General features: G+C 39.6%; 2 protein-coding genes, 2 long non-coding RNA genes and 1 pseudogene across 8 annotated transcripts; 2 read left to right on the top strand and 3 right to left on the bottom strand.

Moving 5' to 3' along the window:
* Positions 1 to 15,038: 15,038 nt before the first annotated feature.
* Positions 15,039 to 16,483, top strand: LOC122084783. Its single transcript, XM_042653214.1, has 3 exons — positions 15,039 to 15,368; positions 15,508 to 15,642; positions 15,746 to 16,483. Exons 1-3 carry the CDS (start codon positions 15,279 to 15,281, stop codon positions 16,481 to 16,483), a joined length of 963 nt encoding a protein of 320 aa, XP_042509148.1. The 5' UTR covers positions 15,039 to 15,278.
* An 8,445-nt stretch (positions 16,484 to 24,928) lies between these two features.
* On the bottom strand, positions 24,929 to 31,672 carry LOC122083682 (annotated as a pseudogene).
* An 8,501-nt stretch (positions 31,673 to 40,173) lies between these two features.
* On the top strand, positions 40,174 to 41,632 carry LOC122085087. Its single transcript, XR_006142005.1, has 2 exons — positions 40,174 to 40,873; positions 40,983 to 41,632. It is a non-coding gene; the product is annotated as an uncharacterized LOC122085087 (long non-coding RNA).
* Positions 41,633 to 42,132: 500 nt separating this feature from the next.
* Positions 42,133 to 46,802, bottom strand: LOC122083841 (protein FAR1-RELATED SEQUENCE 5-like). 4 transcript variants are annotated; one of them, XM_042651748.1, is made up of 3 exons: positions 42,580 to 46,802; positions 42,379 to 42,459; positions 42,133 to 42,281 (listed from the first exon to the last, which is right to left on the bottom strand). In XM_042651748.1, exon 1 carries the CDS (start codon positions 46,004 to 46,006, stop codon positions 44,789 to 44,791), a length of 1,218 nt encoding a protein of 405 aa, XP_042507682.1. In that variant the 5' UTR covers positions 46,007 to 46,802; the 3' UTR covers positions 42,133 to 42,281; positions 42,379 to 42,459; positions 42,580 to 44,788. The 4 variants fall into 4 exon arrangements, with proteins under 4 accessions (XP_042507682.1, XP_042507679.1, XP_042507681.1 ...); XM_042651745.1 differs by having other exon boundaries at positions 42,379 to 46,802; XM_042651747.1 differs by having other exon boundaries at positions 42,133 to 42,459.
* LOC122083842 lies at positions 42,133 to 48,112 on the bottom strand. Of its 2 annotated transcripts, none has more exons than XR_006141738.1 (2): positions 47,789 to 48,112; positions 42,133 to 44,275 (listed from the first exon to the last, which is right to left on the bottom strand). It is a non-coding gene; the product is annotated as an uncharacterized LOC122083842 (long non-coding RNA). The 2 variants fall into 2 exon arrangements; XR_006141737.1 differs by having other exon boundaries at positions 42,133 to 43,018.
* Positions 48,113 to 72,089: the final 23,977 nt, after the last annotated feature.

Genomic DNA, 72,089 nt, shown 5'->3' with positions numbered 1-72,089 from the left:
TTTGACGACTATGAGCCACAAAATTGTAGAAGCCGATATATAAACTTAAAATTTAAAGGCGTTAAAATTTTATGAGTAATTGGTAAGGGACATACCTATTGGTATTTTTAGCTGAAATAGATGTGGAGGGCTGAAAGCATCATTTGACTAATTTCTAATGTTCTCGTCTTCGAGTGTTCGGCTAATGTTGATGAAGTTTCCCGCTTAGTTAGAACCTGTAAACCATAGATAAGAAACTGGCTCGGAGGGTGACCACAGGAAGAAGTCTCCGATGCCTAAGTCAGTATTCTGATAAAAATAGAAGGGTGAGTAGACAGAGTTCTGAGTGTTCAAAGTGTCGTACCCTAAAAATCAGTTTACGTCTTCTTTATATAGTGGTTGGTGGCTCTAATTATTGGTTGACTGTTTCCTATCTTTGCCGATGTGAACTCGTGAGCTTTTGATTGAGCGATCACCATTTGAGCTGTGTTGGCAGATCTCATATATGATAAGTACTCATAATTTTTTACAAGTCAGTATTCTGACAAAAATTAAGGGGTGAGTAGGCGGAGCTCAGAGTGTTCTGAGTGTTATGATCCAAGATGACTATGAGCCACAAAATAATAGAAGCCGACATATAAACTCAAATTTAAATGCCTTAAAATTTTATAAGCAACTGGTAGGAGACACACCTGTTGAGTTCAGTCGAGACAGATGTAGAGGGTTGAAAGCATCATTCGGCTAATTTTTAAAGTGCAAGTCTTCAAGTTTTTGGCCAATGTGGTTGAACTTTCCCGCTCTATTAGAACCTGCAAACCACAGATAAGAAAATGGCCAGGTGGGTGACCCTGGGAAGGAGCCTTTGAAGCTTAAGTCAGTATTCCGATAAAAAAGATGGGTCAGTCGGCAAAGCTCAAAGTTTTCTGAGTGTAATGATCTCTGACGACTATGAGCCACAAAATAATAGAAGCCGATACATAAACTTAAAATTTAAATGCGTTAAAATTTTATGAGTATTTGGTAAGGGACATACCTATTGGTATTTTAAGCCGAAACAGATGTGGAGGGTTGAAAGCATCATTTGACTAATTCCCAATGCTCTCGTCTTTGAGTGTTCGGCCAATGTTGATGAAGTTTCCTGCTTAGTTAAAACCTGTAAACCACAGATAAGAAACTGGCTCGGTGGGCGACCCCAGGAAGAAGTCTTCGATCCCTAAGTCAGTATTCAGATAAAAATAGAAGTGTGAGTAGACAGAGTTCTGAGTGATCTAAGTGTCTTACCCTAAAAATCAGTTTAAGTCTTCTTTATAAAGTGGTTGGTGGCTCTCCTTATTGGTTGACTATTTGCTATCTTTGCCGATGTGTACTCGTGAGCTTTTGATTGAGCGAACACCATTTGAGCTGTGTTGGCAGATCTCATATATGACAAGTACTCACATTTTTTACAAATCAGTATTCTGATAAAAATTGAAGGGTAAGTAGGCAGAGCTTAGAGTGTTCTGAGTGTTATGATCCCTGACGACTATGAGCCACAAAACAATAGAAGACGATTCATATAAACTCAACTTTAAATGCATTGAAATTTTATGAGCAATTGGAAGGAGACGTACCTATTGGATTTTCAGTCGAGACAGATGTAGAGGGCTGAAAGCATCATTTGGCTAATTTTTAAAGTGCAAGACTTTAAGTTTTTGGCTAATGTTGATGAAGTTTCTTGCTCTATTAGAACCTGCAAACCACAGATAAGAAACTGGCCAGGTGGGTGACCCCGGGAAGGAGGCTTCGATGCTTAAGTCAGTATTCTGATAAAAAAAGAAGGGTCAGTCATTAAAGCTTAGAGTGTTCTAAGTGTAATGATCTTTAACGACTATGAGCCAAAAAATAATATAAGCCGATACATAAACTTAAAATTTAAATACTTCGAAATTGTATGAGCAGTAAGACATACCTGTTGGGTTTTCAGCGAAAATAGATGTGGAGGACTGATCGCGTCATTCGGCTAATTTCCAAAGTGCTCATCTTTGAGTGTTCGGCTAATGTTAATGAGGTTTCCCACTCTGTAAGAACCTGAAAACCATAGATAACAAACTGGCCCAGGGTGACCCCGAGAAGAAGGCTCCGATGCCTAAGTCAGTATTCTGACAAAAATTGAAGGGTGAGTAGCTAGAGCTAAGAGTGTTCTGAGTGTTATGTTGCCTGACGACTATGAGCCACAAAACAATAGAAGCCGATATATAAACTCAAATTTAAATGCATTAAAATTTATGAGCAATTGGTAGGAGACATGCCTGTTAGAATTTTTAGTCGAGACAGATGTGGAGGGCTGAAAGCACCATTCTGCTAATTTTTAAAGTGCAAGTGTTTAAGTTTTTGGCTAATGTTGATGAAGTTTCCCACTAAGTTAAAACCTGCAAACCACAGATAAGAAACTGGCCCAGTGGGTGACCCCGGGAAGGAGGCTTCGATGCCTAAGTCAGTATTATGATAAAAATAGAAGGGTCAGTCGGCAAAGCTCAGAGTGTTCTGAGTGTAATGATATTTGACGACTATAAGCCACAAAATTATAGAAGCCGATACATAAACTTAAAATTTAAATGCGTTAAAATTTTATGAGTAATTGGTAATGGACATACCTATTGGTATTTCCAGCCGAAACAGATATGGAGGGCTGAAAGCATCATTTGACTAATTTTTAATGTTCTCGTCTTCGAGTGTTCGGCTAATGTTGATGAAGTTTCCCGCATAAATAGAACCTGTAAACCATAGATAAGAATCAGGTTTGGAGGGTGACCCCAGGAAGAAGTCTCCAATGCCTAAGTCAGTATTCTGATAAAAATAGAAGGGTGAGTAGACAGAGTTCTGAGTGTTCAAAGTGTCGTACCCTAAAAATCAGTTTACGTCTTCTTTATATAGTGGTTGGTGGCTCTAATTATTAGTTGACTGTTTGCTATCTTTGCCGATGTGAACTCATGAGCTTTTGCTTGAGCAATCACCATTTGAGCTGTGTGGCAGATCTCATAAATGACAAGTACTCATATTTTTTTACAAGTCAGTATTCAGAAAAAAATTGAAGGGTGAGTAGGCGGAGCTCAGAGTGTTCCGAGTGTTATGATCCCAGACGACTATGAGCCACAAAACAATAGAAGCTGACATATAAACTCAAATTTAAATGCATTAAAATGTTATAAGCAATTGGTAGGAGACATACCTTTTGAGATTTTCAGTCGAGACAGATGTAGAGGGCTGAAAGCATCATTCGGCTAATTTTTAAAGTGCAAGACTTTAAGTTTTTGGCTAATGTTGTTGAACTTTCCCGCTCTATTAGAACTTGCAAACCATAGATAAGAAATTGGCCAGGTGGGTGACTCTGGGAAGGAGCCTTTGATGCTTAAGTCAGTATTCTGATAAAATACATGGGTCAGTCGGCAAAGCTCAGAGTTTTCTGAGTGTAATGATCTCTGACGACTATGAGCCACAAAATAATAGAAGCCGATACATAAACTTAAAATTTAAATACGTTAAAATTTTATGAGTAATTGGTAAGGGACATACCTATTGGTATTTTTAGCCGAAACAGATGTGGAGGGCTGAAAGCATCATTTGACTAATTTTTAATGTTCTCGTCTTCGAGTGTTCGGCTAATGTTGATGAAGTTTCCCGCATAGTTAGAACCTGTAAACCATAGATAAGAAACAAGTTTGGAGGGTGACCCCAGGAAGAAGTCTCCAATGCTTAAGTCAGTATTCTGATAAAAATAGAAGGGTGAGTAGACAGAGTTCTGAGTGTTCAAAGTGTCTTACCCTAAAAATCAGTTTAAGTCTTCTTTATATAGTGGTTGGTGGCTCTCCTTATTGGTTGAGTGTTTGCTATCTTTGCCGATGTGAACTCGAGCTTTTGATTGAGCGAACACCATTTGAGCAGTGTTGGCAGATCTCATATATGACAAGTACTCACATTTTTTACAAGTCAGTATTCTGATAAAAATTGAAGGGTAAGTAGGAAGAGCTCAGAGTGTTCTGAGTGTCATGATCCCTGACGACTATGAGCCAAAAAACAATAGAAGACGATATATATAAACTCAACTTTAAATGCATTGAAATTTTATGAGCAATTGGTAGGAGACATACCTATTGGATTTTCAGTCGAGACAGATGTAGAGGGCTGAAAGCATCGTTTGGCTAATTTTTAAAGTGCAAGACTTTAAGTTTTTGGCTAATGTTGATGAAGTTTCCTGCTCTATTAGAACCTGCAAACCATAGATAAGAAACTGGCCAGGTGGGTGACCCCGGGAAGGAGGCTTCGATGCTTAAGTCAGTATTCTAATAAAAATAGAAGGGTCAGTCAATAAAGCTCAGAGTGTTCTGAGTGTAATGATCTTTAACGGCTATTAGCCACAAAATAATATAAGCCGATACATAAACTTAAAATTTAAATACTTTAAAATTGTATGAGCATTTAGAAAGACATACCTGTTGGGTTTTCAGCGAAAATAGATGTGGAGCACTGACCGCATCGTTCGGCTAATTTCCAAAGTGCTCATCTTTGAGTGTTCGGTTAATGTTAATGAAGTTTCCCACTTTGTAAGCACCTGTAAACCATAGATAAGAAAATGGCCCAGGGTGACCCCGAGAAGAAGGCTCCGATGCCTAAGTCAGTATTCTGACAAAAATTGAAGGGTGAGTAGCTAGAGCTAAGAGTGTTCTGAGTGTTATGTTGCCTGACAACTTTGAGCCACAAAACAATAGAAGCCAATATATAAACTCAAATTTAAATGCATTAAAATTTATGAGCAATTGGTAGGAGACATGCCTATTGGAATTTTCAGTCGAGACAGATGTGGAGGGCTGAAAGCACCATTCGGCTAATTTTTAAAGTGCAAGTGTTTAAGTTTTTGGCTAATGTTGATGAAGTTTCCCACTAAGTTAGAACCTGCAAATCACAGATAAGAAAGTGGCTCGGAGGGTGACCCCAGGAAGAAGTCTCTGATGCCTAAGTCAGTATTCTGATAAAAATAGAAGGGTGAGTAGACAGAGTTCTGAGTGTTCAAAGTGACGTACCCTAAAAATCAGTTTAAGTCTTCTTTATATAGTGGTTGGTGGCTCTCCTTATTGGTTGACCATTTGCTATCTTTGCCGATGTGAACTCGTGAGCTTTTGATTGAGCGATCACCATTTGAGCTGTGTTGGCAAATCTCATATATGACAAGTACACTCAATAACTTAAAAGGGCTGTAATTATATGAAAAGTACTCACAATTACTTAGAAGTTGTGCAAATTATATGACAAGTAATCTAAGTAACTTAGGAAGGTCTAGCGATAATACTTATAAGAACGTTGTAGGATTTCTATTAGTTTGCATCTTGATATGAAATTATTGAGTCAACAGTTTAGAACAAATATATTCTTCAAATTACCTTTCGGATGGACCAATATGAGAAATAAGTAAGAGAGTGGTAAGCATAGACAGAATAATTTAACATAGGAATTGGGCTCCTAGCACAATAGAACAAATATTCTCACCCTTAGACGAGCAAAGTACATATCATACACTTGAAGTCTACTAATGATGTTGTAATACCTTAAACTGGAAGCAACTGACCCTAGTGTTATAGCCTAGTTGGCATAAGAAGGTAGGCTACTCTGCCATGGATCCTTATGTACAGTAGTGGGAGAGAGGGAATTTGACAACTTCATGGGTTAAGTAAAGAGCATAAAATTAGCCAAAAATGAGTGGAACAAGTCCTATAATGGGTGGATTCAAGAACCCAAAGGTTAGGACAGCTAGTGGTATAAGAATGCATAAACTAGCGAGATACCCTACTGCCAACTAACCAATCTGTTCAACTGGCAGAATATAGGAAAAATTAAAATATTTTATTGGGACCCACATGCCAACACCCACAGGCATCGCACTTACCCAACATGTAGAGGTCATCATGCTGACCAAATCCAAATTAATAAGTCAATATTTGGTGGGGCTTATTAAAGGTAATTGATTTTAAATACTTTATGTTTTAAAAGTAGTTTTTAGAATTAAAGTTTAGAACTAATTTTGTAGTTGGATTTGTTCTGCCAAATGAGCCTTAAGGACCCTTAGGGATGAACCTTAAAAGCGCAAAACCGCCTCTGTTATTCCATTCTTCTGCTGTACACTATGGTGGAACAGTAAGAAGGAGAAGAAAAAGGAGAGGGTGGTGGACTGGGATTGTTGCACATGGACTGCAACTGCTGCCCTTATTGCTACGGCTGCACCTTTATCTGCTACTGCTGGTTGTTGGACTGCAACAGGTACCCATATTGCTACTGGTTCATCAAAACGGGCCCTAACGACCCTTTGGGCTGAACCTTATAAGCTCAAAACTGCCTCTGTTGTTCCATTATTCTGCTGTATACTATGGTGGAACAGTAAGACGTTGAAGAAGAAGAAGAAGAAGGAGAGGGGGGCTGTTAAACGTGGATTGTAGTTGCTACCCCTATTGCAATTGGTGCTGGTGGTTGTTGGACTGTAGCTGCTGCCCCTATTGCTACTGCCGCACCTTCATCTGCTGCTGCTGGTTGTTGTTGGTGCAAGCAAAGGCTAAATGATGAAGCCGCTTTCTGCTGTATAAGGTTGCTACTGATACAAGCTATACGGAAGGAAATTATTGCACAAGAAGGTAGCAAAGCTGCTGTCCCGAAGTTCAGATGTTGCTAGGACTGAAATTTCTACAAAATAAAGCTGATTCAAGCTTGGAAAATTGCTACTACCTGGCTGTACATAGAGTTGATGCTACTCACAGCTAGGTTGGGCTGTTAGAACCTTCTTTTTGCTGTACGCATACTCAATAAGATAAAATTCTGCACCCTATATGCTGTACAGCAGTTTGATTAAGTAGGAATAAAAACCGGTTAGGGTTTCAAGCATGCAGCCACCCAAAATTTGTGAATAAAAGAATTAGGGTACATAAAGTAGAAAGAAGCATACTCGGTTAGGAATTCAGTAAATTTGGAACTAAAATTTAGTCCCCATATACGTATTTTGTACTAAGTGGAAGAATTCCTAAATTTAATAGGAGTTTTGGGTTTTAATTTAGCATTTACCCATCTTTGAGAACCCCAATTGGGTGGAATATTAGCATGCATGGTATAAATTAGTAATTAAAGTTGAGAGTAGTAAATTTAGTTAATTAGTTTTGGGTTTTATGCTTGCCATGAGTTCTTACCTAATTTTGTTTAAGAAATCATATAAGAATGCTCCAATTCGACACTGTCATTTTTTTTGCTCCCTACTTGAGCTGGATTGGAGCTGGAGTGTGGCTCATCCATACTTTTTATAATAGTCCAGGTCCAATTAAATCAGTATGGGAGCTGGGAAATTTCTGATTACAGAATTATAAGGTTTAAGTATACAAATTGGGAAGAAATTTGAAAGTTTGTTAAGGCAGAATTTTAACTCAGGAAATCGGTGATTTTGAGGGCTTTAAAATGACCCTAGGGACAAGGAGATACCTAGAAGTGACATTTAGCAAATTTTCACAGTTCTTATCTATGAGTGTTCGGCTAATGTTGCTGAAATTTCCCGCTCAATAGAACCTGCAAACCATAGATAAAAAACTGGCCTAGAGGGTGACCCTGGGAAGAAGGCTCCAATGCCGAAGTCAGTATTCTGATAAAAATGGAAGGGAGAGTAGGCAGAGCTCTGAGTGTTCTGAGAGTCGTACCATAAAATAAGTTTAAATCTTCTTTATATCGTGGTCTGTGTCTCTTCCCATTGGATGGCTGGTTGCTATCCTTGCCGACGTGGACTCGTGAGCTTTTGATCGAGCGAACACCATACTAGCTGAGGTGGTAGATCTCACATATGATAAGTACATTCAATAACTTAAAAGAGCAACAAATTATATGAAAAATACTCACAGTAACTTAAAATTCATGCAAATTATATGAAAAGTAATCCAATAACTTAAGAAGGTCTAACAATAATACTTATAAGAACGTTGCAAGATTTGTGTCCAACCTGATCCCAACTAATTTACACATCGTTCGGCAGCTAATTTTCCTTTCCATATGTATATATGTCCTTACCACTTGTTAATAGTAATTTTAGGTCTGCCCCTTTCTCTTCTGGAACCTTCTATTTGAGTTTGGTCATTTTTCTAAACTGAGGATTATATAGGTATATATAACCATACCACCTCAAATGGCTGTCATTTTCCTTTCCATATGTATATATGACCATACCACCTCAAATGGCTGTCACGGTGCTTGTCTCGAGTCGGTGTGACCCCCACTTAGTTTCTCATACAATCATTCATTAATTTATCCCTCCTGGTCTTGCCACATATCGCACGTAAAATCGCCATCTTTGCTACACCCAGAGATGAGGATCCCACATAACTTCTTTATCTCTGGGCCTCATCTCTGGGTGTAGCAGAGATGAGAATGTTATGAGGGATATGCGCAAGGCCAGAAGGGATAAGTAACGAATATATGAATCAATAATAAAAAAAAATACTTTATTGTGCATTCAAAATGTGGAAAAATTAATAAGAATTCTCTCTGTGATGCCCTCTTGTATTAGGTGACGTACTGGTTCTTAGTAATTACAGGCTCCATTTGTTTTGTTTAAAATTTTTCTATAGATTGTAAGTTATCATTAAGAAAATTACAGTTGCTAGGAAAGTTCGACCATATAATGAGTTTCGGTATCAGTTCGCTACTTTCGACTTCGAAGAGTAAAATTTCCTCGAAAACTTTAATATTTGTGAATTTTGGGTAAACCAATCTCATATTGACCAATTGCATGTAAGTATATGATCCCTGGCAACTAAAACTGACAATAAAAATGAAGCCGATACGTAAATTTAATTTTAAATGTGTTTAAATTGTATTAGCAATCGGTAAGAAACATATCTGTTGGGATTTTCAGGCAAGACAGATCTGGAGAGCTGAAGGCATTATTCGGCTAATTTTTAAAGTGCTCATCTTCAAGTGTTCGGCTAATGTTGATGAAGTTTCCCGCTCATTTAGAACCTACAAACCACAGATAAGAAATTGGCCCGGAGGGTGAACCCCTGGAAGAAGGCTCCGATGCTTAAGTTAGTATTTTGACAAAAATGGAAGGGTGAGTAGGTGGAGCTCAAAGTGTTTTGAGTGTTATGACCCCTGACGACTATGAGCCACTAAACAATAAAAGCCGATATATAAACTCAAATTTAAATGCGTTGAAATTACATGAGCAATTGGTAAGAGATATACCTGTTGGGATTTTCAGTCGAGACAAATATGGAGGGATGAAAGCGTCGTTCGGCTAATTTTAAAGTGCAAATCTTCGAGTGTTCAAAAAATATTGATGAAGTTCTCACTCAGTTAGAACTTACAAACCACATATTAGAAATAGACCCGGAGGGTGACCCCGGGAATATGGCTTCGATGCCTCAGTCAATATTCTGACAAAAATAGAAGTGTGAGTAGGCAAAGCTCAGAGTGTTTTGAGTGTTATAATCCATGACAACTATGAGCCACAAAACAATAGAAGCCGATACATAAACTTAAAATTTAAATACGTTGAAATCGTATGAGTAATTACTAAGAGACATACTTATTGGGTTTTCAGCCAAAACAGATGTGGAAGGCTGATAGCATCGTTTGGCTAATTTCCAAAGTGCTCATCTTTGAGTGTTCGGCTAATGTTGATGAAGCTTCCTGCTCTGTTAGAACATGCAAACCATATATTTGAAACTGGCCTGGAGGGTGACCCTAGGACGAAGGGTTCGATGCCTAAGTCAATATTCTGACAAAAATTGAAGGGTGAGTAGGCAGAGCTCGTAATGTTTTAAGTGTTATGATCCTTGATGATTATGAGCCACAAAACAATAGAAGCCGATATATAAACTCAAATCTAAATGCGTTGAAATTGTATGAGCAATTGGTAAGAGACATACCTGTTGGAATTTTCAATCAAGACAGATGTGGAGGGCTGAAAGAGTCGTTCAGCTAATTTCCAAAGTGCTTATTTTTTAATGTTCGGCTAATGTTGATGAAATTTCCCTAGTGTTATAGCCTTGTTGGCATAATAAGGTAGGCTACTCTGCCATGGATCCCTATATACAGTAGTGGGAGAGAGGGAATTTGGCTAATTCATGGGCTAAGGAAGGAGCATAAAAATGGACAAAAATGAGTGGAACCAGTCCTATAATGGGTGGATTCAAGAACCCAAAGGTTAGGATAGCTTTTAGTGTAAAATTTGGCAAACTGATAGGATACCCTACTGCCAACTGGCTAGCCGGTATGGCTGGCAGAATGTAGGAAAAATTAGAATTTTTTACTGGGGCCCACATGCCTACACCCATGGGCATCACACTTACCTAACATGTAGAGGTCATCATGCTGACCAAATCCAAGTTAATAAGTCAATATTTAATGGGGTTTATTAATGGGAATCAAATTTTATATAATTTTTATTTTAGAACTAATTTTGTAGTTGGACTGGTTCAGCCGAACAAGCCTTAAGGACCCTTAGGGCTGAACCTTAAAAGCCCAAAACCGCCTCTGTTATTCCATTATTCTGCTGTATACTATGGTGGAACAGTAAGAAGGAGAAGAAGGAGAGGGGGGCTGTGTTGCACATGGACTGCACTTGTTGCCCCTATTGCTACTGCTGCACCTTTATTTGCTACTGTTGGTTGTTGGACCATAGTGGCTGCCCATATTGCTACTGGTTCTGCCAATCGGGCCGTAACGACCCTTAGGGTTGAGCCTTATAAGCCCAAAACTGCCTTTGTTATTCCATTATTCTGCTATATACTACGGTGGAACAGTAAGAAGAAGAAGGAGAGGGGGGTTGTTGAATATGGATTGCGGCTGCAACACCTATTGCTACTGCTGCACTTTCATCTGCTGCTGTTGGTTGTTGGACTGTAGCTGCTGCCCCTATTGCTACTGCCACACCTTCATCTGTTGTTGTTGGTTGTTGGGGCAAGCAAAGGCTAAATGATGATGCTTCTTGCTGCTACATAAGGCTGCTACTGATACAAGCTATAAGGAAGGAAATTATTGTACAAGGAAGGTGGTTGCTACCCATCTTTAGAATTTAGCTGTTATATTACTACTAATCAAGAGTGAGGATAGTAATTCACGCATATGGAGCTTGGCAAAGCTGCTGTCCAAAAGTTTAGATGTTGCTAGGACTGAAATTGCTACAAACTAAAGCTGATTCAAGTTGGAAGATTGCTACTACCTGGCTGTACATAGAGTTGATGCTGCTCACAGCTAGGTTGGGCTGTTAGAACCTTCATTTTTCTGTACGCATACTCAATAAGATAAAATTCTGCCACCCTATATGCTGTACAGTAGTTTCATTAAGTAGGAATAAAAACCGGTTAGGGTTTCAAGCATGCAACTACCCAAAATTTGGGAATTTGGGATCGCATGTAAAAGAATTAGGTTACATAAAGTAGAAAGAAGCATACTTGGTTAGGAATTCAGTAAATTTAGAACTAAAATTTAGTCCCTATATACTTATTTTGTACTCAGTGGAAGAATTCCTAAATTTAGTAGGAGTTTAGGGTTTTAATTTAGCATTTACTCATCTCTGAGAACTCCAATTGGGTGGAATTTTAGCATGCATGGTAGTAAATTAGTAATCAATGTTGGGATTAGTAAATTTAGTTAATTAGATTTGGGTTTTATGCATGCCATGAGTTCTTACCTAATTTTGTTTAAGAAATCATCTAAGAATGCTCCCAATTTGTCACTGATATTTTTTACTCTCCCCATTCGAGCTGTATTGGAGCTGGAGTGTGGCTCATCCATACTTTTTATAATGGTCCAGCTCCAATTATGGTTGCTATAGCTTACTGCTCAGTTAGAACCTGCAAACCATAGATAAGAAATTGGCCCGGAGGGTGACCCCAGGAAGAAGGCTCCGATGCCTAAGAGGGTGACCCCGGAAAGAAGGCTCCAACACCTAAGTCAGTATTCTGATAAAAATGAAAGGGAGAATAGGCAGAGCTCTAAGTGTTCTAAGTGTCAGTTTAAGTCTTCTTTATATCGTTGTCATTGACTCTTCCCATTGGCTGGCTAGTTGCTATCCTTCCTGATGTGGAGTCGTGAGCTTTTAATGGAGTAATCACTATCTAAGCTAAGGTGGCAGATCTCATATATGACAAGTACACTCAATAGCTTAAAAGAGCGGCAAATTATATGAAAAGTACTCTGAATAACTTAAAAAAATGTGCATATGATAAGTACACTCAATAACTTAAAAGAGCTACAAATTATATGAAAAGTACTCTCAGTAACTTAAAAGATGTGCAAATTATATGACAAGTAATTCCAGCAACTTAAGAAGGTCTAGCAATAATACTTATAAGAATGTTGTAGGATTTGTATCCAACTTGACACTGATTAAATTGCACATCATCCGAAAGCCAATTTTCCTTACCATATGCATATCTTTCTTTACCACATGTTGATAGTCATTTCAGGTCTGCCCCTACCTCTTCTAGAACCTTCTATTAACATTCGGTCACTTTTCCAAACTGGGGCATCTATAAGTCTCCAAGAGAAGGGAAAAAGATGAGGGGAAAAAGATGAGGGTGTCCCACTCTCTCTCTCTCTCTTTTCTTCTCTTTTTTCAACATCTGTAGCCTTGTGAGAGGCTGCCAACATACCCTCTTCTCTTTTTATTTCCCAAGCTCTCTTCCTAATTCACAGAAGGAATAAAATCTTTAAGGGCCAATCAGCTTTCTCCAAAAGTGTTGCCCATATGCTCCCTTGATTATACAATTTGTCCCCCTTGATTAGATAATTTGTCCCCCCTTGATTTGAGTCTTATAAGGAAGGAAAAGATGATAATCAACTTACCCCCTTGATTAGACAATTTGTCCCCCTTGTTTTGAATCTCACAAGGAAGGGGAAAAATACATCACTAAGTTAGTATAAATAAAATGATAGTAATCTAGGTGTCAAATCATAATTGCGTGAATTTGAATAATTAGCATAATAGGTAAGGGGGTTTGAAAATCAATCATAAATATATAAACCAAATAAGGAAATAATGTGAGTTGAGGAGATAAAATACAATATTTAATATGGTTTATAATAGGCAAGTAATGGTAAGGCAAATTAAGAGTTTCTATAAGTGATCGACAACCAAAAAGGCAGTTATGCATCACCACATAGTTACCATAAAAGGTATTAGTCTAAAAAAGGAATTTTGCAATTCAAAAACATTCAAAAAGTTACCAAAACTAGAGTGGTGATAAGTCCAAAGAATCTTGGACTTTGGCCAACAAGTTTATATTTTGACAGCCACGTCATCCATTAAAAACATTGACTTTGACTGCCCCATCATCAGCTGACTCATCAAAGGAAAATCAAGGGTATTACAATGCACCAATTCTATTACATGTACAATAAGTCTACATCACAATTTAAGTTCTACAGTTGGGTATCTAGCTTAGGGAAAAGGAATCCCTTACATGTTGTCCAAAACCCAACTGTAAAAGAGTGCAGAGACAACAAAAAACCTGTATACTATCCTAATTTTACAGAAACAGTATACATAATATTCCAATTCAACAGAATCAACAAACATAGTAAACTGATTTCGTCTCTGCATTTAATTCAGCCCAATTCCCAGGCATAAAGTCCAAGGTTCCCACTTCTGGGTGGCTGCATACTTGGGAAATGGCTGGGCACTTGGATGATTATACATGCACACTACTGAAATGAGAGTAAACAATAAATAAATTACTCATCTTGGCATGCAAATTATACTCATGCAATCCCTGCAGCTGAACCACAACAAGTTCTATGCATGCAATCCAAAATTCCCAATTCTGGCATGCATGCTTGGGAAATCTTGGCTGATTGCACATCTATGCTACTGAATTGAACAAATCAGAGATGATACTCTCACCTTAATTGCAGGTACAGTAGCAGGAGCAAGTGCAGCAACCATGGACAATAGCCTCATGCATATGCACCATCTTCTCTTTCCCTTATCTTCTTCTCTTCTTCTCCTCTCCCTCTCCGCCAATTTTATAAGGTGAGAAATGAGAGAATGGGAGGATGAAATCCGTTTTATTCTTTTTTTAACCCTTTGAGGCCTGTTTGGTTTGGGGCTTTTAAAAAGTAACTCATTTGACCTTGTACTGCTATGTGGGCCCACCTGATGCTTTGCATGTCAGATGCTATAAGACTAGTATAAGATGCCCCATCAGCCTATGGGACTGGTTGATCCTTGCATGTGAGGCAGTAGGGCCCATAGACACTTAATGCAGTTTTTAGCAGTGCAGCACCACCGCAGGTGGGCACTGGCTGGTTGGTGGTGACATAGGTGACCTCTCGGTAGCCTGCAATATGCCCACAAAGCATTCAGCAGCTCTAGGTCCCAAGGTCAGCTGTGGGACCATAGAGCAGGCCCATTTCACCTTCATACCTGGCATAGTATACATAGGCAAATTAGGTTAATTTTGCCCTCTATGTACACTCTCTTTGCCAAGCAACCAGCCCAACTGTCCTCAATGCACAGCTATGACCTAGCACCTAGGACAAGCAGCTGTGTTTGGACATGGGGTGTCACATCGACTGCCGTATACCTTAGCCTATCTGAGGTCGGGTGTGACACACTAATCTACTTGGGTGGGATCTCTTTATCCACCATTGTGACCATGTCGCTTTCTATTTCTCTTTCTCATTTAGATAGGTATTGATGCAGTACTGACAAGGGTTTGCACAAGGAGAACCAAGACCAAGGTCGACCCAAGTGGCTGACTGGGTCGACCCAGATCTGGTCCAAGTCAGCCCACGATTTGGGCTGCTGATAGGGATTATTAGTAGCTTAATAGTTTCTATTTTGAAGTCCTAAGTTAGTTTGTAATTTCTGTTTAAGACTAGTTTCTATTTTCATTAGATTCCAATTTCCAGTTTTTAGTAACTTCTTTTAATCAGTTTTTAGTAACTCTGAGTTGCTATTATTTGTAAACCCTCCCCATCATTATAAATAAAGAAGAGGGCTCTTTTATGAGCCACGATTTTGACAATTAAACAAAAAAAGCTTATGCTGCTGCCGCTGGTTTCTCCATGGTTGTACCTTTGTGTTTGATCAAGGGTTAGAGATTGGTGTGTGATCCGATCGACACTCTGTGGCGAGAAGTCCGAGTGGGTTTTTTATTATCTAGTTTTCTTATTGAATCTCTTCTTCAGCAGTTCAGGTAAGTGATCTAACTTTTCTGCAGATTTCTTGGTTAAACTTTTCAGTATCAAGTCTTATATATGCTGCTGTATGGTGTGGAGATTTGCCTGAGCTTCAAATGCTTCGGAACCTATTTGGAGAGCGCTATGGGCATAAATTCATCATTACTGCTGTTGAATTGCTCCCAGGGAATCTTGTGAACTCTCAGGTTGTTCATTTTCTTCAATTCCTTCTATTCTTACCTTCTTAGAGATCCTCCAGTTAAGTAAGCTATATGATTATTCTCTGCGTTGATATATAATTGTTATTTTGGATAACTGAGAGCCATTCAAATCTCCTGACTACAGATAATTGAGAAGCACCGCATAAATTTAATTTCAGATGATGTGAAGCTTGGTTTGTTGGATGGAATAGCTAAGGATTACAGCATTCGATGGAAAACTACTAGGATAATGGAAAGGCTTGAACTCCAAAACCAGCAGGTATGTATATGCTACAAATTCTGATTCTCTTCTTAGTCTTTAAAATATTGTTAGATGGCCCTTTTCTTGGTTTTCCTTGAATACGTTTTCCATGCAACTGCAGATATATAATCTTCCTTTGGAAAATGGGGGACCTCATGGTCAAGTCGATGAGAGAGAGATCCAAGTTATCTATCCCAGCGAAGGAATTGATATAACAGCTTCAAATTATGAAGATACTCAAGGAAAAGCACTTCCTAGCTCATTACCAGTTTGCGAGAATTTTCAGTCTCCCAACAATTTGAATATTACCCAAAGTTCCTCCAGTGCTATCATTGTTGCACAACCTTGGACAGTTACTATAAATTCTTCTCTCTCTACCTCAAGTCATAGAAATGCAGTCGAAGCAGAGAAGAATGGAGAACTGGATCCTTCCTTCAAACCCAGAATGACACCTAAACCATATTCTGGCCAGAGTGATCTAAGGATCTGTAGTTCAAGATATCTTTCTAATTTCTCTCAGAAACATGAGGCGGAAAGAAAAACAACAACTGCATCTGAAAGTTCATATCAGTTTCCGGAGATGAGTGTTGTTTATCTTGATGACATAGAGGAATCTAATGCCACCATACAAGATGGTATAGACAAGGACCAAAGGATATTTATGTTCAAATCAATCAACATGCCTAGAAGAGAAAATCTTGGAGCTGAAATAGCTAGCTTGTCAGATTTATATGGTTACAATCATACTGAAAAACTGAAAGAGACTAGTGAACTGTGGGGTGGAAGAGTGCAATCCAGGAGCTATAGAATGAAGACTGAGTCATCACGGAAGAGATTGAATGGGAGATCACTCTCTTAGGGAAGTCAAGTGTCCCACTCCTCTATGTCACCGTCCTTGAGCATGAACGATGTTGAATCTGCACTATCGGCCTAGCTGTTTTTGGAGAACCAGCCATCCGATGGCCTCCATATTCTGATTGAAGGTTAACCCTATCCAGAGGGAGAATCGATCCAATTTTGGGGTCAATCAGACCATTGGATCTGCTGAAGTGAACTGTCTATCAGTTCTGGCCGAATGTCAAATCTGCCCAGATTTAGGTTCTGAATTCTGTTCTGGGTTGCTGTGACTTTCTGGACTATTGGCATCTGTGATCTGAACCTATTCGAGGTCCTATATTGATATTAAAATTTCTGGTTTCAATCCTAAGACTGCTGCTGTTTTATTTCCTATTCTGTAATTCTGTTTCTGGAGATTGACTAAATTCTGGACTGTTGTTTGGGCTGGTTTGCTGCTATATGATTGCTACTGGTTTTGGTTGTTATTTGGTCTAAAAGTTCCTGCTGTTTTGGGTCTAGTTTGGGTTGTCCAATCTAGTCATACATTAGGTATATGCCCGCTAACTCGTACTGCATCTCGTCCCAAGTTCTATGCTCACGTCCTTGAGCTTGAGGTTGTCTTTCATGGATATTCATGCTCTGTGGAAAGTAGCATTCATCCGAGAACAAGAAAATCGAAGTTGTTGCGCGTATGTTAAGACGTAATAGTCAAAGTAGTCATTTAAAGCATCGATCCAATCAAGGAACTTGTATATAATTATCCCGCCACTAAAATAACCAAACTTCAGCTCCAATAAGATAAACAACCCTCAACAAATTTTAGTTCTGATTTTCAGACTTAGATATCTAAAAGGCCAATAAATAAGCCTAAGAGTAAGGCTGAATTAGCACTCACAGGTAAGGAAGCTTTAGGGTGGGCAAACCTGGTTACAAGGGTCTTCAAAACACAACTGGAGAAGCTGGAGAAGCATTGATAGTATCTGAACAGATCTGGAACAGGGCAGCAGAACCAGCAACAACCCTTAGAAGAATTAGGGTCTCAACAGGCCAAGTGGAGAAACCCTGTGGCACCCTTTTGGCTGGTCAGATCAGCCTCAAGTCTTGGTCGAAGGGGGGCCCTAAGAGGCCTCAACAAAACCCCAAAAGGCCTTGGTAAGAAGCCTTCTGGTTAGGGAGATCCAGCCAAGATCGATGAGCTTCAAAACCCTGACTATTGGATAAAAATCGATTCTGGTTTGAGAAGGTTCTTCTACTAATCTTCTAGCTGAATTCTGGTCTTCAAGTGAACTTAATTAGCACTCCAATCACTCTCTCACAACAAGAAATTACAGAACTTTGAAGAAGGTAAGTAAGATAGATGTGAGTGGGATTGGCTATCTCAGCCTGGGTATCTCACTCGCAGCTATCTCAGCTGTTATACTTCCTCTCTCAAGAATTTGGGAGCTAGCAATTGCTTCATAAACTTCATTAATTCATTTGTGATTTGTCTTACAGAAGCCTCTCTTTAAATAAAGATCCAAAACTTACTAAATAACAACTTGTTCCCAAATAGGTAACTACTCTAAAAGGAAACTAGCACATATTAGCAACCAGTTACTAACTTCTAACTTAAGAAAGAGCAACTAATAGGGAACAACTACTAAAAAGCAGAACAACTGAATTGAATTTGACCAGTCAAAACCATAAAGCAAAATCACAGCTGTAGTTGGAATTGCAGGCCATAAGAGGAGTTTCTGGACAGCTGTAAACAAGCTGGTTTGATGGCAACTGAGAAAGCTTCTAGAAGTCTAATAACTGGTAACTAACATGCAGTAAAAAGGGCCATCCTTTGCTGGTCGATGGTTGCTGATGTGGCCAGCAAAGGTTCCAAAAATATGGGGACCAGTGAGGCTTGATACAGCCCAATGCTGGCTGGTTTGTCTTCTTTTTCCTTCGGTACTGAAGTCCATGATGTGGATCTACATACTCTAGGACCCAATTAATGTAAAACTAGATCACATAGGACCTAATTCCATACAGGGTCTGATACTCTGGCTGAGGAAGTAGAGAACTTATAAAACAATGTTTCAATGGACCAAAAAACCTAGTCGATTAGGGACTGATATCAGGTCAATAGTTACACTAAATAGGACCACAGCAGATTGGTGTTGATGTAGTAACACAGCAGCAAACTAAAAAGGGGCTGTGACCCAGTGTAAGCATTCATAGAGCCTCAAGAGGATGGACTGGAAAGGGTCGTAACCTTGGCATTTTGTACAAAATGGTTACTCTTAAGGCTTGAACCTTTGAATTAGAGAACTACGATTAGGATTGAAAATGATCAGGGAGTACCCCGAAATATTGTTAAGGAGAACAAATTCAGAACTGCAGATGGGATCCCTAGGGTTCTTATGGAGGTTTTCACAGTAAGGAAGAGAATTTCCAAACTGTGGCAATAGGGATTAGGCGGTATAGTCTGGCTGCTAGATTGGGTTTGAGAAATTGTTAGGTTTGGGTGATTCACATGTGATAGTAGAAATTTAAAGCTTGAGTGGGAAAGTAGCTACGATGATGGTTTAAATTGGCATTTGGCATAAACTTTCTTGAAATTAGAAGAAAGAGCAAGAATAAATAGAAAAGTAGAATCACACCGGCCGTTAAAGGTATTCCACCACAAGTATTGCATCTCACAGACATCTGAATCTCACAGAATGAATGTAGCAAAAGCCAAGTTTTATTCAAAATATCATCTAACCCTTACAATTCTTTCCTAAAAGCAACAAAGGTTGAATTATATTGGTCCTTGGACAGTTTTTAGCCAATAAGAAGCGGCCAAAATAAAAGAAATAGTTGCGTTTGTTGGCACTTTTTAAAGTACCTTTCGTTCTGCATCAGTCTCACATGCTTCTTTTTTGGGTGATTTAAAATTGCAATCAATCCAAGAGGAAGATTGCCTCCAAATTGAGTTGAAGGACCTTCCAAGTGAGGGCCATAAGGCCTTAGAAAATCAATTGAATCTAATGGTCAGATTCAGACTAATTTTCAGAAATCAAGTCTGCAAAAAATTAACCAAAAATAGGGTACTGCTAGTAGGAGATGTGCTTCTTCAAGAGTAAAAAAATTCATTGACTGAAAATGAATAGAGTTCAAGATTCCTGCTAAGAAAAATAAAATCTAGCCTATTTTCTTTACCTATTTTTTTTTTTCAATCAATAAAGAAAAGTCAGGGATCCTGTGCCTAGCACCAAAATTCTTCTCATTTATCTTGACAATAGAAATTCTCAGACCTCGCATTACAAATCGTTAGAAATCCTCACCCAACCTTAATGCTTAAATGCCCAAGACCCTATATAGTGAACCACTTCCCACAACATATTCTGAGAAATTGTATAAAATTTATCAACATGATTTGGAAAACATCAGCCGACATTACCCCAATATTTTTTTTTTGAAACCACTAAAATCATAGGCTAAATTTACATATAATATATTAGGAAATCAATATAACTTGGTCAGTTCTTATTGGATCAATCTAAGATTACTTTAAGATTCATAGTGAAGGATGATCCATGCTCTTCATATATTGCAAGAAAGAAAACAAAGGGTTAGAACACAATGCAACATGTAAAATATATAACCTAAAATAATTTGTCTAGGATGAGTTCCATACAAGTTAGTTCGGGAATGAAAGAAACAAAGGAAGAGAATTTTAATACCTGCACAATCCCTATGGTAAAGTCATTCAGTCCATTGACAAAAGTAAAGCCTTTTGGTGAGATATCAGCAGCAAGCTATTAAGAAATTCTTCATATATCCCCACTGCTAGTTTGCTCTTTTTCAGTTTCAAATGCTCGAGATCATACAGTGGAGGAATCAAATTATCCCTCATTTCTTTTGAAATTATCTGATTCTTCAAAATATATCATATAACCAAGAAGTAAAGAAACCAAAGGAGTTAGAGTGGTAAGTTACATGTGAATCAGAAAGGAGGGAAACATGTAGAGAAGAAAATAGGTACCTGCCAAGAGTCGGAAATCAGAGTGAGAAGCTTAACATGACCAAACCATCTAAGAAGATCAATCGAATCATGTAACCAAATGGTACCAATGGTTTTTGGGTATAACCAAAACTCAACATCAAGTAAAGACGAAGTGTTCATTAGATTGAACTGCAACCCATGCCCAATGTACTTAAAAGAAATGGGATTTATGGCAGTAACATAGTCCAGGGTTTAGATTGAGGGTCTTGAAAGGAATTGAAATTCCTACCTTAACAGTAGATACTGTTTATGGATCTATTCATAGTCCTAGGATAGTCCCTATGTCTTCTCATAATCTCTTTCTTTATTTCTCCATCGAAGGCCGTGTGAAATCAATAAACCTATTTCATACTAGGACTTGATCGGCATAACCTAATCTTTTAACAATAGAAATTATCAAGATCTTCTCCAGTTGCTGGAAGTGTGAAATTCCAAATTCACCATCAATTGATCCTATTGATTCAAGTTTAGCAAGAAGCATTTCCTCGGTTCCATTAGATTGGGACCCCATTTTTGCAATAATATCCACAGAGTAGTCACCACCTTCAGAGATAAGCTTCAATTGGTTGCATCTGAAGCACATTTTTCTGTTTTTCGATACTCATTTAAGTATAATTGGAGTGATAAAGAACCCTAAGCTGTTTGATACACTTTCAAATTATTTTTGAAAACCCTTTTATACCCCAATTTAAAGAACTTTTTAGAAATTAAAAGGTGTAAACTTCTAAATATACCTATAGAAACGTCATTTAGACAGTGCCTTTATTTAAAGACTTGAGAAATTTTAACATACCTCTTGATAGGAATAGAAAAGAATTCCATCACGTCAATCACCAGCTGCAATCCTTGTAAATTAGGTGGTTAAATATGTTAATTATGGTTATGGTGGTTGAGATAGGGTAGTGGATGTGGGTGGCACTGAAGAAATTGCTTATAACATAATTAGAATTAAAAGGCAATGCAAGTTTAAAAGGATATGGGGATCACACACATCATAATTCCACCTTTCTCTTCCTCAATCTGTCCTTGGAGCAATGTGGTAAGGGGTATTCCCCAACACCAACAACAACAAAAGCAATTTCAGCATCCAATAACCTCCCATCCTTCAATTTCACAGCCTTCACCTAAATAAAGAGGAAAGTTGACAATAATAGACACTTTCAGACTAATGTGGATTACATTTATTGTCACATCTGAATAAGAACTTATCTCCCCATTTGCATTTTTATAGAACTCAATTGCAACTATTCCCTTAATAATTTTGACACCTTTCTTGGCATAATAACCCCCATAGAAAGCAACTATAGTTGCAGTGAAGAGCAGAGGCACTGCAAGAACATATTACATGAAATAAACTACCAGTTCTAGGAGCCCTTTCATGGATCCCAAAAAGCAAGTAGAAGTGTTTTGCTTTCAACTGCAGATAGTTTTCTAACTTCCACATTAGTCTCAATCTAAATCAAAGAATACTAGAATTCCATAAGGAAATTTATGTTGATTGACCTGCAACTAATGAAACAGTGGGGATTTACAACTGAATGACAAAACCCAAGGTATGGTAGACCAATATAGATTATGAAAAAGCAAACCTCACTTCAAATTCTTCTAAAAAAAAAAAAAGAAGATATTTTCAGATACAAAATGACTTCTAGAATACAAAAATCCACACCACAATGATTTTAGTCATCTCCAAGAATTAATTCTTGTTAATAAAAGTGGCAGTCAAAGACAAGATGGAAAGATCACCTGACAAAAAATAAACAAGATGAGTGGTACACATCACCAGAACTCCAGAAAACAAATGTCCATCATGAAACAATACAGCATAAGCTGAAGCAAAACCTTGCGATTGTATTTTCCAGCAACCTCGGTGCCAAACCCCAATGGGTTGTATACTGAGATTTTTGAAGCTTTAAATTGATGAACAACTCTCCACATTGAAGTTTTCAAGCCATTACCAACATTAGGCAAAGAACTTGCAACCTCAGGCAAACCATTTCGTGCCATTTGAACACTAGTTTCAACCTTTCTAGATTTCAGTGTTGGAACAAAATCAGCACCCGCCCGCACAAGAAGATGAAGGATTAGAAACAGAAGAAGAAAAAGGCCTAAAAGTTTTAGACTTCAATAGTTGCATAGCATTCTTGCTTTCATTAGCCACAAAATTTGATTCTTCAGAGTACAAGGATGGCAAGTTAGTCACCCCAGGCACATTTGTAACCATCTTACAAAAGGGAGCAGCTCCAGTGGCTGGAGTGTGATTCCAAAACCTTGTTGGAGTACAAAGATGGCAAGTTACTCACCCCAAGCACATCTGTAACCATCTTACAAGAAGAAGCATCTCTAGTGGGTGGAGTATGATTCCTAGACCTTGTTGGAGAAGCACCACGAGACATGACTGTCTTGAGCTTTAAAGATTGTGAAGAAAGGAAGTATCAGTATGCCTTGTCGAGTTCATTGAGCGTAAGAAAGAGCCAGAATCACATAAAATGTAAGCATCATCTTCACTGACACTCAAATGAGTAGAATTACTTGAATCAAGAGCTGCACCCCAGAAATCAGAAGAAGTAGACTCAGTAGGTGAACATGCATTGGTGCTTGAATCCAAAGAAACATTGAGCTTGAATCTGAATAACCAGCTAAGTAGCAGTGATCCTCTTCAGCAGTAACACTGGATTTCTTCTGCTTTAATTTACTAGAAAAATAACTATTTACAGAATTGACTGAACTAGGAAACTCTGATGGTAGTAATTTAATTAGTTCCATATCTTTAACATCAGGGTCATTCTTAAGTTTATCAGCCTTGGGTTGATGTCCCTTTAATCCATCAGATGCACTCAAAATAGGCAACTCATAGTCAGAAACATCAACTAATGTTTCATTTGTGCCAGTGGCCATAAAGAAGCTTGCCAACAAGGAGCAAAAGCATTTTGGATGAGGTCCCCTGGTGTATGCTCTTCGCCAATGACATCATTTTAGTGGATGAGACTAAAGCAGGGATCAAACACTAAGTTAGAATTATGGAGATCTACCTTGAAAATAAGAGGTTTTAAGATTAGTAGATCGAAAACTGAGTATATAAGGTGTAATTTCAGCCTCTCTACGATAGATAATGAAGTGGTGAAAATTGAAGAGACACATATCACAAAGTGACTGTTTTAGATATCTAGGGTTGACTATAAGTAAAGATGGTGAAATAGAGGATGATATTTTTCAAAAAATTAAAGTGGGATGGATGAAGTGGAGAGGTGTTTATGGAGTGTTATGTGGCCAGATTATCCCTTTAAAGCTTAAGGGAAAATTCTAAAGGACTATTGTTCACCCAACCATGATACATGGGGTGGAATGTTGGGCAGTTAAGAGGTGTTATATAGAGAAGTTAAGTGTAGCTGAGATGAGAATGTTAAGATGGATGTGTGGAAAAACTATGAAGGATAAAGTAAGGAATGAACATATTGGAGCTAATTTCGGAGTTACCTTGATCAATGATAAGCTTCATGAAATTCGTTTGAGGTGGTATGACCATGTTGAGAGGAAGCCCATGGACACCCTAGTAAGAGAAGTGATCTTATACAATTGGAAGGAGCTAAAAGAGAAGGGCAAACTTAAAATGACCATAGGCGAAGTGTTGAAGAATGACATGCACAGTCTAGGTCTTGTTCCAAGTATGACTTTGGATAGAACCTATTAGAGGGCTAGGATCCACGAAGCCGACCCCACTTAGCTAAGATCTCCTGACTTGTTGGGCTGTTGCCTCTTTCCTCTAACTCTCATTTTTCATCTTCTTTTTATTATTTTTTATTGGATCCATGTAGCCGACCCCAGTATGAGTTTGTTGTTGACTGACATATATCAAACGTTAAATCACCATCGTCACTATCATCATTAAGTATGCCCCTAACTATATGGTAATGTAATCTATCTTGTTTGGCTAGTCCATTCCCATACAAAGTCATATTCTCTACTAAAGTGTATACTCTCTAATCAATACTGAATACCTCACTGACATCTTTGCCTGCCATCATATTTAAAGCTCAAATCTCCACCATCGTGCTTAAACCATAAATGGCCTTCATTGAACTACTGACCAGATTAGAATTTGAATGAGAGCTACACTTAGTTCCTCAATGACTTTTGTTTTTGAATCTCTTCTCATGATCTTGCTAATCATTCATCAAGGACTATACATCTGTGGAAGATCTTTATGCATTTCCAAGATCCAACTCTTCCCCCCCACCCACCCATAAAATTGTGCATGTGTGTTTTTTAATGCCAATAGCTTTAGCTAACTTTCTTTTAGTTAAAGTTTTATGTTGTATATTTTTGGTTTCCCAACATCCTCTCCAAAGCATACCTGCTCTTTGTTTCATCTCATTGAATTTTCCAGACCTACTTCATACATTATGGTTGTAGAGTCCAAATTCATAGAGGAATTACAATAATCCTGGAAGGAAAATTAACATAATGAAAATGGCAGGAATTTAGAACCACTGCAGCAGGTATTATCCATTATTACGATATATCATGGAATTTTAGCAGAAAACCAAAATCTGAAATCAAAAAACCTGAAGTTCCAATTGATTTTCGCACATCTGATTTCTTGTAAGTGTACCCTATGAAATTGGCATCTTTTGGTGTCACTTCATATGATTTTTTTCCACTTTTTATGGACCAGAGATCCACTGAAGTTACACTGAAAACATTAAATACAGAAGTGAACAAAATAGACAGCTTTAATAGTTTGTCATTGGTCCTCTAGTATATCAGATGAATATAACAACTCTTAGACAAATAAGCACATTGTTGATTTTCATTATTCTAACCAAGTACATCAGGGAAAAATCCTATTGTTTAATACATCTTTTTTTTTTTATAGTAATTCAGTTTTACGAATGCCAAAATTTCTTGATCAGATCTATGTCTTCCATCAAATGCACCTGGAATTTAAGCTACAATAATACTCCTAACTTAAAAAGACCAAAAGGAGAATTTACTAGATAGTTTGAGAGCTCACTTCAACAAACTTCTCAAAATTTTGAGTATCTAATTCTCTATTCACTGTGGGCTTGTAGGCAGCTTCCATTTCATACAGCCTATCCCACTGAATCCATCTAAACCATGGGCCTGCCTGAATAATCATTTAACAGATTACATCAGAATACTTTGTTGGCCCAGCTCAAAATACATATTATAAATAAAAAGAAAAAACTATATACACCTAAAGCGTGTAATATCCTAGGAGTAAATTCATAGGTGTAAGATATATGCACAAGGGCAAGTAAGCCCAACCATATCATTGAGAACTCAATATATCATTGAAGAAGGATCCACTTAGGGCCTTTCTGATATACAACTCAACTGAACTAAGCCTTATCCTAATTAAAGGGGTTCGGCTACGCAAATCCTATTTTGCTATTTAACTAGGGAATTATGCTATCAATAACCAAATATTGGCAATCATGTGAAAGATAATTAGAGTGAGAAAGCAATCTGAATTAGCATGAAAGACTATATTTACATTTCCAACAAATAATATACCTTTATTTCCTCTACTCCTTTGGTCCCCAGCCTTGAGTCAACATCACATAGTAAACGGCATATCAGATCTCTAGCCTCTTCTGATATTTTTGGTTCCTCAGGGAATTTCAAGCATGTTCTCCAGTTTCTTATCTGCTATGCAACAGAAACATCAAATCACTATGCAGGATGAAGGAACCAAAAGGAAGGGAATGACTCCAGTAAAATACCCAATAAGCAACAAATACACCTAACCTTTTTGCACGTCATCCTTGTATCATCTGAACAGAAGGGAGGATAACCTATAAGCATCTCATACATTATTGGCCCTAAAGACCACCTAAAATAGACAGGAAGTGTGAAATACCTTATAACAAAAATGTTTAAACAAACGAGGTAAGGAAAAAATTCAGTTCGTAAAAACTAACTTCAGAAGTCAGTCCCACCAGTCACATTCCACTCCATATCCTTTCTTCAGCAATACTTCAGGTGCCATATAATCAAGAGTTCCAACAGTAGAATAAGCCTACACATTAATGAAGTCCAATTATTAACATAAAAAACAGTCTGTAGTTCTAGACATCTAACTTATATAACCATACAAATCCAAAGAATTTCATTTGTTTAAGATGTTTGCATAGGAGTGAATGATATAAAATATAACAAGGATGATACCAATACTCGTCGATTGCATTTCCATTGGTGTAATTGTTCTTTTGGCTTTAGCCAAGGAGCTCTATCAAAATGTCCTTTAGTTTCAATTTTGTCCGATTCCTGAATACTGAAGACTTCATTATCCATCAAAATTGTTGAATATTTACAATCCAGGGGCTTACACAAGCCAAAATCTGAGAGCTTCAAATGTCCATTTTTTTCCAACAAGTTATCTGGCTTTATGTCCCTGCAGGTAAGATAAATTTGTATGAGAAATTCCATGTTCCATTGTGGAAAGTTTTATGAATTAAAAAATTCTATATCTACTCCATATTTAAATAATATGAATAGATAAAATGCAAAAGATAGTTCTTCTAAAGTTGCTAAAAATCTACATTTATGGAAACACACAAAAAGAGACCAGAAGAAATAAAGTATCTGGCCTAAGGGGCTGCAACAAGCATACAGATAAGGGATCTAAAGGGGGGGAGGCAGACAAACGGGTCAATACTTGCCAGTTTCTATGCGGACATCATATTATTATGAAAGCAGTTGTCATTCAGTTAGCATTATTTAAAATAAAATAAAATAAAATAAAATAAAAACAAAGGAAGAAGAAGTAGAAGAAGAAGAGAGGAAAATGTTTCTTGCATCACGTGAATATTTTGAAACTTTCCTGAAGTTTTATGTGGTTTCACATGGGAAGGGGAAAGAGGATGGAAGTTTCTTTTTTTTTGGTGCTACGTGCTCAGCACGTTTGGTTATTTGATAATTTTATATCAATAGTTGGATGGTTGAGACAAGACATTACAGTGGGGGATATTGAAGTCTTGTGTGGGTGTGTAGAGGATGGAATTTGAAACTGTATTTGCTTTTTCTTTATTTCAGAATACTTCCAATGTGGAGTAGCTATGGGCATTATTTGAAACTTTTCCCTTCTATTGTTCTACTATTTTTTATTCCTATTTCTCCAAAAGAAAATCTTTGCATCAAAGTAACTCAGTTGCTTAGAACTATGGCAACTACAGATAAATCTACTACCTCAAGAAGTTTATATACCTCCAGAACTTTCTAGCAAGAATCTAGAAATCTATGATACAGAAAACAGATCTTATGTCACACCAGATTCTGTACGTCATCAACATTATACCTGTGAATATAGTTATGCTGGTGAATAGAATGAATGGCTAGAATACTCTCTGCTATGTAAAATCGTGAAACATCAGAAAGAATATCCGCTTTCATTAGAAGGGTCATGATGTCACCACCAGGTAAATACTCCGTGATAAGGTAAAGATATTCAGAATCTTGGAAAGAATAGTATAGTTTTACAATGGAATGGCTGTCAACCTCAGCGACTAAATTCCTCTCAAATCTAACATGTGCAACCTGAAATAAAGAAGAATGAAAAAATTTAATAAAAACAAGATGCACAAAAAACAAAACAAGTCGAGCATGTATCATGCTAAAGAATTTGATTAAAAAATGAAAAAGGATATAATGAATGTGTCCATTCACAAATTTGATTTATTATGAAAGTGTAAACAATGCTATGCTACTAAACTATCACAAAATATAATATTCACCCGGAATTAGTTTAGAGAATTGTTTTACCTGTCCACAACTAAGCCTTTCTGATTTCTTCAACTTCTTCATGGCAAAAACTTCTCCAGTGTTTTTAGCTCGGCAAAGTCTTACCTGCATTTTAATAAGCTATTCACAGACAATGAAAATATAGGGGGAAAGCAACCTGCCAAAGAGTAATAACCATTATGCTAGTAAATTAAATAATAAACCTCCCCTATAATAATATGATAAAAGAAAATAAAGTTACCAAAGCAGTTGGATTTTATGTGACAATCATGCAATCAACCACACAGTAGCCATTCAGCTCCTTTTGATACATATTATTCCCCAGGTTTAGCAGTTTAAGATTTAAAATAAAGCAAAAGAATCATTAACTGGGAGAAGAATGAAGAACTTGGCTATGGGAAAATAAACCACAAAAACCAGATTCATCAGGATTTTGGACATGGTGAAAGGGCAGATCGACTGGCTAAATTTCCACTCAGTCCTGGTTTTTGAAACCATGATCTAGTATACATTCTCGTCAGACCGTATCCAACCTTACTCATAGGACATCTATTTCTATGCACTAAACAGCCAGAAAATTTTGTTTGGAAGCAGGCTGGAAATAGCCTTGATTAAATTGACTTGGTTTTAGTTTCATATTTTACAGCTTCCTTGGCCATTTTCTGGTGGATTCCTGGTTAACAGCATCCTCTCTTGTTGAATAATGCATGCTCGTCACAAAATCTCAAATCATAAGAAGCATGATTTAAAGTAAAAAAAAAAATCCGACCACTGGGTTTCACATTCCACAGGTTAGATAGAGACCACAGAACTCCCTAGCAATGTCATCCTGCGACTGGTTTGAGTCTAGCAATTGAAACACAAATGTAGTAAAGAAAAAAAAAATTATTTCTTAATCTTTGACCTAGATCACCTACTTTTCAGTTTTGAAGATATTCCACCAATTATGGGCAGACCACTTCTGGTTTTCATTAACCACACAGAAGATCTTGATGGTCCTTGTCTGAAGACCCATCCACACTCAAATTCTTGACTATCTACTCAAAATTCCACCATACTTGATGCAGATCCTTAGTTCATGATCCTCGTACAACCCTTGGCTTATTCCTATAGAACATAGCACAAGTAAATAGAGAAGTACCAGCGATACTACAGCCACTGATCTGCTAAAAAATACTCACCCTTTGAAAGAAAAGCATTCCTTAAGCACACCTAATGCCCATTTATAGATGTTTGCACACACTTCAGCTCACATTGAAACCACACTCTTCTGACATTCTCATCTAGATTCATCTTGAGTTAATATTATCCATCATGTGCTTTAAAAGACAGGGAAGTGCTAGGGTAGTTTTCAATTCTACACTAGAAAAGTTATCAGAATAAAATTTCCACACAGCTTCTAATAATATCAGATAATATCACATCTAACAGTTCTCCTCCTATCATGTTTCACAAGTACCTCACCGAATGCACCATTTCCAATTACTGCTAATAGCTCAAAGTCATCGATGCCCACTTTATGTCTTTGTAATCGCATATACTCAAGTCTCTCTCTGTTCCAAATTCCTCATCATCTCTTGCTGTTCCTCATTTGAAATTTGAGCTTCCTTTGCTCTCCTTTGAAGTGCCCAGCGTCTGTAATAAAATAGTTTGAAATTATATTACCAACTCTCAAGAAACAGCAAATGCAATATCACTCAACCTCTTTAAGAAATAGTAGGGAACATTTCATGATGACATAGTGCAAGTTGTATCACTTCAGAGTATCTCCAAGTCAGTGTAACTGAATATGCACTTACAAATAACTATCATAGGGAGAAAGTCCAACTGAAGACTTCAAAATCTATTTGTGCAATTTTTTTATTCCTATCCCCCACCCCACTTTCTTTTCTAAAACATTATTAATTCCAGGGTATTGTCTAGCTCAAGTTTTTCTGGAAATATGAAATAGAGAAAGAGAATGAGTCTGCATGCGTCTTTAAATGTCAATATGATGAAACAAATACGTAGAACTAACATGGTCATCAGCACCATTATTGTTATGAGCATGAGTCTCACAAATTAAAGTGGAGGAGGTCATTCACGTAGAGCAATTTCAGTTTCATAACTCATAATTAAAAAACTGAATGCAGTTGAATTCAATTTATAAATTTCAATGTTCCTTTAGTATATCCGTCAACCTAAACTTACGGAAAGAGGTATTTCAAGAATAGTTAATCAGAACCAAATAGTTGAATTATACCTTTCTTTACGATCTTGAAGGCCTTGAAGATGGTTCGTATAATGATTCTCAATAAACTGCTTAGCTGCAGCAGCTTTCTGACGAGTCACCGGCGAAGAAACAGAGACCTCAACATCCAAAGTAGACGCCTCGGTTTCAAATTGTCCAACGCGGGGACCTCGATCGTCCCTCAACTTCAAAGTCCCCAATTTCATTCCACCAGCACCCGCACCACCTTCCATCTCCAATCACGATCCGATGAGAATTAGATCCAGGGAAGAAGAATCGATACTGGAATTGTGTAATTAATAAGAAGAATCGGAATCCGAGAGTTGTGAAGCTTTCCAGGCAATCAAGGAAGTAAAATTTATCATTTTCAATGACAGATCTAATGGCAGAGAAGGTGAGGATAGGGCGAAGCAGAGGAGAAGCAAGGGAGACAAGGAAGACAGCGATGGCCCTCTCTTCTCTCGCATGACCCTCTCTGCTTCTATTGGCCCCGCTTTTTCTCTCTCCCCTCCCTTTCTCCCCTGACATATCGCACTTCTCCTTCTCTTTCCCTTTTAGACGAAATTTTTTGAGGAATCCTTCATTCGCTGATCAAACGAATTATACAATAATCAACGAATAACAGATTAAGAAAAGAAAAAGAAACAAAATCCCAGCGACTGAATCATCGATACGCAATTTTTATTTTATTTTTTCTAACTATAGGCAGTGATCTCCCCTACAGCCACCGGCGGTGAAATCGATTTCGCTGGTGGCGTTGCTGGAAATCTGGCAGAGAAGCTCCTAAGAGGTAATTCGTCGCTCTGAAATTCGTCAGGTCCTTCGTCAAAATTGAGAGCGTAATTCAATCGATCATACCTGAAATCAGCTGAGTGTCTACGACCTCTTCCCATCCGAGAGATAACATTCCGGCATTTTTCTTTGAATTCTGGTAATTCGTGAGCTCTCCATCTCAGCCATGAAGAGGAATATCTGACGAGCCTCGGCCTGTCTTCGTCTCCGAGTTGTTCATGGTGACCGTTTCAGCGATGGAGAATGAAAATCACGTTCGTCCATAGAGAGACAGAGAGGTGGGAAATTAAATTTCAAAATTTCAAAATTTCAGAGGTAGATCTTATGCTTATAAGCTACAAACGGCTAGAAATTTGGAATGGAGAAAACTATACAATACGATTAGTCTTACGCAACGCTACGTCAATACAAACGTCTAGAAATTTTCAACGGAGAAAACCATAGAATACGTTAGTCTCACGCTACATGGATACTAACGGCTAGAAATTTTAAATGGAGAAAACTATACAATACGTTAGTCTTACGCTAATACGCTACATGATACAAACAGTTAGAAATTTTGAACTGAGAAAACCAGAGAATACATTAGTCTGACGCTACATGGATACCAACGGCTAGAAATTTTAAATGGAGAAAACGATACAATACGTTAGTCTTACGCTAATATGCTACATGGATACAAACGATTAGAGTTAATCTTACGCTATATTGGATACCGCTATATCGATCCCAAACGGCTGAAAATTTTAAACCAGAAACTGTACAAGTTTATACGTAAATCTTACGCTACATGGATTCCAAGCCGATTTAGAAAAATTTGAGGGTAGAGAACGATACGGTTTGGTTTTTTTCTCTCCTTTTTATATTTTTCGACATTAAGACTTTTTTTTAAAGGTTTTAGACACTAAAACAAAGCCTATAATCTTTTTGTTTTTTGATAACTATAAGCTAGATTGATACTTGATAGTCTTTTTCTGTGTTTTTGGTAAGATTGATACTTGATAGTGACATTGATTGAAAACATTCATCTGATCCTTAGTCGTATGATAGAAATGTTGGTTGTAAGATCATATGTTTCTAGTGATTTGATGAAACATTATTTAAGGAAAAAAACAAAAACAAAAGATGCTTAGTCACGCGGTCCTGCAACAAACATGGGAACATGTAAAATTATGATCCCACCTTATGTGAAATAAAATCCCATTGATGTTGATGCATCTTCACAGGCTCTCATTACCTTGCAAGTTGTGATGGTGCAAGCGTCACATGACCAAAACCAAGCATCAATCTCTTGCCCATTATTTTACCATCGCAATTTCTATGATATAAAATGCTCCAACTTACACAAAAAAAAAAAAAGGATGATAGACATGCTAACTGCTCCAAACATGTGTGTCAGACAAACTTATGTACAGCCTACATGGGGAGGGACAAGGGTAATGGTGTCTTTTTTCAGAAGGTGGGGAGAAAAGCTCAATACAGTGCCTAGTCTTTTCCCTAAAACAATGTTAAATGGACAACTATGATCCAAACCTAGTGTTTTTTATAAGGGGAATGGTTTTTTGTCCCTTTAAATTAATAAAAACATGATGTTTAAACCTTAAGAAATAAAGAAAATATAAAGTCAGAAACACATCATACTCCCACCCTCAGATCATCATTTCCTGAGCAAAGTGAGACCTTCATAGAACTATTACAAATCATTAAATAAAATTAATTTAATTAAATACAGCCCAATTGACATCAAATAAAAGTTAAAACACTCACAACCACACTACATCCTCTCATTTGGTATAAACCTGTAGACACCCAATTTTGTCACCCTCCCTCGGCTATGATGACATAAGGATCTTGGATGCGACTTTCGTTTCCAATTGACAGAGATGACAACTGACTGAGGTAACTATTCCTAAGAGTATTCCACACTCACCCAAAATTCTCAAAAAACCCATGCGAGAGAAAAGAAGGGTCCAATTATGATATTTCATATACGAAAGAATCCGGTCAAAGTGACCGTACAGATGCATAGTACTCAGAATTACGATTCCAATGATATATGGTACGTCAAAATCGGACCATTGGATCTCCCACAATCATTCCCGAAATTGCATTTTAAGTGCCTAAACCCCGCCCACTTGAGCACCCATGCCTTGCCTTGAGTGCCCAATCCCCGCCCATGCGAGCACCCATGCCTTGCCTTAAGTGCCCAAAGCCCATCCATGTGAGCCCCCATGCCTTGCCTTGAGTGCCTAAACCCCGCCCATGCAAGCCCCGCTTGCACACAACCAAGCCCCGCATGCACACACCCAACCAGGCCCTGCGTGCACTAGACCAAGCCCTACGTGCACTCGGCCAAGCCCCGCGCATACCCGACCAAGCCTCGTGCATTCCTGACCAAGTTCCAGCACCCATGTCTGAGTTCCCGCACCCAATTTGAGTTCCCACACCCATGTCTGAGCACCAAGCCCCGCATGCACACGACCAAGCCCTGTGTGCACACAACCAAGCTCTGTGTGCACACGGTCAAGCCCCGCATCCACCCAACCAGGCCCTGCATGCACCCGACCAAGCCCCGTGTGCACTTGGCCAAGCCCCGCGCATTCCCGACCAAGTTCCAGTACCCATATCTAAGTTCCAGCAGTCATGTTTGAGTTCCCACACCCATGTCGGAGCCCTCGCACCCATCTTGGAGCCCTCGCACCCCTACCGAAGCCCCAACAACACTGGCGGAGCCCCAGCACCATTGCTAGAGCTCCAACGCCCCTGCTGGAGCTCCAACATGGGTTTCTGAAGCTCCAACACCCCTATCGAAACCTCCGCCGCTCTCACCAGGGATTAGAATCCTCCTTCCGGTGGCTGAATCAGAGAAGGAATTCCCTCTTCACCTGCCTGTGTACCCTACACTGCCCCGCTAGCGTACCCTACATCGCGGCCTCCTATTGGTCCAAAAAGGAATCTTTTTACCTTATTGGTCCCAAAAAAATTACCTTTCACCCCATTGGATATTTTTTATTACCCTCCACCCCATTGGTCCAAAATTTTTTACTTTCACCCTATTAGTTTAAGAATTGTTTTTTACTACCATTGGTTAAGAAATTTTCTCTCCTCCCTATTGGTCTGGAAATTTTATAAATACCCCCTCCTTTGGATTTGACACACCAAGATTACCCCACAACACCCCATAGTAGTGAAGCTCTACCCTCTCTCTTCCCGTTCCCCCTTGAGGATTTTCAAGTCTTCAGAGAGATCTTCATAAGATCCGTAGTGTTCTTCGGATATGCAAAGTGTTCTTTGGGCCTTTGGGACTCTTCAATCCTTTGCTTTCTTTAAGTGAGATTTTTTAGAAAAAGTTCCATCATAACCCTCCAATAGCCTATCCCTGGTGAAAGCTCTGTCCGAGTGCCACCTCAGCCTAGCCCTCCTATAGCCTATCCACAATGGAAGCTCTGTCTGAGTACTACCTCAGCCTAGCCTCCGATAGCCTATCCCCAACGGAAGCTCTGTCCGAGTGCCACCTAAACCAAAACCTAGAAATAGCCTTCCCTAGCTCAAGCTCTATCCGAACCCAAATACGAAAGTAACCGTTCCTAGCCAGAACTCTGCCCGAATATCACCACAGTCAGCATCTCTCGAGCAAGGAAGTTGGAGGTCAAGACCATCTTCCCCTGAGCTAGGAGAATCAACAATAAAGCCCGTACCAGCATCAACCAGAGGTTCCACCCCTCTAGACCCGAAACAGGGGTCAAGCTCAGGTATAATTTCTCAATAGAATTAGCACAATGTAGACTTTATACTAACCTTGTTTTAGTGTACATAGTCATTTAAATTCAGCCAATGTAAATATGTGTGATAACTTAGCCATGCATTCGAAATAGGAATAATTGTGAAAAATGTTCGTTCTTAAGCATCTAGTAGGAAGACCAGTTAAACTAGGTAGATTGGGTGCCTAACACCTTCCCAATTCTACAACTTGACACTTACCTTAAATCTCTGGACCAGACCAACTTGCGGACCCTTTTCTCAGGAATTGGGCCCACCCCCGGGTCCTAGGCCCATAATCCTAGGTGGCGACTCCAAACCCTTTTGTATGATCCCGATCCCATATTGGACCATTATCAAACCCCCGTCTAGAATGATGAACTTTACGCTCTTGCGAAATAGGCCTCCACGTATGTTCGAGCGGCGATATGGTGATGCAGGGCCCGTAGGGTAAGCACACTCGACACATCCCTCCTCATACGAAAGAGAAAGAGAGGAGAGAGGACGGAAACGATGCAAGTCCTTTTCCCTCCCCACAAAGGACTGGAAAGCGATGGTCCATTTTTCGGCCGCTACCCTCACAGAACCAAAGCCACTTCTGAATTCATCCATGCCTTTAATGAGTTGTATCCAATCTTCTAACTAGAGTTGAACCCTTAAACAAGTCCTTTGGCATCTATCTCTACTTCATCTTCCTCCACACCATAATCAAGCCCCACAAAACTAACTTTACTTTGATACACAATGAACGTGGCTCACCCTAACCTAACAATTTGAGGCATCAAAATTGCTAACAGAGATAATTACTGAATAAATCTAAGGCTTTAGTAGAAAAATTAGAATATGAGAGAGAGAGAGAGAGAGAGAGAGAATATGTGTTGTACATTAATTGGCCCACCCACACTAATTAGAACTATTAAATTGGAATACTATCTATTGGATAATCAAAACCAATAGACCAAATTATGTAATCATGGCTGTCATATCCTACCAAAAAAAATCACGACTGACATTTCGACCATCCTTTCCCATAAGTCCAACAAAGCTCTCGGCCCTGATTGCTTCAATATGGGCTTCTTCTCTACCTACTGGAACACCATTAGAAATGACCTCATCTCTACGGTGTAGAGTTTCTTCTACAATCCTAATCCAGCCACACCTTCCTCTATCTCATCCCTAAGAAGGAAGGTGAGGATACAATGAATGACTTCAGACCCATTTCTCTCTATAATCTCCTCTACAAGTTTATTGCCAAAATCCTTGCTAACAGGATCCAAAAAGTCATAGATTCCCTTGTCAGCACCACCCAATCGACCTTTATTATGGGTAGGAGTATCTCTGACAACATCCTCCTTTGCCATGAGATTGTTTATAGATTTGATCGAAAATCCCATTCCCCAGCTGCCCTCCTCAAGGTTGACATCCACAAAGCTTTTGACACTATCAATTGGTATTTCATTTCCAATGTCATGCTCTAAATGTCTTTCCCGCCTTAATTCATCCATTGGATCCACATTTGCATCTCCTCTCCTTATTTCTCTGTGCTGGTAAATGGCAGTCCGATGGGATACTTTCCCTCTGGTCGCAGTATTCCACAAGGATGCCCCCTTTCTCCTATGCTTTTCTCTCTCTCCTTAGAAGTCCTCTCTTGCTCCATCTAATCTATCACTGATCTTCACCTTATCTCTCCCATCCCTAAATGCAAATCCTTTCTCCTTTCCCATTTGGATTTTGCTGATGATATCATGATCTTCTCCAAGGCATATCTTGTTTCCATTTCCACAATTATGTCCACCCTCCACTCCTTCGAATCTTTCTCGGGGCTCAAAATTAATCTCCTCAAATCTAATATCTTCATTTATGGGGTTTCCTCTGAAATCCATGATTCCCTCTCTGAGCTCACTGGTATCCCTCTTGGTTCTTTACCTGTGAAGTATCTTGGTCTCCCTCTTATCTCCTCCAGGATTTCCTCCCATCATTGTGCCCCCATGTTAGACAACCTTAGGAAGAGACTCCAGTTGTGGAAAGGTAAATTCCTTTCTTATGCGGGACGCCTTATCTTGATCAAATTGGTTCTCCAGTCCATGTATCTCTACTGGTTTGGAACTTTTGCCCTCCTAATCTCCATCATCAAATCTTTTGAGGGGCTCCTTTGCTCCTTCCTTTGGAAAGGCTCTGATTCCTCCAAATTCCTTAGACCCTTAAGTTGGGCAAAGGTCTACCTCCCCAAAGCTGAAGGTGGTCTTGGAATCAGAAGAATCAAAGATAATAACTTCATTGATATTCTGAAGCTCATTTGGAAGATTGATTCCAAGCATAAAAGTATTTGGGTTGATTGGATCTATTCGGGTCAGCTCAAGTCAAACTCCCTTTGGACTGCCCCTTCCACCATGATGCTTCCTAGATTTGGCATAAGATCCTTGCCCTCCAGCCCATTACTCTCCTGGCCATCTCCTCCATCATTGGGTAACGGCTAGTCTATCTCCCTTTGGAATGATCCCTGGCACCCTATTGGCATTCTCTCTCTCCTCATTTCCCCTAGAGTCATTTACTCTTCTGGCATCCCAGCCAATGCCTCTCTGACCTCTATTCTCTCTCCTTCAGGCTGGTCCTCTCCCTCCTCCTCCCCCCTCCTTGACCTTTGGTCATCCCTTCCCCCTCTCCCCCCTGGCCATTGAGATCGTGAAGATAAATGTATTTGTCTCCCCTCTTCGAATGGCTCTTTCTCGTCCGTTTCTGCTTGGTCTTTCATCCACCCCCTTCCCCAATTGTTCTGTGGCACAAGGTTGTCTAGTTCAAAGGTAATATTCCCCGCTATGGTTTCACTCTATGGAGATGTCTGTCCAACTTCCTACCCACGCAGTCTTTTCTAATCCACCCCCACATCCCTCTCAACCCTGCTTGCTCCCTTTACTGGAATGGCTCGGAGGACATTCCTCACCTCTTCTTTGCTTGCCCTTTCTCTTCTCTCATCTAGAAAGTTGTTTTGTCCAAATCTTGATGGACCAGAAGATATATCCTCCCTTTTGATAGGGAATGGAACTAGATTAACATGATATTCTCTGGCCCTTCCATCTGTGACACTATAGGTAAACTGGCTTTTAGTGCTACCATCAACCACCTCTGAATGGAGCGTAACATGCATAGATGGACTTCCAAATCCCGTTCTCCAGATAAGATTTGGAAAGCTATCTACTTTGATGTCACGTCCAAAGCCTCCTCCCTCTAGTCTCGGCTTGTTCAGAACACCTATAGAAATTCCCACATCGTTGCTTCTTGGAACCTTCAGGTTGACTTTATCCGACCCACTTGATGGCTTTTTGGATTTTGGGTGTTGGTCCCCCTTCCCCCCTAGATTGCTAGCCTTTTGGGAGCTTTGCTTTTGGTTGTTAGTTAGATAGTTTTTGTTGGCCTTTGGCCTATTGTTGGTTGCAGCCTTCCCCCCCTCCCCTCTTTTCCCTTGTATATTCTTTCCTCTCTTAGTAATGAATTATTTATTCATCCAAAAAAAAATCTAAAAGGAAACTAGCACATATTAGCAACTAGTTACTAACTTTTAACTTAAGAAAGAGCAACTAATAGGGAACTACTAAAAAGCAGAACAACTTAAGTGAATTTAACCAGTCAAAACCATAAAGCAAAATCACAGCTTTAGATGGAATTGCAAGCCATAAGAGGAGTTTCTGGACAGTTGTAAACAGGCTAGTTTGATGGCAACTGAGAAAGCTTTTAGAAGTCTAATAACTGGAAACTAATATGCAGTAAAAAAGTCCATCCTTTGCTAGTCGATGGTTGCTGATGTGGCCCGGTTCCAAAAATATGGGGACCAGCAAGGCTCGATACAACCCAATGCTGGCTGGTCTATCTTCTTTCTCCTTCGGAACTGAAGTCCAAGATGTGGATCTACATACTCTAGGACCCAATTAATGTAAAACTAGATCACACAGGACCTAATTCCATACAGGACTTGATACTCTAGCTGAATTGAGGAAGTAGAGAATTCATAAAACAATATTTTAATGGGCCAACAAACCTAGTCAAATGGGGACTGATATCAGGTCAATAGTTACACTAAATAGGACCACAGTAGATTGGTATTGATGAAGTAACACAGCAGCAAACTAAAAAGGGGTTGTGACCCAGTGTAAGCATTCATAGGGCCTCAAGAGGGATGGACTGGAAAGGGTCGTAACCTTTGGCATTTTGTACAAGATGGTTACTCTTAAGGCTTGAACCTGTGTCTTCGTGCTAGCAGATGAGCTTTTTACCAGCACCCCTTCTGAATTATAGAACTAGGATTAGGATTGAAAATGATCAAGGAGTACCACGAAATATTGTTAAGGAGAATAAATTCAGAACTGCAGATGGGATCCCTAGGGTTCTTAGGGAGGTTTTCATAGTAAGGAAGAGAATTTCCAAACTACGGCAATAGGGATTAGGCGGTATAGTCTGGCTGCTAAATTGGGTTTGAGAAATTGTTAGGTTTGGGTGATTCACATGTGATAGTAGAAATTTAAAGCTTGAGTGGGAAAATAGCTACGATGATGGTTTAAATTTGCATTTGGCATAAAATTTCTTGAAATTAGAAGAAAGAGCAAGAATAAGTAGAAAAGTAGAAAAACCTAGGCCGTCATACCTTGAGAGAAAGCAACATTACTTGGATAGAAGAAGCTTCATTTTCAGAAAAAACTAGAACTTTTGTTGTTGGTGTTATTGCTTTATGTATTTTATGTCTAACTAATCAACAAGTATATTCTGAGAGAAACTAATGGTAGCAATAAACTTATGTTTTGCTGACTTAGTGATGCAGCTTGAAGGATTTGATGATTTAACTCTTGCCTCTTCATGGAAAAGGTATCCTAATGTTTTTTACGAAATCCCTTCATGTTAACATAAGATTTACTTCAACCTGTAGCTATAACATAAGTGCTACGGATCTAGCGGTGGCAACTGGTAGGGTAATGGTTATACTCTTCCCTTCCGAGAGACGTAGGCCCTCTAGTGTTACCCAAATATTGAAGTGTAAAGATGTAAATAATCTAATTATTTGGAAGGGTATTGAGGTGGATAAAGTGTTGTTATTTTACTTCAGCCTGCAACTATAATAGTAAGAGCCATTGGGAAAACATCGTCTGTGGAGAGCAGCGTAGAGCTCTTGGGCTTGCGACACGTGGCTCGGCATGATCCAACGGCTATGAGCGCTTCCCTTGTTGGATCTCCATTTTTCAGGGTTCGGGTCTAAACCCAAGTATTCCTCCCCATTCAAACCCCTGTTATTTCTTCCTCCTCCCGCTTCTTAATTTCTTTTCGCTTTATTCTAACTTCGATACTCTCTCTCTTCTCCTCCCTTTCTCATTTATCTCTCAGTTCGCCTCCCATCAAATCGATTCTGAAATCGGTTCTGAAATTCTAATCGCTTCTCTCTTCTAGCTCTTAGACATGGCTGCAACTCTGCTCTGAAACACGGCTTGCCAATCTCCTTTACCACAGGGCACGCAGACTCAGTTGTCTCTGTTCTCTTTATAACTGACGATTTATTTCTCTCATCTGAGTTCTGATCTCTGATCTTTGATTTCTGAAACGAAGGTCGGCATCGCAGATCTCTGTCCAATTTTAGCAAGAAGAAATTAAACAAAGGACACGGCTGCAAATCCGTTTTAGCAAATCGGTTCTGAAATACGGCTCACAAAAGGATCAGAGAACCAATTTCTGTTATTTCTTCCTGCTCTCTCTATTCCGACTCTGTTTTGGCATCGATACATCACTTGCTCACAAAAGGATCAGAGGACCAATTTCTAAACACAGTTTAGAAGACTCTTAGGGCCTTTCTAATTTCAATTTACTTTCAAGTAATTATAATTTGAATTACCATAAATATATATCTTCTCTGCAGTAATGTGTTTTTGACCTTCTTGAACAATTCATAGATGAACTAGTGGTTGCTTGCTGAAAATCCAGGTTTTGGAGGCATTGCTGAACAATTCTTCTCTGCAGTAATGTATATTTGGCCGCCTTCTCTGCAGTAAAGCTATGTGAACTCATCTTCGGAACCTATTCCGTAATTTCTGTCTCTGTATCAAGGAAAGAAGAAGTTGGAAATTTTCCTTTTTTGAATGTGAATGGACAAGCATCATCTGCATCCATTCAGGTGGGTTGTCACAATGCTGCTGTCCATCCTGATTCCATGACGCAGGAATATCATTCTATGTGCAGGAGGCAGTAATGTATCTTATCTTCAATTGGAGGCATTGCTTGCTGAAAAATCCAGGTTAGCACAAACCTGAGGAGGGAGAACTAGTGCCTTCACCAGCTAGTGGGGTACCACCAACAGACTTCTCAACATCTCTTGATTTGTGCAACTCTGAAGAAGAATTGTAGATCAAGTATCACCCTTTTTTATTTGAGACAGGTTGTAAAATTGAAATTCATCTGTCACCAGCTAGTGGGGTACCACCAACAGACTTCTCAACATCTCTTGATTTGTGCAACTCTGAAGAAGAATTGTAGATCAAGTATCACCCTTTTTTATTTGAGACAGGTTGTAAAATTGAAATTCATCTGTGGTTGATGCTTGATGGTTACTAATAAAAAAACAGCCCTTTTGGTTACATTTTTTCTGAAACTTGAAATTCATTCATGTTGAATACTGGGTTTAGCTGTTGAATGGACTACCCTGTTGTTAAACTCATTCCTCAACGATGATTCTCCCTAGCCTTACAGATCAGACTATCAAACACATCAGTGACATTTTCCTAGTGCTCCTCATGAAAAAACTTAAAAAAATAAAAAATTATTGATCTTATATCGTTTAGAAGTGGACTAATAATGCAAAAATGGATCAAGATGCAAAGAGAAACCAAATCTTTCAAGATTCATGTCATAGGGGGCCTTAGTAATGAACAACGTTGGTTATTGTGTGAGAAGGAGAGCCTGAATAGAATGCTTGGTGGAACCTTGATGGATTCGAACCATCATATCCTAGGTACGATCCCTAGGTGCTCTTCCATTTGAGCTAAAGATTCACCTACAAAACTAAAAAATGTTAGTTGATCAAAATAATAATTAAATTACTATTGATATCGAAATGTGTGAATCAAAATTACAATTCTTAATATCAATATGTGAATCGCATATTAAAATCAAATAGAGTAATGAGTTCAAAGAAGAAAAATGATGTCCTCAATCATATTCTTGGAAATGGTCTATATATATTGATGATGCTTGAGATACTAAATCTGAAAGCAGATCATAGTTCCCCTGTAGAAAGGCAACAATGGATACCGGTCTTAAAAAAATTATATAAATAAGAGGGTTTAGGTATTTAAAGAACAGAACAATAATTTTTAACAATTACCGTAAAAGAAGAAAAATGCTCTTCCTTAATCATATTCTTGGAAATGATCCATGTATCTTGTTGATGCTTGAGATGCTAAATCTGCAAGAACATGATCATAGTTCCCTATAGAAAGGCAACAATGGTACCAATTTGAAAAAATATATATACATAAGAGGGTTTAGGTTTTTAAAGAACAAAACAAAATTTTTTAACAATTACCGTAAAAAAATCTGTGAAATTAACTGGTTCATTCAGTGAAGAAGATGCAGCATCAGTAAAGGGAATAGGAACTGATTCAAGTTCTGGTGGAGCTTGACTGATACTTGGTCCTCGACTTTGTCTTTTCTTTCCTTGTCTTTCAACCCAACTCTTACCCCGTCTACCACTTTTATAAGATTGTTTCTTCTTCAGTTCGATCCTATTGAGGACGATAGGGACCTCATTAGGGACCACCACTGGCGAGCCATCAGATATAGTGATACTTTCAAGTTGCTTGCATACTTCTTGGACAACATTTTTCACCAAATCATATCCTTCAGCTGAATATGAAGCCTGTACTGCTATCTTAACAAGATCAGGACAAAGAAGCTTATATCGTAGTGTACGATTTAAGTTAACATCTTCAACAACCTCTTTTCCTTCACTGTCTGATGCGGATCTGGGTTCCAAGAACAGGAATCGGATCGCTTAGGGCCCACAATAAAGTAGTAAATTCAAAATATAAGGAGTGATGGTGGTTCTGTAATTAACTGAAACTAAAGGGAGGTGGCAGTTTAGTAATTACAAGAAACCTAGAAAGGATTGGCAGACTTGTAAATAAAAGGGATCTTAAAAGGATGAAAGGAGGTTAAAGTAACTGATGGGATATGAAGGGGATTAGAATTATTGACCAGGGGTAGTCTTGGAAGCAATTATTGGGCATGGGTAAGTAGTAAATAAAGGTGGAATGGAAGGGGTATTATTAATGGAGGTAAAACAAAAGAGGGACTTTTACACAAAAGAACAAATACTAAAGGACAAAAATCAAGGGGTTTGAGGGGTATAATGGGAAAAACCAAATGAAAGGGTTTTAAACCACAACTCACGGGTCTTTCTTCTTCTTCCTTGGACAACCAGCAGGGGCGGAAGAATCCAACGGCTTGCTGGGGCTAAATCTCCTTCAAATCCCCTCTATTAGGCCTGAGATTCCAGGCGATGATGCTTCACTAAAGGGCCTCTTGATTTCAGATGGGAAATACCTCAGAACAGCAATGCAAACAGGGGCTGTAATGCCTGCAAACAGATCTGGCGGTAGGTTTAGGTAACCTAAGTTGCAGGTTTTTGTTTCTCACAACAGGAGTCACCTTCAGGCCTGATATTCAAGGGTTAGAGTCGCCTTGGGAAGGGTTTCCTTCAACCAAAAGCTCAGTCTAGCAACCTTAAAGGAGAAAGAGGTCGATCCTTTAAACTAGGGCTGTGACTACCGCCCAGAACAAGGAAACGATAACAGGAACAGAAAATAGTAGTAAGGAGAAAAAAAAAAAAAAAAAAGATAAGAAGGAAAAAGAGAATAGTTTAGAGAGGGACCTTCAGAGAAAGAGAACAAGAGATAAGCAGCCCACGACAGCCATAATTTTATCCAAAATCTAATTTCAGTTTCATTCAATTCTAAAAACTGAGTTCTTCTCCATTACAGGGCTATTTAAAGAAAAAATAATGACATAATTTTGGAAGCTAATTAAAAATGGAAACTAAACCTAGATAGCAACTAAAATAAAAATCAAATCTAAATAAAAGACTGTTAATCCAATCTCTAACCAATAAAGGAAGTAAATAAAAATCAAGTCAAAAGCAAGTCAAAAGATAGCAACTAATTCCATCGCCAAGCTGCATCACTGTCCTTGACTACCATGCTTCTTGCTGCTCGTGTCCATCTCTGTAAAATATAAGCTTCAGGAATACACTTGATATCTAGATTCTCCAAAACTTTCAACGAATGGCAACAAAGAATGCCAAATGTCTCAAATTTCTGGCAACTACAATACACTGTGAGCTCATCTGGGTTACAAAAGTCTTTGTACTCACATTCTGAATCAACAATGCTAACCAAATAGGTATGCAAGGGAGTACTTTCATCCCGAAATTTTATTTTTCAAACATTAACCCAATTATATTGCTTTCGAAAATTTTCAAAAATATAAGGAGTGTAGACTTCCCCAGCTTGTTTCATAATAAATGACATAGAGAACATGTTTCTTGGAAGTTTGTTTCTTGAATCAAACTCAGCTTTTAACCCATTATCTCGCTTATCATTCACAAACCTTTCAAAGTGCTTAAAAAACTGAACAACATCCAAAGTGGATTTTAAACACTCCTTCAGGTCACCGTTCACACTTTCACTAAGTTGTGTACTCCGCATGCCTATTGTGAAGGTAGTTTTCATATAGCACTATGCCCACTTGTATTTAAATCCATAGATACGATCCAACCAAGAATTTTTTTCCATTCCATGGTTACAAAGTAATTTTTCCCAAAAATATTCGAACTGTAATTCTTGCTCATATTCAAATATACACTTTTTTAAATCTTTGAGAAAAGCCGATCCATCCTTCATCATATGACCCAAATGTGTAATGCCATTTTGCATTATGTGCCAGGTACAAAACCCATGCCATGTCTTAGGCCACACCTCATGTAATGCCTTTGCCATCGCAATATCTTGATCCATGAAGATTGTGATAGGCTTCTTTTGCCCATATGCTTCTGCAAATGTCTCAAATAACCACATGAAAGATTCAACAGTCTCATCATATAAAAGCGCAGCCCCAAAAATAATGGTCCCTCTATGATGATTAAAACCACTAAATATTCCCAATGGTCGAAACTCTTTGTTAGTGCAAAATGTAGTGCCAAAACTAACATCACCGAATTGTGCATAATCAATTAACATTTTCGGATCGACCAAAAAAATATTAGTAATTTGTTCATCACTAACCAACTGCATTGAGTATGTAAATGAAGGATTGATCCTACTCTGGTTTTCAAAATACTTCAACAAACTTCCTACTTCACCATAAGATAGGGAACATTGTCTTCTAGTTCGAAGATAATTCCATCGATCTACACGTGTGTATCCAAGATTCTCTTTGCCGCCTGCCTGCTTAACCCATGTCTTGAAAATGGTCTTCTCTTTCATCCCCAAATCATCAGCCAAATCTATTTCATGTGCATGTATGTCTTGAATTTGCCTTTGTGACCGCATGAAATAAGTAGTCTCTGGAGTATGAAGAATGTGATTATGTTCTTCAACAAAGTCCCGATACTCATATTTTCCATTTTCCATCACATAAATGGACATCAGGGCCGGACATTCTGATCTTGTCTCAGCTCGTGGTTTACTTGTATAAATATCTCGTTTATCCTTACATCGAATACCAGCTTTATTACATACAAATCTCCAGCAAGTTAAAGTTGTCTTATCTTTGCGGCTTTTATGCGCGAAATCTCTCCTAATACTAAAACCCGTTGTTCCTCCATAACTGTTGTAGAAATCATAAGCTTCCTTCTCTGTATTAAATACCATCCCTAACCGAGGTTTACTATCAACATCTCCACCAAACTCAACATTCTTCATGACCTGTGTCATGGATTTTCCTATGTTATGCATTGACCTGTGTTATGTACTTAGTATTCAAGCATATAGCTCGCCGAGGCAAGGCTTAGAGAACATTGAATTAAGCTGTGCAAACAAACTAGACAGAAAGCACTATAAAGAAAGAATGAATTCAAACCAAATGCATTAACAACCCATTTGCATTCTGACCAAGTAATGTAGACTAGGGTAAGGGTCTAACCAAGTCTCAATCTGCAAGAACTTTTAAACCAAAGAACAACCAATGGTGAAGGCATAACAGTGGCACAGGTCAAATCTGATTAAAACCAGAACTAGGAATCAAGTCTGTCGAGTCCAGAAATCAGGGATTCTGAGATCAGAATATAGCTATCTAGATAGGGTTGCTAGGAAACAGAACTAAGTCCAAATATCATTCAGCAAACATAATCAGTCTTCAGATAATCAACAACAAGCAACTCCAACTAATTGAACTCTGTTTCAGGTCTGAAATCAGAACCGATAGCACTACAGGACAAGAAAGTGGAGATTCCTTGTATCTCGTGAACCACAGGTCAGAATGACCTGACATTTGGATCGAAGGAGGCCCTTGATGGGTGGATAATTCAATCAAAATTACAGCTCAAACCAAGGGCTGGAAGTACTTCAGGTCACAGGGAACCGATTGTGAAAACTAAGGAGATTCTGGGCAGAATTAGACTTTTAAATACCTGGTCCGTATAGCAGTGTTAGACAGCAGTACTCCTTGAATATAAACTTGAAAGAGGATAAGAAACTTGAAAAAAACCTCCTAGACTTCTCGCTGCAAAGAGTCGCTTGGATCAAACACCAAACCCAATACCTTGATCAGACACAAGGAAAATCTCTTGCAGAGAAAACAGCAGCAGCAACCATGTAGTTTGTAAAAATCGTGGCTCATTAAAAGAGCCATAGCTTTATTTATAATAGTGATAGGGGTTACATGAAATAGAAACTAACTTTAGTTTCCAAAAACTGAAATAGGAATCTAAAAATTAGAAACTCAACTAGTTACTAAATCTGAAAATAGAAACTTACAAAATAGAAAGTCTTATGACTGAAAATTAGAAACTAATTTAAGACTGAAAATTAGAAACTAATTTAACACTACAAAATAGAAACTAAATTACTAACTAAATGACTAATTAGTAACCCCATCAGCAGCCCAAATCGTGGGCTGACTTGGACCAGATCTGGGTCGACCCAGTCAGCCACTTGGGTCGACCTTGGTCTTGGTTCTCCTTGTGTAAACCCTTGGTACTGCATCACCAAGGAATCACGTATCTGTGGGATCATTAACTTAATTTACTGTATCATCCATAGAACTGTTCCCAAAAGAATCACTTAATAAAATCAGGTTATGTATGTCAAATCCTTCCCCTTCCCTCTTTGTTAATCTTCTATTTCAATTTCTATTATTAGAAGGTCAAGAAGAAGAGCTGTAATGGTTCTCAGAACAGAAATTCCAAGAAGATTACCCTTTACCTTTGACTTGCCTTCATTTAGGAAGACCAGATACTTTGCTTTGATTTTGAATGAAATTTCATGAATAGACTCTTAAAAGATGGTATCCTTAATGTCACCCATTACACCATATTTGCAATTAAAATAAATGATCTAACAAAAAAGCATTCAAAGACCTTCTTAGGAAGCATTGATCAATATCAGACATAACAAATAACAAAAATAAGGAAGTAATAGTATTAGGCCATGCCCCATATGCTTAAGTTAATTGTTTCCTCAAGTCATATATTTCAAAAAAAAAAAAAAAAAGAAAGAAGCAATGAGGGTTTCACTCACCAGTTTCAGAGCCGATTTGCACCCGCGTTTCAGAGCAAGAAGAAAGAAGCAATGAAGGTTTCACTCACCACGTTTCGTCGCTGATTTGCACCCGTTGTTCGTGGAGTTTGCAATAGAGGGGATCGAATAAAGAGAGCATGAAGACATAACAGAGCGGATTGGCAAGCCGTGTTTCAGAGCCGAGTTGCAGCTATGTTTAAGAGCTAGAAGAAAGAAGCGATTAGGGTTTTACTCACCAAATTTCAGAATCGATTTGATGGGAGACGAACTGAGAGATAAATGAGAAAGGGAGGAGAAGAGAGAGTATCGAAGTTAGAATAGAGCGAGAAGAAATTATGACGCGGGAGGAGGAAGAAATAACGGGTTTGAAAGGGGAGGAATACTTGGGTTTAGACCCGAACCCTGAAAAATGGAGATCCAACAAGGGAAGCGGTCATAGCCGTTGGATCGTGCCGAGCCACGTGCCACAAGCCCAAGGCTCTCCGCGGGTCTCCGCCACAGATGCTCTCCAAGAGTCACTAGCTATAAGCTTTGATAATTGATAAGATGGGTTATTGGGTTACCTTTATATGGCTACTTGGCTATTAGGTTAGACTTTGGAATATGTTTGTGTTTGTATTTGATATTATACTAATATACATAGAAAAATTCTTAATTGCCTCACTTAGACAGGTAAATGGGTATACATTGAGGGTAAGACCTATTACCCTTACGCTCCCCTCTTTTTTGTTTTTTGTTCTTGGGTTATTGTTTCCTGTGGGGTGTATGATTTAGATCAAACTGATTAGCAAGCATATTTCAAGAGAAACTAACAGCTGGAAATGGCTTATGTTTTCCTGACTTAATCAAAATCCTAGTTGAAACCCTTATCATATATCCTACATCCAATTCTCATCCTTTTTTTTCCATATCAAATATATTGCTTTGATCTAAATTCATTTGAGTCCTTGTAATATATTTTATGAGTGAACATTAGAGTTTCCATCAACTTCTATCATGATCTTATATCATGGTGCTTATAAAGGTCTGATATGAAGTACCTGTAACCCAAAAAAATATAACATCTAGGCTCTATGAAATGTAATTTGGAGATGTCTACAGGCACTATGTTCCGTAGTCTATTGAACCATCTCTACTGGCAATATGTTCTATTCCATCTTGGAACTGCATGAAGGTCAATTATGCACCTTATGTCATACATCCTGCACCAAAGGTTTTGCAAGTATACCACACCGAAAAGTAAAGGTCACGAATTTTGATGCTTAAAATATTTAAAACAATATTGGAACAAGATCTATTGTGCCATGAGAATAATTATCGAGGGCTGCAAGAGAACCCCCAATAAAAGGTGATGGTGGAGGATTTGGATCCCGGGCAATCCACCAACCAACTGGTATCCTCCTGGTTGATAAATTTGTTTCTATGCTCCTGCAGTTTTCAGGGACAAAATTCTCAAAACATAATAGAATGGTTAGTGTTTAATAAAATTAGTAAAGGCTGGAAGTTGGAAGTTACTGATTACAGATCCCTCAAATCCCTTAAGCAGTTTTAACCCATCATTATGTGGCTACAAGAATGTAGAGTTTATACATGATAATGAATATTGCTCAAAACCATCCAAATTTTTTACAGAGAAGAGATTAAGAAAAGAAATGGGAGAAGGTTTTGTGGGCAGGGCACCCACCCAACTTTCTTATGGGTTAGTCCCTTAAATTGCATACAATGGCGGGATGACACTGCCATTCCAATGCTTGGATAAAGATGGGATCTTCAGGTTGGACACTTATTAAATGTCAGCGGCGAACTCAACTGTAAGTCCCATTTAGGACTTTTCTTCTTGTAACAGGAGTAGTTAAGATGCTGACTTGGGCCAAAGTCATGCAAAATAAGATTTTTTTTTTTTTTATTATTTTTACCATTAAGGAAATGATGAAACATTCAGATCTTGCTAGATGCACCACTAAAGCAGTAGCCCATGGCAGATCCATGTACTATCAAGGTTGGAGAACACACAAGCCATAACTGTAGGATTTTGTCTTTCACTTTTTCTGGACGCATAACAAGAATTCAAAATAAAAAAGTTAAAAAAACAAAAGTTACCTTAAGAGCTTCTTTGGTTTTGTCATGTTCATAACCATTAGCAATATGGTAATCTCCATGCAAGCTATATGTCATAATAATCATCTCAAATGTGGCCACGATATCATCTGAGGTGCATTGATAAAAAATTGAAGAGTTTTAATAAATTTAAAGACTGTAACAGAATAAGACTGTAAATAGAACATTTACTTGAATATTAAAGGAGGAGAAGAATGAATAAGAAATAGATATGACTGGAGTCTCACAGGCCATTAAAGGTATTTCACCACAAGTACTGCATCAGACAAACATTTGAATCTCACAGAATGAATGTAGCAAAAGCCAAGTTTTATTCATAATATCATCTAACCCTTACAATGCTTTCCTAAAAGCAACAAAGGTTGAATTATATTGGTCTTTGGATAGTTTTCAGCCAATAAGAAGTAGCCAAAATAAAAGAAACAATTGTGTTTGTTGGCACTTTTTAAAGTACCTTTCTTGCTGATGATCTGTATCAGTCTCACATGCTTCTTTTTTAGGTGATTTAAAATTGCAGTCAATCCAAGAGAAAGATTGCCTCTAAATTGAGTTGAAGGACCTTCCAAGTGAGGGCCATAAGGCCCTAGAAAATCAACTGAATCTAATGGTCAGATTCAGACTAATTTCCAGAAATCAAGTCTGCAAAAAATTACCCAAAAACAGGGTACTGCCAGTAGGAGATGTGCTTCTTCAAGAGTAAAACAATTCCATGACTAAAAATGACTAGAGTTCAAGATTCCTGCTCAGAAAAATATAATCTAGTCTATTTTATTTACTCTTTTTTTTTTTCAATCAATAAAGAAAAGTTAGGGAGTCTGTGCCAAGCACCAAAATTCTGCTTATTTATCTTGACAACAGAAATTCTTAAACCTCGCATTATAAATCGTTAGAAATCCTCACCCCAACCTTAATGCTTAAATGCCCAAGATCCTATATAGTGAACCACTTTCCACAACTTATTCTGAGAAATTGTATAAAATTTATCAACATGATTTGGAAAACATCAGTCGGCATTACCCTAATATTTTTTTTTGAAACCACTAAAATCATAGGCTAAATTTATATATAATATATCAAGAATTCATTATAACTTGGTCAGTTCTTATTGGATCAATCTAAGCTTACTTTAAGATTCATAGTGGAGGATGATCCATGCTCTTCATATATTGCATGAAAGAAAACAAAGGGTTATAGCACAAAGCAACATGTAAAATATATAACCTCAAACAATTTTTCTGTGATGAGTTCCATACAAGTTAGTTGGCGAATAAAAGATACAAAGGAAGAGTATTTTAATACCTGCACAATCCCCATGGTAAAGTCATTCACTCCATTGACAGAAATAAAGCATTTAGGTGAGATCTCAGCAACAAGCTATTAAGAAATTCTTCATATATCCTCGCTACTGGTTTGCTCTTTTTCAGTTTTAAGTGCTAGAGATCATATAGTGGAGGATTCAAATTGTCCCCCATTTCTTTTGAAATTATCAGATCTTCATAATATATTATAACCAAGAAGTAAAGAAACCAAAGGAGTTAGAGTGGTAAGTTACATGTGAATCAGAAAGGAGGAGAGGGAACATGTAGAGAAGAAAATAGTTACTTGCCAAGAGTCGGAAACCAGAGTGAGAAGCTTAACATGACCAAACCATCTAAGAAGATCAATCGAATCACATAACCAAATGGTACCAATGGTTTTTGGGTATAACCAAAACTCAACATCAACTAAACATGAAGTGTTCATTAGATTGAACTGCAACCCATGCCCAATGTACTTAAAAGAAATGGGATTTATAGCAGCAACATAGTCTAGGGTTTAGGTTTAAGGTCTTGAAAGGAATTGAAATTCCTACCTTAACAGTAGATACTGTTTATGGGTCTATTCATAGTCCCAAGATAGTCCCTATGTCTTCTCATAGTCTCTTTCTTTATTTCTCCATCAAAGGCCGTGTGAAATCAACAAACCTATTTCATGCTAGAGCTTGATTAGCATAACCAAATCTTTTGACAGTAGAAATTATCAATATCTTCTCCAGTTGCTGGAAGTGTGAAATTCTAAATTCACCATCAATTGATCCTATTGAGTCAAGTTCAGCAAGAAGCATTTCCACGGTTCCATTAGATTTGGATCCCATTTTTGCAATGAGATCCACAGAGTAGTCACCATCTTTAGAGATAAGCTTCAATTGGTTGCATTTGAAGCACATTTTTGTGCTTTTCGATAATTTTTAAAGTAGAATTGGAGTGATAAAGAACCCTAAGCTATTTGATACACTTTCAAATTATTTTTGAAAACCCTTTCATACCTAGTTAAAGAACTTTTTGGAAATTAAAAGGAGTAAACTTCTAAATACACCTATAGAATTATCATTTAGACAATGCATTTATTTAAAGACTTGAGAAATTTTAACATACCTCTTGATAGGAATAGAAAAGAATTCCATCACGTCAATCACCAGCTGCAATCCTTGTAAATTGGGTGGTTAAACATGTTAATTATGGTTATTGTCACACCCCAATTCCAGTAGACCCAAATTACCATTAGGAATACCGACGGTGTGAGTAAGACACATACCTATCTTACAAACCTACTAGGATCGTTGATAGTAGTACCTTAACATTTCACAATCTCACATCACAACCAACCAAAAGTAGCGGAATCAGAGTATAATAGCGAAATCATCAGATATAAATGGGAAAATTATCTAATGATATTCATAATATCGATAACCAAGTTATTCTGTTTACAATCCTTTAAGACTTACATATATCAAGTTTAAAACATAATATACACAGACCTGTATCAATATAATTAAAAATACGCCGAACACCTCATGGCGCCGCGTATGCACAAAAGTCACAAACACAGTCCTGGCCATGCTCCTCCTCTTCCAGCATCTACCAGTTGCTCACTCCGTACTTAGGTCCGGAGGAAAAAGAGTCACTAGCCATAGCCACGAACGTACCTGCATCATCATCTAAAAAGTGTGTATAGGTGGGGTGAGCTTTCCAACTCTCTCAGTGAGGGGTGGGGTCAAGCACATCTAAGCAAGACAATAGCAGTAATAATTTATGATGCATGATTATGAAAATTAAACACATAGTCCATGATGCTCGTGATGCAGTTCATTTATTTATTATCCACCTAACAATACAAACTAAGTCTAGTAAATGCTACTACGGCGTATTAGGCTGCATCCTTCATCTCGGAACTGCCATTGAATATGCAAGGATACAAACCCTAGTCATGAATAGAAGCCTGTCGATTCCCATATGCGTCCATGGGCCACCCAGCAAACCCCTAATAACCTCCTCCTGGTAGACATGGCCCCAGTAACACATCGGCCATGCCAGATAGGTTCTTGCCTCCGGCTATAATCACATCATATGACGGGTGTGGCATTCTGAAAAGGCACATCGAACATACCACAATGGTTTATCCAACATCTCAACCTTTGTTGGCAAGGGTTCGTAGCATAGGGAGTGATACTTAATCACATATACACTACATGCCATCATAGTAATACAGTTAGTATGAATTATACGATACCAGCAAGACCTCGACCACAAAGTGTAATCCATCTCCAAATACAGTCCTGGGTACACGATACCAGTGAGACCTTAGCCACAAAGTGAAACCTGAGATCATTTACCTAATCTAGCATACATATCACAGTTGAGTATCGACTACATGACACCAGTACCAATCATCGGCCATGAAGCGTACCCATTTCCAAATACAGTCCTGGGTTACACGATACCAACGAGACCTTGGCCACAAGGTGTAACACATGTCTACAACTAACTCTAATGCACATAATCAATGCATGAATGCAACATACACACGGTAATCACGACACCGGTACCACCTCAGCCACGTCGGATTCCGTCTCACACACACAACTAAACACACGACGATCACGGTACTGGTACCACCTCGGCCACACTGGATCCCATCATACATATAAATGAATAGTTTGTATGAAATATATAAGAATGTAACATATGATAATCACCATCATCATGTGAGCAATATAATTAAGCATATTAAATCTACACATGTGAACAATTCTATAATAATTAAACAACCCAAAATAAAACAACCATCCCTCACCTTGTTGATCTCTGCTTGTGTTAAGGTTCAAATAAGGCCACCAATTAATCCACTCAGTCTCGATCTCGAGGCTCATGCATGTCACTGTCCTAGACACAAGGACAATCGTACATTAGTACGTGTCAAAAATATCAGGAGGGACCCACATGGATCACCCCCAAAGGGTATAGACAAAATCCATCAGTGACAGTTATGTCACCGAAAACACCCACCGAAAATAGGGAATTTCCACCAGAAATATCAGTCATGTTTCCAGTGGAACTGACAGAGAGCTCCTAAGGCTTAGTGGTCCACTAGAAATATGCCACTAGAAGCAGACCCAATAGATCCGGTGGGCTATTTCCAGTTGTAGTTCAAGACAGTCCACCCATTTTGGGGCTTTTCAGTTTAGGCCCGATCGCCGGGATTTATTCAGTGGAGTTTATAAGGGATGTTCCCAACATCATTCTAAGCCAATAAAATCTAGATTCCACCATGCCATTTGGGAGATACGTCGATCAAACTATCAAAACCCTAGTTAGTCTTTTGGCAATACATGTTGTCGGAGCTCACCGGTCTTGGTTCGAGCTCAGCAACAACACCGGGAGGGTAGAAAATGCATTCTACGACCTTAACTTGGTTTGTACACTAAGATCCCATCCATACCTAGCTTTGTCTAGGTCAAAATAAAGAGAGAGAGTGGTGGAAGTGAGTGCACTTACCTCTGACAGTGATTCTGGCAACTTGGCAGCAGTCGACACCAAGGTAAGCCTTCTCCTTCTTCTTCCCTTCTTCTTCTTCTTCTCCTCCTTTTTCTATCTCCTTCCTTACATTAGACACAATAGAAATGAGGAAATGAATTCCTCATTTCTAACTTATAGGTTAAAATGGATCTTAGGGTCTGTTTGGTTGGACCCTATTCGGACCATTCGGGTTATTATGACTTTTAGAGCCTAAGAACCCGTCCACTTAGGTTCATATGCGTTCACATCACGAGTAAAGTGTGGGGCATGATTTGGGATCATTAGAGACTGTTTATGATGTGAGTAGTGGGACCCATGGGCATCGACAACATGATAGCAGCCTATTATGTTCACTAGAAACATCCCACTGGATTCAGGCCCAGGGGATCTAGTGGCATATTTGTTGTCTTGACTGCTTGCTGTCTCATGGCTGGTCTTGCACGGGTGGTTTCCATCGGACATGCTCAAGGCCTTTCGGCGACTTTGATATGTTTCTGGACTTATGTGTGAGGAGTTAAGTCACTTACCATCTGGGATCAGAAGGTACGAATCCCTTCTAATTAGATTGGCACGCTATGCATGAACACTTGGGGTCATCTCTCTCCCTTTGCCAATGGGTGGCCACAAGCCAAAACCTGGTCATGCTTCCAATCTTCGGTCCGAGACCTATCACAATAGTTCAAATTAGATCGAGTCAGACCATGAGTGTAATATTCCCCCCACTTTATAAGAATTTTGTCCTCGAAATTGAACATACCTGGAAAATCAAAAAATCTAGGATACTGCTTTAATATCTCATCTTCCCGCTCCCAGGATGCTTCCTGCCCCGGGTGGTTCATCCATTTCACCTTGACAAAGGAAACGGTGTGATTGTGGAGAACATACTCTTTCCAGTCAACAATCTTCTCCAAAAACTCCACGTAGGAAAAATCCTCATCCAACTCACGAGGTATGTAAGTCAAGATATGAGTGGGGTCAGGATTGTACTTCCTCAACATAGAATCATAAGGCATCATGTGTACCTTCCAACTCTGATAGTAAAGCTCTCCGGTAAGCTATCAGTCTGATCCTCTCCAGTACATTATATGGTCCCATAAACCTTGGACTAAGCTTTCCCTTTTTGTCGAACTGCATCATCCCTTTAACTAGGGAGATCCACAAGAACACCTTGTCCCCAACACCAAACTCCAGATGTTTTCTCCTAACATCCACGTAGCTTTTCTTCCTAGACTGATCTTCCTTGATCTTTTCTCTTGTCACATTCACCTTTTCACTAGTAGTCTGTATCAAGTCTGGACCCAAAATATGCCACTCACCAACCTCATCCCAATAGAGGGAGTTCAGAACTTCCTGCTATACTGTGCCTCGAATGGGCACATTCTGATGGTGGCCTGATAACTATTTTTGTAGGAGAACTCAAAAAGGAAAATGTGCTCATCCCAACTATAACTCATATCCAAGGCATATGCCCGGAGTAGGTCCTCCAATGTCTGAATAGTCCTTTTTAACTGACCATCGGTCTGAAAGTAAAAGGCAGTGCTGAAATCCAACTGTGTGCCCATAGCCTTCTGCACACATGTCCAGAACTTGGAAGTGAACCTAGGATCTCGATCAGAGATTATTCTAATTGGCACACTATGCAATCTGATGATGTTATCGACATACAACTTGGTCAACTTGTCCATAGAAAACGTGATCTTAATTGGGATAAAGTGAGCTACCTTGGTCAAGCGGTCCACAACTATCCAAATGGAATCCGTACCCTTCTGTGTACGGGGTAGGCCTGTGACGAAGCCCATGGTAATATTCTCTCATTTCCGCTTCGGAATAGGTAGGGACTATAATAACCTATGGGGCCACTGTCTCTCAACCTTAACTTGCTGGCATGTGAGGTATCTAGACACATGCGTGGCCACATCATTCTTCAGTTCTTTCCACTAGTAGGAGCCTTTGAGATCCTTGTACATTTTAGTGCTACCAAGGTGAATGGAGTATGGTGAGTTATGTGCCTCTCTCAAAACCATGTCTCTCAAATCACCATCACTAGGCACACACAACCTTCCTTTGAACTTGAGAATTCTGCTTTTAGTTACAGAGAAATCCAGGTCCTTTTGGGTTCCTTCCTGGCATTCTGCTATCAACTTCCGTAACTTTGCATCAATAACCTGAGCTGCAGTGATCCTATCCACTAGACTAGGTAGTACCACCAATGTCGATAGTGACAAAGTGACACCCTCTACTAATAGTTCCAAGTCTAGTTTCCTGGTCTCCTCTAGGAGATACTCATTGGTGGTCAGTGATGCAAGAGTCAGTGACTGAGATTTTCGACTAAGTGCATCAGCTACCACATTGGCCTTTCTTGGGTGATAGTGGATAATATAATCACAATCCTTCATCACCTCTAACTAATGCCTCTGTCTCATGTTGAGCTCTTTTTGGATGAAGAAGTACTTGAGGCTCTTATGGTCACTAAAGATCTCACTCTTCTCACCATACAGGTAGTGTCTCAAGATTTTCAGTACAAAAATCATAGCTACCAACTCCAAATCATGGACAGGGTAGTTCTTCTCATAATCCTTCAACTGGCAGGATGAATAAGCAATGACTTTCCCCTGTTGTATCATTACACAACTTAATCCCAGCTTGGAGGCATCACTATACACCACCATACCACCTATACTGGTCAGAATAGTCAAAACTAAAGCTGATACCAACCTTTGCCTTAGCTCCTTGAAGCCCTTCTCACAAGCATCAGACCACTCAAATTTTATACCCTTTCGTGTGAGTCGGGTCATCAGAGTAGCAATACAAGAGAAGTTCTCGATAACCTCCTGTAGTATCTGACCAATCCCAAAAAACTACGTATGTCTACTACAATCTTGGGAGTCTCCCATTCTAGAACTGCCTTCACCTTACATGGGTCAACCTCTATACCCTTGTCTGAAACAATGTGGCCTAGGAATTCCACCTGTGACAGCCAAAACTCGCACTTACTGAATTTGGCATAGAGTTGCTTCTCCCTCAACTGTTGCAATACTAACATCAGGTGAACAGTATGTTCCTCTGCACTCTTGGATTAGACTAAAATGTCATCAATGAATACTATCACAAACTGATCTAGGACATCCTAGAGTACCCGGTTCATCAAATCTATAAATGCAACCGGTGCATTGGTCAACCCAAATAACATTACAAAGAATTCATAATGTCCATACCTTAATCTGAAGGTTGTCTTACTGGCATCACTATCCTTGATCCTGAGCTGGTGGTAGCCTGATCTAAGGTCGATCTTGGAGAATACATTGGCACCCTGCAACTGATCAAATAAATCATCTATCCTTGGAAAAAGATATCGGTTCTTAATGGTTAGCTTATTAAGCTCCCGGTAATCAAAGCACAATCTCATACTTCCGTCTTTCTTCTTGACGAACAATACCGATGCTCCCCATGAAGACACATTAGGTCTAATGAATCCCTTCTTCAGAAGGTCTTGAAGTTGCACCTGTAATTCCTTCAACTCTGTGGGAGCCATGCGGTAAGGGGCCTTTTACCCTGGTGCCAATCCGGGGAGTAAGTCTATAGCAAACTCTGTCTCTCGGTCTAGGGGTAAACCTGTCAAGTCATCCAAGAATACATCGAGAAATTCCCTCACCACATCAAGCTCAGTCAATGGCCTAATATCTATCTCAATATCCATCATAGATACTAAGTAGCCTTGACATCCCTTATCCAGTAGCTTCTTCATCTGGAGCGTGGATATGATAACCTTCTTGGGTTTCTTGGGCGTATCCTCTTGGAACACAAACTCATCATCATCACGAGGTCTGAAAATGATAGTTTTCTCTGCACATAGCACACTGGCTCTATATGCGGATAACCAGTCCATTCCTAAAATCATGTCGAAGTCGATCATATCTAACTCGATCAAGTGAGCATTCAACTCATGTTCACCTATGGTCACTAGACAAGGCTCATGAACGTAGTTCAAACCCACTACACTTCCTGTAAGGGTGCTCATAGCCAAACATTGAGTCAGTCCCTTGGGTGGAATTCTCATCTTCTTCGCAAATGCCGGTGACACGAACGAATGTGAGGCTCCTGAGTCAAATAACACATGTGCAGGCAATAATGATATCAATAATGTACCTGTCACTACACCGGGTGTAGCCTCAGTATCTTCTGCAGTCATAACAAACACTCTGCCCTATGGTCTCTAGCCCTGTAGGGGCTGCGTTGGTCTAGGGGCTGAATATGTCTGCTGGGGCCTAGGTGGCATAATGTAGGGTGCATGACCTAGCCTTCAGTGGGGGCATGTCCTCGCCATGTGGTCCGAATGATCACAATGAAAGCATCTCGGGCTCAATCCCAAAGACTGAGATACAACACTAGATCGGGAGGACTGGGAAGTCTGACTAGCATCAAGCTTCCTGAATTGAACTGAAGTTGAGTTGACATAGGGCACTCGAAAAGGTTTGCTGCCTCCCCCAGAATTAGTAGATCCCATTGGCCTATTTCCCATCCCTTGCTGGGACATGAAGTTGTCTCTATGCCGATCTTCAATAGATTTGGCCACTTGGACCACCTCAGCATAGGTCTACAGTTTCAACCCCACCATAGTTGACCCAATAGCTAGCCTCAACCCTTTCTCAAACTTCTTCGTTTTAGCTCTATCACCTCTGAGATGCTCAGGAGCAAAATGGAATAGCTCCTCGAAGCGCTGCTAATACTCGAGCATAGACCAAGAACCTTAAACCAACTGAGAGAACTCACTCTCTCTCCTATCCCAAAAGCTTTCTAGAAAATAGTTCTCAAAGAAGGCCCCTTTGAAATCTGCCTAAGTGGGGTTTGGGTTACTAGCCCTTAGAATAGCTCGGTGGCACTCCACCAATCATTCGCTTCATTCTGTAATTAATAGCCCACATATAAAATTTTTTGCTTATTAGTGCAACCTATCAGTCTAAAAACCTTCTCCATTCCACAAATCTATCTTAATGGATACAACAGGTCTTGGCCCACCTTTGAGAAGCATAGGGGCCTAAGACATTGAAACTTCTCTATAATTTTCGTCAATCTATCCAGCCCTCTACATAGGCCTAAGCTTGATCCGGCATCGGGTCTTACACCTTCCCATGCACATTTGGATGCCCTTGCCCATGCACTTGTCCCCCACCAAACATTTGAAGGGTAGTCGATCTAGCGGGTATTAAAATAGGTGCAGGTGGAGTAGGAGGTGCGGGCGGTGCATTACGGGGTTCTATTGTTGCCTGGATCGTATTATCGATCCTAGCCATAAATTGGTTTTACCTTTCCTCAACTCCCCACATCATGTTATCCATGATGGATGCAACATCCTAAGTTATAAGTATAGGCAGAGCTGGAGGTGCATTACGGGGTCTACCCTGATTCCATGTAGGGGAAGCAGGAGGCAACGGGCATGATCGGGAACGAGATCGAGTGTTCTAGAGTGACATGACTCCTGTGGAGGAATCCGATTAGTGCACATGCATATACAAGGTTGCATGTAATTGGAACATATGCATGCTAGTGGGTCCCACACATATACGATAGGAAAAATTAGGGTTAGGGTATGCATAGGTGGAGTCCGCATATATTTGGATCTGATCGCCCATATATCAAGAAGGGGCACACAATTAGGGCAACAAAATAATAATTTAGATTTGAAAAATAAAATAATTTATTTTTCAATTTAGTCCATCGGAAACAGGGAGACTTCTCACTGGAAATATGGCTTAATCCACCAAAAATATCTGTGTTATTTCTAGTAAGCGAAACAGGGAGCAATTTGAGATTTTTCACTTCACCAAAAGTAGGCACCGGAAGCATGCCCAGTGTTTTCGGTGGCTCCAAAATGGCTATAAATAGGCTCAGGTTTGGGTTCCATTATACAAAACCCTATTCTAACTCATGGAAAAGGTGTGGAAATGGCCAAGGAGGACTTTTCAACCCATTCCCTACCTTCCTCTCACTATTTTGCGATCAATCGGTGCCGCATTCACACCAAAGATATGTTCCTCCTCTCTGTAACCTAGTTTTGTGATTTTCTTCTCTATGAGCTTTACATTCAGCCATTGAACCTGGTTTTTCATTTTTAATCCTTAGGAATCATATTGCAACGATGTCTAGACATCGTGTATGTACCCGACATGTTGTTGAATAAGAGGAGAAAGACGTTGCTGCTCAGTTCAACCTAATCTTGTTCTGCTCTATAGCTGAGCGAGACCATTGGGAGCTCTTTGAGTGCCGTAATATGGACCCGGGATTCTATGTGAGGACCAATGACTTCCATGCATTCCGTCTCCATCAACGATTTTACGATGTTGGGTGGTACCACATCTTAAAACCCAACAAGTACTACTACCCTACATTGGTCAGGTTATTCTACTCCAACCTGTAATGCGTGAACCGAGGTACTGAAGAGATACGGATCACCTCCTATATAAAGGGGGTGGAGACATGGGGCAGTTGGCCGATATTCTGATGGTCAGTAATCCTGGTGACCTAGTGTACTGCCCGCCTCGGACTCCAGCTTATGACTTCTAGAGTCCTGATACTTTTTAGGAGATAAATGACATGTTGACTAAGGAGGCCAAGGGGTGGAACCGCTCAGTCAACTACTTTGCTACTCAAAGGTTGTCTGCCATGCGATTCAGTTGAATGTTCTTCCCACTTGTGGATACTATTATGAGGTATCTGCACTGTCAGCCTATGTGACCTACTACGTGTATATGGGGTCGCAGATACGTCTTCGTTACCTCCTTATGTGGACCATGGTACTTCAGTCCGAAGGAGTGGATCATCGAGTGGGAAGCCTGTGATATAGAAGAATACTTATTGACATCTTCCGCCGCTTTGGGGTGCACTTGGAGGGAGAGGCATGCTTGGGTGAAGAGGTCACAGACTTCAACCAAGATTCTCTGAGGAAGATGACCATAGATCTACGGGAGGTGACACCTATTCCAGGAGAGGGTCAGCAGCCTATGGAGGTAGAGGGTGGCGGTGCCAGTAATGTCAGCGGTGATGTTGGTGGAGGTGTTGGTGGTGCAGGAGGAGAAGCTGCTGGGGTTGGTGGGGCTCCACCACCTGATCCCCTAACTATGGGTTCTATGGTTGCTTCTACTTCTTGGGGCACTAGAGGTGCAAGACCTTACGGTCTCAATGATGTTATGGCTAGCCTAGACACCACATCTCTGATGAGGAGTATAGATGGCCGCCTCAACAGTATAGACAAGACCTATTATCTTATGGATAATAAAGTGGCCTCCCTAAAGGCACAGATGCAGACGATGGTCTTCCATCTTAGTATTCTTGTGATACCCTACTTTTAAAACCTGGTTTACTTACATGGTTGACCCGATTTAACCATGCAGGACCCAAACCAGAGAGGGTTAAGGCGGGTTCCCTATGGATCATGATGGCAAGGGTGACTTTGAACACAGGTTGGCCAGACAAGTCTGAGTCAGTGCCAGAGGAGATGGGTGTACCCAAGCCGTGTATATACATGTATCATAAGGCCATGTACGGGTAATACTGGTATGTAGCCGTATCCTAAAGTATATACATATTATATATCTCGTACCGAGAGTGAGATATATGCCGAGAGTTGAATTCCATCAAAATCTCAATTGTTTGGCTAAGTTTTGACCAACAGGTGGGCGGTCATAGGCGGGCGAACCCGCCTACCTGTGTGACCCACCCATGTGGTTACTAGATATTCTCTAAGTATAAATAGTACTTATTGTGGTTCTCCTTTTTCTCATTTAATGCATTAAAGAGTTGGTGAGAAGAGTAAAGAGGAGAGAGAAAAGAAAGGAAGAAAAGAGAATGAAGAAGAAGAAAGGGAAAGAAAGAGGAGGAAGAAATGATTTTAAGCGATGCCGAGGTTTGATCTTCTCATTCCAGCACCAAAAAAGTGATCCCTAACACGAGCCTACGATTTGAGGTGAGCAAAAGCTATACTTCTTAAACTTTGACCAAACCCCAAGTGAAACCCTTGATTTGGGTAGAGTTCCTTGAGATCTTGTAAATCCCACTTGAGATGATGAATCTAAGGTTTGATAGATGGTCTATGTGTTGATTTTGAAGGTTTAAAGAAGTGTTTACAAGATTTGAGAAGCATTGGCGATTTCTTAAGTTAAGAGGTGATTTTGGGGTTTTGGAAGAGTTCTTGAGCAAAAAAGGTAAGATTGCTTTTAAATCCTTAAATCTAACTTAGATCTAGGTTAGAATCATCTTATAAGACCTTCGATGTGTAGAAAATGTGATTGGAATAGCCCCATTTGGTTTTCCCAAGGTTGAGGAACGTTTCAAAGAAGAAAATAAATTTCTGCCCCCACAGGTGGACGAAGACTGGCGGGCGAAGCCGCTCGCCTGAGGGCTCCTGCCTATTGGGGCAGTGCCTTAGTCCCCACTGGAGGGTGGGGATCGATGGGCGAAGCCGCCCGCCTAAGGGGGCCCACCGATTGAACTGACGGGCTATCCGACCTGCCTGTGAAGATCGGTGGGCGAAGACAAGTGGGCTGTCTGGCCCACCTGTTGGCCCCCCAGTCAGATTTTTGAGCCCGAATGGGCCCAAAACAGACAGGAAACCCTCTTTTATGATTTTAAACATGATTTAAACATCAAACCTCATTAGTTTTGACCCCAAGGTGGTGAAATGCTAACCCCATTCGCTTATGATAGGTTCCACTAGAATTTACATTTCTTACGCCAGATCTCACCCGTACAGAACGTGAGCTTTTGTGCCCAACAAGTAAGTGGGGAGAGGACACTTGACTTCATTTTAAGCTTATTTTTGCATCATTAAATTGTATCTATACTGGCCATGTCATCGTGCAAATTATGTGTAGATTAATCATCCTCGTATGCCATTCGCACGCATTGCTTGTGCATTTTAAACAAATGATTTATGATATGTGTGTTGTGCTTTACATTATCAATTCTAAATGATTGATGTGCTTATGTGATGAATGGTTGGATTACTATACATGATGCATTATTAGACTAGACGCCGTAGTCGGCTTGGAAACGAGTGCATTGGTGGCCCGTGGTATGGGACGCGGTGGCACTATACAATCGTACTTTATCATATAGGAGCATGCGGATTAGGATTATCATTCCCCGTGCTACAACCCTTCTCAAGGGTTGAGGTGTTGGGTTATCACTTGGGGGGAAGCAGTGGTCGTGGTTTTCCGGTCACTGTGGCGGTTAAACATATGTCCGGCTGGTCATTAGGACAGTCGACAACTTCAGTGGTATATTCAAGAGGGCCAATCATATTGCTTTTAAATTGCTGGGGTCAACACCTTTACTTTTCTGTCATTTACTTTTGTGTTGAGAACCGGTAGTCGACATGCTTTACTTTTCTGAGTACTCACGGTGGGACTTCTCTGACAATCCTATGGGTGTATCATGGGATGGAGTTCACGGCTCGTTCCCAGGGCATACGCGCACTATGATTGTAAGTAGCACATAACCAAAGACTTATTAATGTTATTTAGGTGGATAAGATTTAAAATGAATTGCATATCATATAATGCATATGGATGTGATTGTTGTGTGGTCTTTCTTTTCACTTACTGAGCTAGCGAGCTCATCCCACGTGCACACCTCTTTTTTAGATGATTTTACAGGTCACCCGCTTGAAGATCAAGAGTCGGGCCCCACTATCGAGTTTCCCATTGAGGATTGATGAGTCCTCGAGGAGTATGAGCACGTTGCTGATTGCATGTGCGAGGTTTGTGCTACGGGACCACAGTAATGACACCGTACAGGATTTTTCTTTTTGTTCTTTTGATGACCTCCCCTTCTATGTACTTGATACGTAAATCGTTATTCTTTTTGTGTAAATATCATGCCTGCGGGCCCACCTGTATTTAGTTATATACTACAATTTGGATATCAAGTATATTGGGGATATTTACAGGTAATTTAAGTCTTCTGCTGAACTTTTGAACATTTATCTTAGATGTGGGTATACTGTGGTGGGGTACTGTATCAGAAGATCCTGACAGGTTTGGGTTAACCGGAGTTAACTAGGTCACCGGTCCGGTTCTATGTGAATGGGGTGTGACAATGGTGGTATCAGAGCGTGATTCTCTATCTACTCACAGCATACCATTTATACCCCATAGAATCTATGATAGGAAATGGGGTTGGGTAAATGTAAAAACTTTAAAGAATTAAAATCCAAAAAGAAAATGATGGTTGCATTTAATTATTGCATTTCATGGCATGCATTAGAGAAAGTTTGCTTGGAATAAATAAAAGATTAGTTATTTGATTGCATAACCCATCGAGTACGGATTTAACAAAATTTCGGTAGCATAACAATGCTAAAACAAATTTTTTCAAAATTTTCAAATAGAAGTATCTGATAGACAACATACATATATGAATAAGCATAGTCAACAAAGGCTAACTAACGTTGTAACAACCGAATTACAATAAGTTTGTCAAGCAGAAAAAACTAACTAAAAGTCACCAACAACATCATAACACCACATTAGCAAGTCCAAATTACAGAGAAAAGTACAATATATATAGTCCACCATAAACACATAAACAACAAAAACAAGTAAAAGCTGATTAGGATAGGCAGCCTAAGTCCTCAGAGACCCTCATCATCATCCAGTTCTACTACTCCATCCCTCCTAGGCCTCGATTTAACTTTGAGCCAACGATCATAGTGATCAAACCTCACATTCACTAGTTGCACATCCCTCCGAAGTTGGATAAAGTCCGTTGAAATGGCATTGGCCGTTATGTCCAAATCCTCGCTCAATCTTAGGAAGGAGTTCTCTAATGTAGCCTACCTTTCTAAGATATTTTCCTCTCTAGAAGCACTCTCATCTAGTCTTCTCAAAAGCTGATCTTACCCATCTTTCAAGGCCCTCATACTGGTCATCATACTCTCAAAGTCAAATGCCCCACTCTCAGGTGGTGGGGCTCTATGCTATGGATCTTCAGCCCTAACAAAGTCAGGATCAACATCTCTTGAATCAAGAGGCTCCTCCTCGAGGACATCCTCGTCCAGGAAGTCCTCCCCCTCGAATTGAGGAACATAATCCTCATCCTCCTCACTATTTTCCTCCTCCATGTGGACATCCTCCCTTTGGACATTCCCCCTATCCTTGCCTCCTTAAGCTCCTACCCTCTGAGGTACATCCATAAGAGCTTGGAGACCCATCCTGCGTAGGTTTTCCCTATTAAATTTGTCCGCTGGGGTCTTTCCCTCCTCACCACTCAAATCCACCCCAAAGAACTCGAAAACCCTGGTGGGGGTCCTACCATATGGGAAACCTCTGTCCTCAGGATGTGTGGCATGATGCTCCATAGTCGTAAGTATAATGTAGGGCAAGCATAAATGCTCGGCACTTCCCTCCAAGGCTTGTAGATGCAGAAGGCTATATAGGCTGCCATGAAGCCCACTTGGTTCCTATGACCTCCTTTAGGGAACAAATTAAACTGAGCCAAGTGAGCAAATACATGAGCCTCCGGGTTGAATGTCGTCTCAGAATCCGAACGCACCTTACTGCCACTAATGGTCTTGTAAATGTGGTCCTGCATCTCCGAACTTAAGGATGGGCCCATGGGCTTACTCCTTGGGGGGCTATAGAATTGATGCCCAACTGATGACATATCTAAAATACTAGCAAGAGTGTCCACAGTCAAACGAATGTTCACTCCCTTCACCATGCTGCTGATTGAGTACTCCCCATACTGGTAAGAGACCTCCAAGTTATAATAAAACCTTCAAACCAGGTGTTCATAGCATGGGCGGTCAATATTAAGGATGGACTACCAACCCAGTGCAGTAAACCTCTCTTGCAGTTGAATCTTGTTGAAAAAACAAGTTATCACGGTTTTCTCCATCATCACATACTTCTTTAGAAAGGTCTGCCAATTCGTTTCTGCCCTCAAACTCCGGAAGAGTCCCTCATCATAGTCTAGAGGATCTATGGGGGCATGTCCTTGTTTCCTTGTACGAAGGGCTGGGGAACTAGTCCCTACACCCTTCCATTTTGAAGTTGTGGCCCTACGTCTATTGGAAGAGGATGTGGGTTCCTTGCCCTTGCGAGAAGACATCCTAGTAAGAAAAGAGAAGAAATAGTGATAAGTAAAATTTCTGCATGACAAAGGAAGTAAACAGGAGGTTGAGCAAGCACATGTAAATGCACCTAAATACATAATATGGATCATTATAAAAAGAGGAGTGGTTAAGCCACGGAGAAATGAATAGGATAAAATCCCCAAACATGGCATCTGTTAGCATGTTGCAAAATAGAAGAGTGACAAAGGAGTATAAAGCATGGCAAGTGAGAAGTGATGGAAAGCCTCATAAAAATTTTCTTAAGTGGGGTAATTGGTGTCAAATGGTAGAAAGCCCCCAAATTCAATGTGCAAGTTCAATCCAAGAGAATGAAAATCCCATAATAGTGTAGAACTTGAAGCTTACATGTCAATGATAGTAATGCCTATCATTATACAACCAAGAATATGTAAAAAAAAAAAAAAAAAAAAAAATATTATGACATTGAGGTGCAAGGAATGGTAAGTGATTCAAAGTTGTTCACAAGTATGGAATAAAGTGAAGAGAATTATAGAAACCCCAGAAATTTTTTTTTTCAGGAAACCTAACACAAAAGAGATCGATTTTCATGAAAAAAAAAGAGATGGATTTTCATAGAAAATAGATGGAATTGCAAGCATATACAAGTTTCCATGATCCTTCCAACAATGTAAGTGCAAATCAAGGATAAGAAATCCCATTTGAGTTGTTAGTTGGGGAGAAAAGGGTAGAGATAGAAGAAAACCCCAAATTGGAGAAATTAGGGCACGGTTTGGGATTTTCTCTCATAGATTGGGTAGTAAAGCCCAAAACTATGAATGGGTCACAAAGGAAGCATCATATTCTCATGGAATGATTATTCTATGGAAAGAAACATGAAAAAAATCAAGTTTTGGGAAGTATAAATGGATTCAACACCCAAAATATATGTTCCAAGAAGAGAAATGGAGAAGAGACTTACTTGAGAGTGAAAAGCACTTGGATCTTCCAAAATTCGTGGAATCGTTAAGTGAAATCGCGAGTGGATGCACCAAGAAACCCTCCAAAATCGCCCTGAGTTGAGCCAAGGTAGAAGATGGGAGAAATGAGGGTGAAAGAAGCTTAAAAGCCCCTTTATTTTTTTGCCTCGGGTTAGACCGATGGGCTCGACCGGAGCTGCCCGCCGGTGGTAGCCTGCCCGTTGAGAGAGGAAAAATAAAAGGGGTCGAGTGGGACCACCATCCTACTTGTTGAAGAGCTAGCACAGTACTCTCGAGGCTAAGCTGTGGCTAGATGTAAGACATCATACACTACAATACCCCGTATTTTGGCATATGATTATGTGCTTATGTAAATTCTAAGGTACTTAACTAATGTTTTATGTACTGTATGATCCAGGTACAAGGACACATCCTCAACCTAGTCAACATCCTCGGATAACTACTCCACAAGACCCACCTGTAGGGTATGGTATGGGACCACAAGCCAGAGGTACACCTTCAATTTCGCCACTCAGCACTCCTCCATATATGGTGCCCCCTCCGTACCCTTACTATTTGGTATATGCACCCAATTACTCGTCGATGAATAATACGACAAGGGTAGTGGAATCTTTCAAGAGGAACTTGCCACCTGTATTCTCTAAGGTGGGGAGTGATCCTCTAGAGCTGGACCAGTGGATCCAAGAGCTGGAAAAGATATTTGAGGTAGTTGAGTGCACTAAGGCACAAAAGCTTATTTGTGCAGGGCTGCAACTCAAGAATGAAGCTAACTCTTGGTGGCAAGCCTCTAAGCCTATATTGTTTTCCACACATCTGGAACCCACATGGGAGCAGTTCAAGGAGTTATTTTTAGTAAACCATTACCCTCGTAGCTTCAGAGACCGTAAAGAGACAGAATTCATAGCCTTAACTCAAGGGAATAAGACTATCCTTAAGTATCAGCAGCAGTTTGAAAGCTTCTTCCATTTTGTGCCTAAGCATATGAGATCAGCTGAGGAAAAGGCTACAAGGTTTCTGAAGGGATTAAAGGCATCGATTGGGTCAGTGCTCGAGGTCTTAGATTTGACAGATTATGGCCAGATTGTGTAAAAAGCTAAAACCATGGAAGATAAGCAGAAGGGAGAGCAATCCCTCACACCTGGATTGTGGAAGAGGACTAATCCATTTTCGGACATGGCCAACTCATCCAAGGTATACCGTAGGTCGTATAGTTTTGGGTCTGCATATAGACAGTCCTATAGGCCATCTGGCTGGCTACCTTCCTCGACCAGCTGGTGGTCCGGGCTCTACATCTTTTCACCCGAACACTAGTACGGTGCCTATAGTCACAAGGCCACCCCGTCCCCCATCTACATCAGGTCAAGTAGAAAGGGGCCCTGCCCCAGTTTCGGCGTCACATATCCATTGCTTCAATTACCACTCTTATGGGCATTATGCCAAAGACTGTCGAGTCAAACCAGCCTTACCATCCAGTCAGCCCTCTGTGTACAGACCTCCCTTAACTCAGAGGAATCAACCACAAGGAAGAATGTATGCCTTATCAGCTGAGGAAGCTGAGGCCAGCATGGAAGTGGTAGTAGGTACATTTTAATTTAAGATTTTCCTTATGCTGAATTTTGATGACCTGCTATACTTATATGCATTGTTGCACTAGGTGTTCTACCTATATCGGGTATACCAGCCTATGTCTTGTTTGATTCAGGAGCTACACATTCATTCATATCTAAGAGATTTGCTGAGAAACTTGGTATGTCGCCCAGGACACTAGATCATGAGATGATTGTTAGTATGCCTACAGGAAAAGTTACACAGTTGAAGGAGATGTATGAGCTGTGCCCAGTGGAAATCAGTGGAAAGAAATTGAATGCACAACTCATCAAATTCAACATGTAGAATTTTGACGTTATCCTGGGCATGGATTGGTTGTTGGCCCATCGAGCAAATGTGATGTGTGCCGAAAATTAATTAGGGTGACAAATGATGAAGGGAAAGAATTGGTATACCAAGCAAATAAAATAAAACGGGCTAGAAAGGTCCTCATCTCTGCTCTTCAAGCGGTAAAGTTGTTAAAAATTGGATGTCAGGGTTACTTAGCATCGGTACTTGATGTTGATGCAAAGGTTACACCTCTAGAAGAGGTAGAGGTGGTTAAAGAATTTCCCCACGTATTTCTAGATGATCTGATGCATCTACCACCTAATAGAGAGTTAGAATTTGCCATAGACTTGATTCCTGAAGTAGCTCCAGTGTCAAAAGCTCCATACAGGATGGCACCAGCCGAATTGAGGGAGTTACAGATGCAGTTGCAAGAATTATTAGAGAAGGGGTTTATTCGCCCAAGTGTTTCACCTTGGGGTGCCCCTGTATTGTTTGTCAAGAAGAAGGATGGCAGCTTGCGTATGTACATCGATTATCGGGAATTGAATAAGCTAACCATTAAGAACCTGTATCCATTGCCACACATTGATGATTTATTTGACCAACTACAAGGTGCAAAAGTATCTTCAAAGATAGACCTTAGATCAGGCTATTATCAGCTCAAGATTAAGAGGGGTGACATACCCAAGACAGCTTTCAGGACTCGGTATGGTCACTATGAGTTCCTAGTGTTATCTTTTGGATTAACTAATGCACCGGCAGCATTCATAGATTTAATGAATCGAGTATTTCATGATGTCCTGGATAAATGGGTAATTATTTTTATTGATGACATATTGATCTATTCTAAGACTGAAGAGGAGCATACTCAACACCTGAGGATGGTATTACAGAGGCTGAGAAAATAACAATTGTTTACCAAATACAATAAGTGTGAATTTTGGCTTAAGCAAGTTGGATTCCTTGAACACATAGTGTTTAAGGATGGAATCAAGGTGGATCTTGATAAGGTGAAAGCGGTAGTAGAGTGGGAAAATCCCAATAACGTTACAGAAATTAGAAGTTTCTTGGGTTTAGCTGGGTACTACCTGCGCTTCATTGAGAATTTTGCTCGGATCTCAGCACTAATGACTAAGTTAACCAAAAAGGGGGTACAATTTCAATGGACAGAGGAATGTGAGAAGAGTTTTCAGGAATTGAAGAAAAGGTTGGTGTCAGCCCCTGTGTTGACCATCCCTGAAGGGACAGGTGGAATTGCAGTCTACAGTAATGCTTTTAAGGTCGGGTTGGGTTGTGTTCTCATGCAGCGCGGTAAGGCGATAGCGTATGCATCTCTACAACTAAAGGAATATGAGAAGAACTACCCCATTCATGACTTGGAACTAGCCGCAGTCATTTTTGCCCTAAAGATTTAGTGACATTATTTGTATGGGGAGAAGTGCGAGATATATAGTGATCACAAAAGCCTTAAGTACTTTTTCACCCAAAGAGATTTAAATATGAGGCAAAGGAGATGGCTCGAGCTCATGAAGGACTATGACTGGGACATTCAATACCATCCTGGCAAGGCTAATGTAGTGGTAGATGCATTGAGTCGGAAGGCACAGATTGTGTCACTCTCATACTTAGCTATTAGCCCACCACTCGTACAAGAAGCGATGCTAATGGATGAAACCCTCTTATATGAAGGAGCAACTTTAGAGCTTGAACATCAACCATAAGACATTAAATGATTAACTGTATCCTTGGCAGCTCTACAGGTGCACTCGTCTATTAGGCAAGAGGCGATGATGAAACAAGCTTTGGATCCTGAGTTGCAACAGATCAGAATTAAGATTCAAGAGCAAACAATGAATAACCCTGACTTCGTTTTAGCCAACGACGGGGCATTATTATTTTGAGGTAGGTTATGTGTGCCCGATGATTTGGAGATACAAGACAAGATAGTGCAGGAAGCACATAGCTCTGAGTACTCACTCCACCCAGGAAGTACAAAGATGTATAAGGACCTCAGACAAAACTACTGGTGGCCAAGTATGAAAACCACAATAGCCCTATCTGTGGTGACTTGCCTTACATGCCAAAAAGTAAAAGCTGAGAGGCATCGACCTTATGGTACTCTTCAGTCACTCCCAATATCAGAATGGAAGTAGGATAGGATTACGATGGACTTTATCACTGGACTACCACACACACCTAAGGGGATGGATGCGATATGGGTGATAGTTGATCAACTTACTAAGACTGCTCATTTCATTCTCATCAAGACCAAATTCTCTATGGCTAAGTTAGCACAACTTTATATGGATAACATAGTGCGCTTGCATGGAGTGCCAGTGAGCATTGTGTCAGTCAGAGCGAACCATATAGATATTAGAGGACATGCTCAGGGCATATGCAAT

The sequence above is a fragment of the Macadamia integrifolia genome, chromosome 7, assembly GCF_013358625.1.
Source record: "Macadamia integrifolia cultivar HAES 741 chromosome 7, SCU_Mint_v3, whole genome shotgun sequence".
Taxonomy (NCBI): domain Eukaryota; kingdom Viridiplantae; phylum Streptophyta; class Magnoliopsida; order Proteales; family Proteaceae; genus Macadamia; species Macadamia integrifolia.
The sequence above is the reverse complement of the archived record's forward strand: the minus strand, read 5'-3'. Positions and strand labels throughout refer to the sequence as shown.

Coding starts and splice junctions, on each gene's coding strand:
- LOC122083841 (XM_042651745.1), bottom strand. CDS start 46,006: ATGCATAACATAGGAAAATCCATGACACAGGTCATGAAGAATGTTGAG.
- LOC122084783 (XM_042653214.1), top strand. CDS start 15,279: ATGCTTCGGAACCTATTTGGAGAGCGCTATGGGCATAAATTCATCATT. Junction 15,369..15,507: donor GGAATCTTGTGAACTCTCAG/GTTGTTCATTTT, acceptor TCCTGACTACAG/ATAATTGAGAAGCACCGCAT. Junction 15,643..15,745: donor TTGAACTCCAAAACCAGCAG/GTATGTATATGC, acceptor ATGCAACTGCAG/ATATATAATCTTCCTTTGGA.